The sequence below is a fragment of the Gossypium arboreum genome, chromosome 7, assembly GCF_025698485.1.
Source record: "Gossypium arboreum isolate Shixiya-1 chromosome 7, ASM2569848v2, whole genome shotgun sequence".
Lineage (NCBI taxonomy): Eukaryota > Viridiplantae > Streptophyta > Magnoliopsida > Malvales > Malvaceae > Gossypium > Gossypium arboreum.
Window position 1 is genome coordinate 83,098,577 of NC_069076.1, and position 66,018 is coordinate 83,164,594.

The 66,018-nt window shown below is 34.1% G+C and overlaps 1 protein-coding gene and 2 non-coding genes across 3 annotated transcripts; 1 reads left to right on the plus strand and 2 right to left on the minus strand.

Moving 5' to 3' along the window:
• Positions 1–29,538: 29,538 nt before the first annotated feature.
• Positions 29,539–31,713, plus strand: LOC108475753 (double-stranded RNA-binding protein 1-like). The gene is made up of 6 exons (XM_053031011.1): positions 29,539–30,037; positions 30,132–30,351; positions 30,479–30,586; positions 30,689–30,801; positions 31,094–31,220; positions 31,324–31,713. Exons 1-6 carry the CDS (start codon positions 29,777–29,779, stop codon positions 31,581–31,583), a joined length of 1,089 nt encoding a protein of 362 aa, XP_052886971.1. The 5' UTR covers positions 29,539–29,776; the 3' UTR covers positions 31,584–31,713.
• An 8,852-nt stretch (positions 31,714–40,565) lies between these two features.
• On the minus strand, positions 40,566–40,672 carry LOC128295811 (small nucleolar RNA R71). The gene has a single exon (XR_008286360.1). It is a non-coding gene; the product is annotated as a small nucleolar RNA R71 (small nucleolar RNA).
• Positions 40,673–50,643: 9,971 nt separating this feature from the next.
• On the minus strand, positions 50,644–50,750 carry LOC128295719 (small nucleolar RNA R71). Its single transcript, XR_008286278.1, has one exon. It is a non-coding gene; the product is annotated as a small nucleolar RNA R71 (small nucleolar RNA).
• Positions 50,751–66,018: the final 15,268 nt, after the last annotated feature.

Below are 66,018 nucleotides of genomic sequence, written 5' to 3' on the forward strand. Positions count from 1 at the left end.
TTTCTTCAAGAACTTGCTGACCGTCGACTTTGTGACGTTGGCGTATGAAGCAGCCTCTACCTACTTGGTGAAGTAATCAATGACCAAAAAGATGAATCGATGTCCGTTAGAAGCCTTCGGAGAGATCGGCCCAATGACGTCCATGCCCCACATTGAGAAAGGCCACAGAGAAGTCATAACGTGAAGAGGTAAAGGAGGCACATAGATCTTGTCTCCATAAATTTGACACTTATGGCATTTCTTGGTGTAATTGATGCAATCTCCTTCCATCGTGGACCAGTAATACCCGAATTTCATGATTTGCCTGGCCATTGTGAACCTATTAGCATGCGTCCCGCAAACACCTTCATGGACTTCCTCCAGGATTTCCTTAGCTTCAACAGTGTCAACATATCTTAACAGCACCTGATCTTTCTTCCTTTTATATAGGATATCTCCGTCTAAGACATAGTCACTAGCCAACCTCCTCAACATTTTCTTATCATTTTCAGTTGCCTGTTCAGGGTATTCACAGTTCTTCACATATCGTAGAATATCATGATACCAAGGATAATCATCTCTCTTCACTTTTTCATCGATATTGTAACAATGAGCTGGAGCCTTACAAATACTCATCTGGATCAGCTTCATATCCTCTTGTTTATTTACTCTGATCATAGAGGCTAACGTGGCTAAGGCATCAGTCATCTGATTTTCATCTCGCGAGAGGTAAGGAAAAGTGATATCATCAAACACCTTAATTAAATCCAGAACTATCTCTCGATAATTGATCAACTTTGGGTCTCTTGTTTCCTATTCACCTTTGAGCTGGTAGATCACCACTGCAAAATCTCCATATACCTCTAGCACCTTGATTTTACGCTCTATAGTTGTACGGATTCCCATGACACATGCTTCATACTTTGCCATTTATTTGTGCAATCAAAATCCAATTTGTAAGTGAATGGATAATGATCTCCACTTGGGGATATCTGGACTGCCCCAATTCTATTACTAACAGCGTTTGATGCTCCGTCAAAATTTAATTTCCAAGGAAGATCTTTTGGAGTATCTTCTTCGGTAGTTGCCACATACATTAGATATTCATTAGGGAAATCAAAGTTGAAAGGCTCGTAATCTTCTAAAGCTCTACTGGCTAGAAAATCTGCTATTGCGCTCCCCTTCACAGCCTTCTGGTTCATATAAATCATGTCGAATTCGGAGAGCAAAATTTTCCATCAAGCCATCCTTCCATTCAGAGTGTTGACTCTATCATGTACTTAAGAGGGTCTAATTTCGAGATTAACCAAGTCATGTGATACAACATGTACTGCCTCAATCTCCGAGTTGTCCAAATCAAAGCACAACATAGTTTCTCAATTGGCGAGTATCTCATTTCACACTCAGTGAATTTCTTACCGAGGTAGTATATCACCTTTTCTTTCCTTCCTGTCTCGTCGTGTTGGTCAAGCACACATCCCATTGAATTGTCAAATACCGTCAAATACAGTATCAATGGTCTACTTGGACTAGGTGGCATTAACACTGAGGGATTGAACAAATATTGTTTAACCCTCTCAAAGGTCTTCTAGCATTTATCATCCCACACACTTGGGTTGTGCTTCTTGATAAGATGAAATATGAGGTCACATTTCTCAATTAGTTGCGAAATGAACCGGGGGATGTAATTTAGTCTTCCCAGAAAACCTCGAACTTCCTTCTGAGTGCGTGGAAGGGGTAATTGTTGTATAGCCTTGACTTTTTCAGGGTCGACCTCGATTCTTTTTTCACTGACTACGAAACCAAGTAGCTTTCTTGATCTAGTCCCGAAAGTACATTTTGTTGGATTGAGCTTTAGCTGGAACTTTCTCAACTTCAATTATAATATCCTTAAAACCTGTATGTGCTCTTTTTCTGTTTGGGATTTTGCGATCATATCATCAATGTAAGCCTCAATCTCCTTGTGCATCATGTCATGAAACAAGGTTACCATGGCTCTTTGATACGTTGCTCCCGCAATTTTTAACCCAAATGGCATCACCCTATAACAAAATGTTCCCCACAAGGTTATGAATGTGGTCTTTTCCATGTCTGCAGGATGCATCTTTATCTGATTGTATCCAGAGAAACCATCAATGAAAGAGAACAGTGAGTAACCGGCCTTATTATCCACTAGAGTGTCAATATGGGGCAGCGAGAAGTTGTCCTTTGGGCTGGCCTTGTTTAGGTCTCTGTAATCTACATACATCCGCACTTTTCTATCTCTTTTAGGGATAGGGACGACATTGGCTACCCATTCCGAGTAATTCACCACTTGTAAGAACCCAGCATCAAATTACTTTTTGACCTCTTCCCTTATTTGTACTGCAATATCGGGTCTCATCCTTCGGAGCTTCTGTTGAACTAGCTTGCACTTCTCCTTTATGGGGACGCGATGCACTGCAATATCAGCGCTTAAACCAAGCATGTCTTGATACGACCATGCGAAGACATCTTTGAACTCTTGCAATAGTTTAACGAGGTCCTGCCATGTTTCCTCGGTTATGCAAGTTCCAATTTTCACCTCTTTCCCTTCTTCCAAAGTCACACTCTCAATTGTCTCTTTATGGGGTAGAATCTGTTTCTCTTCCCATTCTAAAATTCTTAACAAATCCGATGATAACCCACAGTCTTGGTCATCTTTAAAATCCTGAGATCCCTCTAAGCCCGTATCTCGCTTAAAAGGGGATTCTGGGTTCGTGACAGCGTCGCTCGTATCGTTGATATCTAGAGACCTATGTAGGCATGAAAGAATATCCAAAGAATGAATCTAAGAATGGCTTATTTGTATGACATGGTTATGAATGAAATGAGAGAACAAAAGAATATTTGCCCGACATGAGATACAAGAATGCATTTTTTATTGAAAATAGAGATGTTTGACCATGAGTCTATTTCACAAAAGATTCTTATTGTTTCTAGGCTTAAAACAACAAGTGTGTTTTGAACATTACTTTGTATTAGCTCTAAAAACTAAAAGAATTTCCTCCGCAGTTCAGTTGTTCAGAACACTTCCAAGCTCATAAAGGCGAATGCCCGATAAGTTTCCTTCTATCACCCCCTCCTCAGATAAGCGTTGATGCTCAAAATTTCTATCATATTTTCAGCTATTCTTTCTCTTGTCATCATTGGTTCAGGATGGATAATTTCTCCTGATACAAATGTATTGGATATATGGGGAAAGGTCATTGATTCCCATTTGACCTCAGCCCCACTTAATTGTGCCCTTCGTCTCTTTTACTTCCTCTCCAGCTCTTCCCTCCTCTGTTTGGAGTCTGACTTATGCCCCAAGCTAAAATGATCCCGCTTGTCAGCCAAGCCCGGCACTTTGACCCGTCCATAGAGGTATTTTTTGAGTCCCCTTCCAAGCAATGCTCCTTTTCCTACCATTAGTCATAGGCTCATCCTCGTAGCTCCAGATATTTTTTGGCATTGGGACCTTGCCTCCTTCGATGATGAAAGTTGCATTTACGAACTCTAATGACCGAAAGGAACACTCTATTTCCTTAGTATCATTCTCTATGTACGGCGCATCACTAGTAACGGATGTGATAATGTCCTCCTCTGTATTTATGGTTATCAGTTGACCATCTGTCACTAACTTCAGCTTTTGGTGCAATGATGATGGTACTGCTCCTGCTGAGTGAATCCAAGGCCTTCCCAATAAATAATTATAAGAGGGCCTGATGTCCGTCACGAGCAAGTCTACCTTGTACGTATTGGGTCCGATCAGAAGGGGGATCTTAATCCTTCTCATTACTCTCCTTTCGGTGCCATCGAATGCTCTCACTATGTTCTGGCATGTCTTTATATGAGAGCTATCTATAGGTAACCTGTTCAATGTAGACAGGGGCAAGATATTCAGTGCCGACCCATTGTCAATTAATACCCCCGGTAGTGTATAACCTTTGCACCAGGTAGTGATGTGCAGAGCCTTGGTAGACCCCATGTCCCCTGGCGGTATCTCATCGTCACTAAAAGAAATGAAGTTATCGGCGCTTATGTTGTTGACAAGATGGTTTAGCTTGTTCACCGAAATGTCTTCAGTGACATAGGTTTCGTTCAAAACCTTCATCAGTGTGTTATGGTGTATCTGTGAGTTTAAAAGCAAAGCTAGTACCGATATGCTTGTCGGTTGCTTGTGCAACTGTTCCACAACACTATACTCGCTGTGTTTTAGGAATTTCAAAAACTCATTGGCTTCATTCTCAGTTACTGGTTCATTAACCAATGGCTCTAACCTTTCTCCCCCCTGTTCCATCATCGGGACTTCTATTTTTTAGGCTCGACTTTCGTATCTGGCATGCTAACCACACTTTCCTTTCCTGAATATGTCACATTACAATTGTAATTCCAGGGCACCCTTTTGCTATCTTTATAAGAAAAAGTTGTAGGTTTCTGAATTATAACTCTCGATGTCGTTTTTACTCTGGCTTTGTTGATTCTTGGTCGTGAGATGATCACCACCGGTAGATTGACCTCAGCGACCTTCTCTACTGATTCTCCTCCTGTGGTGCACACGTCCTTTCCTTCAGTGAACTCAAAGAACTCTAGCTCCTTATTGTCCATTAGACCCTGCACCAGAGCCCTAATTCACTGCATCTCTGAATCTCATAGTCCTCCTCCTCGTGGAACTCATAATAGTTCCTCGCTTCTCGGGGTTTGCTCCTCACATCTTGCATGATTAAACCTCTTTCCACCATTCTTCTCCAGACCTCTCTCAACGGTGTTCTTACTTCTGCAACATTTAACTTGATTCTTTTCCCCGCATTATTGATTATTGCATTCACCCTATTATTAGTATGATTGGGTAACAGATTTCCTACACAAGTACATCATCAAACTTCACAACGCCCATATTAATGAGCCTTTCGACTAGCTTTTTAAAAGAGAAGCAATTCTTTATCGAGTGTCTCGCTATTCTCTCATGGTATCCACATTGAGTACTTGCGTTGTACAATTTGGGATATGGGGTTTGAACTGGTTTTAAGTAGACAGAGGATACAACGTGTGCATCAAATAGACTTTTATACAGCTTCCGGTACGTTATTGGAATTGGAGTAAACTGAAGCTTTTCCGTGCTTTGCTTTGTATTGGGCTCTTATTTTGGTGAAGCTTGCTTGCTCGTAGCCACCGTTCTCGATTGTTTTACAGTGATTAGTTTTACATAAGCCATGCTCACATTGCTAACCTCATTTTCTCTCTTCTTCGGGGCTGACCTCCTGGTACTTTCCACAGCCTCTATCTTTTCTCACCTTATTGCATTCTCTATCATTTCACCGGACATCACTATGTCCGCGAAACTCTTAGTTGCGCTGCCCAACATGTGATTAATGAAGGGTGCTTTCAAAGTATTAACGAAGAGCATGGTTGTTTCTTTTTCTAGCAGTGGTTGTTGGACTTGTGTAGCAACTTCCCTCCATCTCTGGGCATATTGCTTGAAACTTTCACTTGACTTCTTCTCGATATTCTGTAACATGATCCTGTCAAGCGCTATGTCCGTCACATGGCCATACTATTTCATGAAAGCCTGTGCTAAGTCCCTCCATGATTTGATTTGGGTACGATTCAGCTGATTGTACCATTTGGCCGCAGCCCCAATCAAACTGTCCTAAAAACAGTAAACTAACAACTGATCATTATTGATATGACCAGTCATCCTCCGACAAAACATCATGATTGGGCCTCAGGGTAGGTGGTTCCGTTGTATTTCTCAAACTCTGGTATTTTGAATTTTGAAGGGAGCACTAGATCCAGAACCAAACTTAACTCCTTAGCATCCAAACCACACTGATAGTCAGCGCTTTCCAGCACATTAAACTTCTCATCTAGCCATTTGTATCGGACTTCCAACTGCTTTGGAAGTTCTTCTTTTACCCTTTCTACCTCTTCCATGTTATCCAAATCAGGGACACTGGGATTTGCCGGATTGTCTCTGGTGCCTGAGCCTGTCGAGAAGTGTGTTAATGCTGAAATGCCGACTTGATGATGAGGACTGATATTGACAGACACCCTTGGTGGATATGCATTGGGCTGCACTGGGGTATTTTTTGGGGAAAAACTCGGTGGGTAGACAGGGTCCTCACTGTCATCTCCGGGGTTTACCATAGAGCTTTTCCCTTTTCCTAGCCCTCCAAGCAGTAACTGGGTTAACTAATTCATCATGTTCTTCTGCGATTCTAGTATCTGATCTTTCATATCCTGCTGAATCTTGGCCAGTTGCTCTTGCATATGTGCTTGCAGTCGATCCATATTTCTTTCTGCATTTGTTCCAGTTTTTCCAACTTTTGATCCATAACTTTAGTTTTTCTCCGTGTGTAGTAGTGATGTTACAGGGTAACTATAATATGATTTCTAATTAATTAAGGTTCTTTTGTGAAGTTTAATGCATATGATACGATGTAATGTAAATGCATGAGATGAATGCAAGACTAAAGAGGCATTGATTCTGGTTCAATTTCATTTAGAATAACTTTATTAGAAAACAAAATCCTTTACATAAAGAAAATTATAGATATGGCTTTGCCCTGATGCTCAAAGTTTTAACTCTCTTAAGAAGCCAAGTTAGCTCTCGGCCTCAGTCCGACTTCAACTCATATTTCACACTTAGCACATCTACCTGAATCGCTAAATTCTATAGATGATCAACCAATTCTCGTATTTGAGCCACGACTTCGCCCATGACGTAATCCCTATCCCTCACTTGGTCCTGCGATTAACGAAGTTGCTCATTCCATTGCTCATTATTCAACTCAAGGAATTCAATTCGAAGTTCGTAGTTCTGTAGCGCATCTTCAAGTTCTTCAACTTTCTCTTTCAAATCCTCTATCTTATTCAGGCTGGCTCTTAATTCAATGTCAAAGTCACGACCCTGATGCTGGTGTAGTGCCTTTTCTAACTTTGCTATTCGAGCTATTAACATTTGCTTCTCATCTTGGCCCTCAATCAAGCTCTTTTTTAAGACGTTTTCGCGTGCTTGAGCATCATAGAGCCTCTTCTCCCACTGATCAGCTCTAGCCTTTTCTTCTTGAACTTCCTGTCGCCACTGCTCTAATGTCTTCCCCAATCCGATTGTTTTCATCAACATGCGCAACTTCTTGTAATCAGTCTTCAAACTATCCAATTCTTCTTCAACCTTCCTCTTTCCCTTTCTTAAATTCTCGACCTCGAGTTTCTGAACAACGGCGTCTAACCTCAGATGCAACTTTTCCTTCTCCAATTGCTCTATCTTCTTCCTTAACTCCGAATTTCTCTTTTCGAAGTTTTGTTTGATGATTTCTAGCTCGAAGGGGATTACTTGCAAGTATTCTTCCATCGACTGAATGCCCTCTAAAATCAGCCTAGAGATGTTATCATTGACCCTTTTATTCAACCACCCCTTGTATTCAAGAGTCGTCATTGAACCTACAACCAATCTCTTCATCCGGCGTGTTTGTTTCCAAGCATCAGAAATCTCTTGAACTTTCTTCTTATAATTTTTTTCCTATACGGGAACTCACTTTAGGCTAGTCCATGTGTCATCGGTATAAACTATCTTAATCTATACTGTCTTAGAACAAGCAAAGGGGCATATCTAACGGCTCCCTAAATTCCAGGCAGAGGTACCCAATCAAAACTCCCACACCGATAGAGGATCTCATTAGGAATCAAACAAGGAGCTTTCCACTCAAAGTCCTCCTCTTAGAGATTTCAAAGGAGCGCGATGCAGTTCTCTTCTGATAATGTTATCTTTCCTGGACGTGGCTGTTATCTCTTTTAACGGAGAGTAATTCTCAAAGAAAACTCGATAGGAAACTTTATCCACCTTCTAGAAATGGTTGTGGAACCAAGCTAACAATATCTGCGCGCATTCTATAAATCTACCTTCACCTGCCCTCCGACATGCACTCAAAGATCTGAATGTCTCAGCTAGAATTACTGGCACCGGTGTGACCCATTTGTCAAGTCGTTCAAATAAGTCGACAACTGCTTCATCTATATGCCTTAAAGTTTTTGTAATAGCCCTAATTTGACCCTAGTCGGGAAGTGGTTTCGGGACCACAAAATCGAGTCATGAAAATTATTAAATGTTAAATTTCATGTCTATTATATGAGATAATGCATGTGTAAAAGTTTCATGCTTTGATTTGATCCTTTGTATGTGAATTTATTAAATAGGACTTATGTGAGACACTTTTGAAATGTGATAGGTTAATTTTATAATGGTCTATTAATGCATGTATTGAAAAGAATGGTTTTGCATGTCAAATTACCCATTTTAGATAGTGGCCGGCCATGTTACTAGTTAATATATAATATATGAATTTTCTATTAGCATTATTCTAATTAAATGGCTTTATATTATAGAATAATAATAATTAAAAAATGGGGAAAATGGGTGAAGAAAATAAAGTGTTCATCTTTGTTTCTTCTAAGCCGAATGTGAAGGAAGAATAGGGGAGAAACACCACTCGGTCATCCTAGGCTTAAACTAAGGTAAAAAGTTTATGTTAATTCTTGAAATTTTAGTTAATTTTTGAGTTAGTTACCAAGTTCTTTATTTGACCCATGTTAAATTTTTGATTTTGGGAATGAATAGAGCTTTCGGCCATAGTAGTTAATAAAGAATATGGTTGTTATTTCATGTTAATTTGGACGAATCATGGTGGATGGGTGTTTGAGCCAAACAAATGATTATATGTATGCATTAGATGCTAAGTGGGAAGAATCGGCTATCATGTTGGATGCTATTGCCGAATATGAACTTGGTTATATTTGAGTAATGTATGTGTTTTGAGTTGACGGAATGAAAAGAATGCTTAAAATGTGTTATAAACAAATTATATGTTAAACTAAGGTTTGCTAAATTACCATTTTTCCTTGCCGAATATGTGCTTAATTAAAGAAGAGTTTGTGTTGAATGTTTAAATAATTTAGATAATTATTAATCTAAGTCTAAGTTAGGTAAATTAAATGATTGTGGCTTAATTGTTTTATGGCAAGTGGCTAATATGGTGAAATGCAAATTCGGTCATGGAATTTAATGTATTTCTTATTGAATTTTGATAAATTTTGTTATAAGAAATATTAAGGATGAAATTGAGTTGGCTACTAGTGTTTTGTGTGGAACTTTTAACTAAGTGAGGTGTTCGGCTAGGTCCTTTTGAACAAATGTTTTGGTGTTGGCTATTTAAATGACATTAATTTTTGGTATTAAGTTGAATTGGAAAGTTGATAAATATGTAAAGATGACTTAGGGCTTATATAAGCATTCGGCATTAGCTAAGGAGTGAGAATTTGATAGTTGATGTATATGTAAATGGGTAGTGTTAATTGAATGTGATTTATTTGGTAATAATCGTAGTGGTTAAGCTAGTGTATAAGAAAACAAGCTAAACTATGTGAGTTTTGCTTGTGTATGCGAAACTAGTATAAGTTGAATGATCGGTTATTAGGGTTTTATGATCATTTTGAGTTTGAGTTATAAGTGACTATCATGGCTTGATAAGTTCTTGCCATTTTCGATTATAAATAAGTACGAAATTTGAATCATGGCATATTTATAAATTATAATACATATTGAATTTGTTATGTGATTGCCGAATGTGAATAATAAGTAAACAATATTGGTTAAGATATTAAACAAATCTATTTGCATTTATTAAGCTCAAGAGCAAGGAGGATCAAAGTTGGATAGGGGAAAAAAGAAAGCAATAGAGTAGCCAATCTACAACCTTTCGAATATACCAAGGTAAGTCTTTGAGTAATGAAACTTAGCTTATGATTTGATAAAATCATGGTATATAAGCATAATAAATAAATTGTGACCTATTGGTTCTACTTGAATTACGTAGTGGGATAAATAATTTGTGTATATGACTTGTAGCAGAATGGTTATAGAAATCATGTTGGATAGCGAAACGAAATTGTGTTCTTTGTATGTGGCTATTGAGCCGAAAGTGGAATGGTTGATAAGCACGTTGTCCTTGTGTTCAAGTAATACAAATAAAATGCTAATGTGTTATGATATATATATATATATATATATATGTGCATGATAACGGAGAATTATATCCGGGCTAAGTCCCGAAGGCATTCGTGCTGGAGTTATATCCGGGCTAAGTCTTGAAGGCATTCGTACTGGTGTTATATTCGGGCTAAGTCCCGAAGGCATTCGTGCTGGTGTCATATCCGGGCTAAGCCCCGAAGGCATTCGTGCTGGTGTTATATCCGGGCTAAGCCCCGAAGGCATTCGTGCTGGTGTTATATCCGAGCTAAAGTCCCGTAGGCTTTGTGCTGGTATTATATTCGGGCTTAAAGTCCCACATGCTTTGTGGTGGTGATTGGATTTGGGTCTTAAACCTAGCAGACTTAATGTCAATGATTGGAGTAAGATTATGATTTCGAATGTTCGTAGTAAACTACCATTGAATATGTCAAATACATTAAGTTGGTCAGGTATGTATTATATACTTTTATATGTTAGATTGATCGGAATTGAATCATGATTGAGAAATGAAAAGTATATGTGAAAATCTCATATGTGTATGTGTGTATTCGGTTATGGTGAAAGGTTATATGAGATTGATTTGGTGATATACATGTTAAATAATATGAATGCAAGAATGGGTAATAAATCTGCTTGGGACAGCAGCAGTAACGTGATTTCAAAAAATCACCATAAATTGTGGGAGTTGATTTAGAAGCTGAATAAATTATGTCATGAAATCTCAATGAGTCTAGTTTCTTATAAAAGAAACCGTGTGAGCAAAAGAATTGCCAATAATGAGATATTTGAAGTGGCGTGGAATAGAGTCAAAATGACTTCGAGGTCTTCTGTTCTGTTTTCAGAAAATCATTATAAATGGTACAAAAATTTTTGTAAGATAAAATTTATATCCTTAGACTCCTTAATGAGTCTAGTTTCAAATTAAATAAACGATAACATATTTTGAATTCTGTATAATGAGAAAATTGATTAGTAGTGAAGAGTGGTCAGAATAGTCAAATAGTGAAATAGGGGAAACTTCAATAAAAATATGGTATTGATTGGTCAAACCAAAAAATCTAAAAATTTGATGGATGGAATATATATGAGTATATTTTCAGGGAAAATTTACGGCACTTGATTTGGAGTTTCTTATCTCTAGTTATAAATAATTTAGTGACTGTTGCTCAGGAAGACAGCTTGTAGTGAATTTGTGATTTTGTTGCAAACATGGTTAAAACTTGTTAATGAGATGCTTTTTGAGTTCTTATGAACTTGTTTGTGATTTCAATATTTGGTTTTAATTGAGTTCAGATTCAAGTGAGGTGAATTTGCTAAATATGCATTATGTTCATGGATTCTTGGCCAAAATGGAAATTATCTAGGAATGATTTCTTGAAAATTTGAAATAATCAATCTATAAGTAAATTAATTGTTTGCATTGCTTAAAACTTACTAAGCATTGAAGCTTACTCCGTGTTCTCTTTTCCATTTCTTATAGGTTTATACTTTAGCTCGAGTTGGAAGGGCCGGAGATATCATCACACTATCGAGTCATTATGTGAGTTGAGAAGATTGTATATCATCATGGTTTAAGGCATGTATAGGATAGACTATAGGTAGAATGATATTTCGACTTTGTATACATTATAGCCATGTGAAGATGGCTTGTTCATTTTGTTTAGAGAAGCCTTATAATTGAACTAATGTGGTGAAATGTTTTAGTTATAACTTGACAGTAGTTAATTTGTTATTAGATATTCGGTTATGTTTTGATAGTGAGTATCTTTGACCTTATAGAAGTTTTGTTCAGTCAAGTAATACCTCATAACCTTATTCCGGCAAAGGATACGGGTTAGGAGTGTTACAGTTTTAGGAAAAATTACCAAACCATAGATACTTAAGGCGAATACATCAACCTTTTTCTTCATATCTAGATGTGCTACAATCAAGTCCCTCAAACTTACCCAAGGAATGCACTTACCATCACCTTTTTACTGAATTCGAGCTGTAATCCACTGTTCACTCATCCCGGTGACACTCATTAATTTCTTTACAAAAGCTGGGGCATTAGCAGCCTTGGAATAAGTTTTGTCGACCTGAACCTTTGGACAACGAAGTAAAGCTGTATACTCCTCCACAGTAGGCACCAAGTCTACCTTCCCTAAGGTGAAACAACTATATGCTGGGTTCCAAAACTGAGCCATAGCCCGAAACAAGTACTTGTCCACCTTAATGTCAAGCAGGTAGGGTAAGTCGCCATAATTTTGATAGAACAACTGTCTAGCCTTATCATCCCAACGTGCCCATATATCCCTCAATTCCTGAAACTCGTTTTGGATCACATTGATACGAGCGAAGTTCCACAACTCCGATGTATACCCCTCAGCTAGGCTATCCCTTTTCTCAAGTTGCATTTTCTCTGACCACATACGGACAGCCACATTATCCTCCACTTTATCAAGGAATTCGTTCTCCATGACAAGCTTTCTAACTTAGTAACCGAACAGAAATCGACACCTCTTTTAAAGCTTGAAACTGCAATGCAATCATAACCAAAACAAAAGTAAACAAGTCAGTATCATATAATAAAAGTTAAGGCAAATAAGTAAAAAAATGATCGAACACCTATCCGGGTAACCACTAGGGTTCAGCATAGCTCTACCTAGGGCGGGGTCCTAGGGCTAACTATATGTGGCTCAGCTCTAAGAAAGGGTACTTGAACCAGCAGATTCCTCAACCCTCACCCATTATAGGCTCATGTGGATCGAGTTCAGTTCAGGGGAATACATTTTCCTATGGCCATGCGGAGGTGAAAACCTCACAAAGACATAGGTACGGATGTATCCCAAAAGCAGTCCACTAGCCCATGCGGAGATGAAAACCTCACAAAGACATAGTTTCTCACTCCCACTTAAAAGGTGTGACCATATTGAAAATGCAATATGATGCAGGAATATCCTACGTATCTCAAATCACAACAAATAAATGACATGACACCAACAAATGCGACAAAAGGGGCATGAGTTTTCAAATCAAATTTTTGATTTTTGACGAAATGATAGAAAATAACAAATTTTATGGCTTGACTCTCTTATTGGTCCCCAGTGGAGTCACCAAGCTGTCGAAACCATCTTATTTTTGAAAAATGGGGGTCGAATTTAAAACGAGGTATGGAGTCGCCACCGATCTTTTTTCGAGGTGTGATCGGATCACCTTGAAATTGATTATTTTAATAAAACATTTTTGATTTATTAAAACAATGATTTTAGATTAGATTCACAAAATACGAGAAAAAGAGTTCGGGAGTCGGTTACGCACGAGGAAGGGTTAGCACCCTCATAACGCCCAAAATTGGTACCAATTGACTAATTAATGTCCTAAGGTTGAAGATTTGAAAAAAAATGATAAAATATGATCCCTTTAAAAATGTACGAACAACTCGAGTTGGATTTTAAGACTCACTCATTCCAAAGGAATAAAATATCACATCCAACACGTTAGGATACGATATTTTAAGCCTCAAAAAACTGAGACCACCTCATGATTTCCAAAACATGCAAAGAAATTTTGAAAGGGTATTCGGTTATTTGGTCAAACGGTAAATCGAAACCCAACACGTTAGGGCACGATTTATCTAATTTCCAAACACGAAATATTGCCTTGTTTTTTAATTTAAGAAAACATGGATAGAATTTCGAAAGGATATTTAGTTATTTGGTCAAACGGAAAATCGAAACTCAGCACGTTAGGGCACGATTTCTCGAATTTTCAAATACAAAATATTACCTCTATTTGAAAAATCCTTTTTTATGAGTTTGGGTAAAAATGGATAAAATCCATCTAACATTTAAAATCAAAAATTGGTTAAAACGTGAAATTGGTTGTACTTGACGAATAATGATGATGCAAATACAATAATAATGAATAACAAAAACTTACTGGTATATAAAGACATAAATAAATAAATGAGTAAATAAATATATAATAAAAAATAACGATGAGAACAAAAACACAATAAAAATGAAATAAATAAAATAATAAAGGAATAATAAATGAAATAGTAAAGAAAATTCGGTGAAAAGTTTAATTTAAAATGAGGATGAGCACATAAACACAAGAATAGGAAACTTTGAATGAAATGGTTTTTAGAAAAAAGAAAAAGAAAAATAAGGATAGTAAAAATAATAGTAATAATAATACTATAATAATAATAATAATAATAATAATAATAATAATAATAATAATAGAAAATAATTGTAATAGTAAAAATAAAAATAATAATAATAATAATAATAATAATAATAATAATAATAATAATAATAATAATAATAATAATAAACATAAATAATAGTAAAATAAAAGATAAAATAATAATAGTAATAATAACAATGTCAATAAATAATAATGGTAATAGTAATAACAATAGTAATAATACTAAATAATCATAATAAATGTAATAATAATAAATATAAAACCCAAATTAATTAATAAAATAGCCAAAATAATTGAAAAGTGACTAAATTGAATTGAAAATTGAAGTTTTGGGGCCAATTCGAAATAGAAAAAAGGAAGGACCTATTTGAATGGCGCGAATAACATGGAGGGGCCGAATAGGGAAATATTCCCTACCCTCCAAAACGCACCAGTCAATAAGGACTTGTTCGAAATTGAAGCCAAGTTATGGGGGGTAAATTGAAAATAAAAAGAAAATGGATTTAAAAAATAAAAATAAAAATGCGGGAGGACCAAAAAGGTAAATAACCCATAAAGAGAAAACACGCGAATCCTCTCCTGGTCTGGTCACACGCGCGGGTCCTGCCCCTAAATGGCGCCGTTTTGGTGCCTAGGCTTATAGCACAAAACGGTGCCTTGTTAATACCCTTTAAAAGCTGATTTTGTTTTTTAAATTCATTCTTCTCCCCAAATTTCAAAACAAAAAAAAAACCACTTTTCTCTGAAGGTTTCTAGAATCCAACCACAGGATCGGAGAGTCGCTGTTGCACGCGCCACCGTACGCGCCACCGTATACGGTGGTCGGAGGTGCGAAAAAATCCCTCTTTGTAGGTGAAACGAAAGGTAAACTCCCTTTTTTTAATATTTTAGTTTTGTATGTAAAAAAAATTAAAAATGAAATAAAATAAAATAAAATAAAACAGAAAAGTAAAACGAAAGTAAAAATCACCTCGGCTCTCTTTCAAATATTTTACTCCGATTTTTATGTATTTTCTTTGTACTCTTAAAAAAAAAAGGTCCTTAATACAATGGTTTATTTGGGTTTTTATACTTGAAAATACAACAAGACTTCTATTTTGCTACTTTTTTTTCTTAGGCATGACGACGTGGAGTGGGCGCGGAGGGTTCGGAGGTCAACGTGGCTCAGTGGTGGTTGCTGCCGGCGGCGTAAAGGTGTTGGCTACTAGGGTTTTGCTCTTTGCTGAAAACATGTTTAGGTTGTGGACTTGGGTATTGGGTTTATTTTAGTTTTTGTGTTGGGTATTTACTTTGGGCTGTAATATTTACTTTGGGCTGTAATTTGGACTTTGTTTTTTATTTGGTCTGTTTTTGTTTTGGTTTTGGTATTGGTCTGGGCCCCGAGCTAAAATTGGGCCCTACAATGGTGATTATTTTAAATGTTAACATGTTAGTTTTTAGAATTTCTATAATCCATATTGAAGAACTTGCTACTATAATGTATTTACTATCCAATGCTAAACTTTAATTTTATGATTTGATTTTGATATTTATATGCAATCTTATGGTCATATTCCTCAAGATTGTATGTATTTTGTTAAAGACGAAATTTTTAAAAGTATGAGTTGCATCCTTTTTGTGAATCGTGTCATTAATTACTTAATTTTTGGATAGCTTATTAGTAAATTTTTCTCACCACTAGAAATGGAAACATCTAGATAAATAAGAGAGCAACAAGGGTTCTCAATATAACCCTTCAAGGAAGAAAGATATTTTATGAAAAGTTGTTGGTTATGTACTTGTTGTACACATTAATATCTTATGTTACTTATAAGGAAGGAAACATATGTCGAGTAGACAATATAACAGTGCATACTATCCTTAGGGATAAAAGCATTTTTCTTGTTTTTTAATTAAACAAACCAATCTTTGATGGTACAAAACCAATTTAAGGCTCAAAAATAGCTAATATATTGTTAACCTATGTTCAATGTAATAATGAAAAATGTTAATATTTCATAGTACAAAATTAATTCAAAGCTTCAGAAAAGGTAATACATGGTTATTTGAAAAAACAAAGTGATAATTGGGATATATGTTTTAAAAGGATATGTTTTAAAGGAAGTTGCAAAACTAATACAAAATGTTCTAGTCAGTTTTGAAGTAATTATGTTTTAAAATGATATATGTTGTAATAGGTATCATATTGAGATTGTGGATGAGGATACGATTGATTTCTATATATTGCATCTATTATATTGGGTAAGAATTTTGTATTGAAAAAGTAGTGTCTTTTCCTCTAGTTTGTATTATGCATGTATTAGTATGGTAAAATCACATGCAATGGTAAACCAAAATTTTAAATTAGTATAATTTACTAGTCTAAATATATTAATTAACTGGCATAATTGATTAGACCACCCTGGTCAACAATGATGCGATAAAATGAGAATTTACATGGAAAGTTATTATGGAACTTGAAGGTTCTTCGTTTTTCAAGTGTTACTTATTTTCAAAGAATATGAATTATTAAACCTCACTAACAAAAGTTGAGATTGAATCTCTTGTATATCTGAAAGAAATATAGGCTCATTTATCCAAAAAGTGGATGTTTTGATATAATTTTAGTAGATGCATCTACCAGATAACCACATGTGAGTTATCAACTCGCAACCTATAGTTTGCGAGATTATTTGTTTAATGATTTGTCTAAGAACAAAATTTTCAATTTATGCAATTGAGACAATTCTTGCTAATGCTTGTGCGTTTATTTCTCAGGCTTTAACTAATTATTATATGCTAGTTTGTTAGTGCCAGTAACTATTGCAAAAGCCTATTGTTTATACGTATAAAATGGTTTAGCAAAATTTATGAAATAACTGCATCTAGTTAGTAACTAAACCATATCTTTTTGAGGACAAAACTTTTATAGAAAGATATGATATTTTCCAACACTTGTACGCACATGACAGTAAGTTATGATAAAATACTCTCCATTAGAATTGTCTTTTGATTAGAAGTCAAATATAACCCATTTTAGAATCTTACAATGTCAAATGCATGTTCAAGTTGCTCCACCGCAATACAAAAAAATGAGTATTAAAAAAATGTTGAGAATTTATATTAATCATGAATCTCTTTGTATTATTAATACTTTGAATAAATTAGAGATTCAATTATGATATGATTTGTATTTTGATTTGATAGTTTTCTCAACATTAGAGGGGAGCGAAATAATAGTTGGTTGAAATAATTACTTGAAATAAATTATCATTATCTAGATCCTCGTAAAAAATAATTTGAACTAGAAGTTCAAAAGAACAATTCACTTTATTGCAAGTGGACTGCCAGATGTATTTATTGACCTAATCAAAATAACCAAGTGTTATATACCAACTGATGTGATGAAGTCATAGGAAGACAACCTATTAGAATAAATAACACATGCCTGAAGCATACTAGATTGATTGGTTCCAAAGATGAAAATTCTTGTAAAAGAAAATAATAAATTATGTCGATACGAGAAAATATGAAACTATGAAAAATAGAAAGTTGTCAATTATAGTGTTCCTCATAATTTCTTCAAGTTCTCCAATTTCTTCAAAAATTTCTTTAGAGAACTTCTAGACTTCTAAACTTATGAATGTGTAGAATGGTTTGAAGGTGAACCCCTTTTATAATGTTAGTTCTTTTAAGTGAAAAAAAGATATTGTGGAATGTAAACTCTTCATATGAATTGATCCATAAAAATTAAATTCTTTTACTTATTATTTATCTATTATTAATTTAATTAATTTTGAGATAAAATAATAGTTTAATATTATCACTTAATTATTTTAAATTAATTAAAGAAAAATATTTATGACACAATATGTGATGTTAATTTGGTTTGACCTAAATTTCGGCTTGACACATGACACGTGACACTTTATAATTGGTCTAAAATTTCTTCCCCTCTGTCATACTTTCATTATCAATAACAGAGTAACCAAAATTTAAATTTTAAAAACTTTAATGACTAAATTATAATTGATTGACCAAAACATAATCACTATTATAATTTTGTGAATATTTATAATATTTAAACTTGTTTTATCAATTAATAAGTTTTTACTAGTTGATTTAATCATTTGATATTTTTCTTTTATTTCTAGTTTTTGGGATAATTTTATTTTAAGCATTAAACAAAATTTTAAAACAACTTTAAACTAAAATTGAAAATTGATCGATTATGAAATCTCTATATCCCGAATAGAGGTGCTTATGGGCCAGGTCATACTTAACCAAAATTTTAGGCCCGTTTGTTAGGTTCAGCCTTGGTCTAGTTCAAAAAATGGGTTTAAAATTTTGTCCAAGTCCGGCCTGAATAAAAATGTTAAAACCTAGGCCCAATTCGACCTGGCCCGTATTAATTTATATATATATATATATAAATATAATACATCAAAAATACTAAAAATATTAAAATAAATGTTTCCCAACAAATTGAAAATAATTTTTTTTTAAAATATGTATACTTAAATAACACTAAGATAGGTGCAACTTAACAAGCAAATGTCTCTAAAATAGTAATAAAATTAACAATAAAATAAGAATTATACAATAACAATAAAATAGTAGCAACATAGTAGTGAAATGGTAGAAAAATAGTGAAAAAAAAAAGAAAATAGCAAAAAAAAAGGCAAAAAAAACATCAGTTTTTTTTTGCAAATTTGGGTCGGGCCAGACCAAAAAAGCCTTACTCGAGGCCCAACCTATTTTCTAAAGGGGCCTTATTTATTTTGCCCAAACCCACTTTTCAGGTCTATATTTTTACCCAAATCCTTCTACTTTTTGGGTAACCCTTCAGGTTAAGTGGCCAAGCCCACGAGCAGGCCTAATCCTAAAGTTTCAAAATCTCGTCGATTAAGAACTGTAGACAAAAAAATCAATCAATGGCCCCTTTTATTTAGTCTGATTCTTTCTACGTTAAGTAAAGGGTAAAAATAGTTCTTCCACTAAAATTGTGTCCACAAAATTTTATTTTTAGTGGCCGATTAAGTCTTAACTCGATTAGTTTTGGTATTGTTATCAATCTAGGAAGACGTGAGTTCGAGTGCGTTGAAGCGCATTATCTCCCATTTAAGGGTTGATGAGGGGCTATGGGTAGTTTTAAGCATTGTATAAAAAAGAGCAGATACAATAAGAACTTATGATGAAATTAATGTTAAAAAAATTATTTTTAGTGTTTTACATCTCAAATTTAATCATTTATCTTTACACATTTATTTAATTTGACTTAAATTTTTTATTTGAATTAAATTTATTTTTAATCTTTCATTACTAACATGTAATATTTTATCTTATATGTCACATTAATAAATAATTTAAAATTTATAAAAAAATTAATCACACAAATAAACATTGTAATTCAAAAAAACAAATGAAAATAGCTCTTTAAGATTAAAAATAATTAAAAGCTAAAAAAACTTAAAAGCTTATAAAAGCTTTTCAAATTTAAATAAAAAAATAGAAAAGAAAAATATCGTGCCTTGGACTGAATTCTAACTATTGAAATTGAGTTTATCAGTCCATCAACTGATTAAGTGTTGACTAAAATACTACTATCTTGTTGAAAGATTAGATTTAAAGTTATTTTTTTAACAGTGCAAATATTATTCTATTAAAATTGAACCGAAAGACAAAAAATCTTTCAAAATTATGAGCATATATTTATAATTTATGCATTAATTTTTTGTGAGATAAATTATTAATTAAATAGATTTATTAATCTGGCCAAAAATAGATTTATTAAATATTTGTAAAAATGAGCTTATATCTTGTAATTTGTGCATTTAAATAGGTTTTTTCTTTAATTTTAAATTGATTTTTTCATAATTTTGAAATTATAAAATTTGTTTGTGTTTTTTTTAAATTTTAAATTAAAAAATAGTGTCACATTAGTAATGAAAGTTTAGAGTCGATTCATTTCAATAAAAAAATTTAAGTTAAATTAAATAAAGATACAACATTAAAAAGCTAAATTTATTATTATGTTTTTTATATAAAAAATTAAAATAAGCAATCAACAACATAAATTTAACAGAGGATTACTTTACTCCTTCATTAAGGTACCAATCTTCACTTTTCCAATAGAAAGATCAAAAGGTAATCTAATATATAATACAAAAACTAAGATATACTTCACCAAAAACTAAGATATACTTTTACATCATATGCCAATAGCCCGCATTCATTTATTTTCTGTTCTCAAGTTACTGTTTAAATTAAAGAATATTAACGTAATTTATATATTGGCTGAAAGTTCAAGGGTTAATTTTGACATTAATTCAAATAAATGTAAAATAGAAAGGGTTAAATATAAAATTAGTACCTAAATTTGTTCACTTCTCTCAAATTAGCATTTATAATTTTTTTATATTCCAGATTGGTATTTAAATTTTTTTCCGTCAACTAAATCGATACCCAAATTTAACTGCATTAAATTCAAGACACGTGGCACTCTAAAATGAAGACACATGGCAATGAAATGACATCATCATTTAAAAAATTATTATTATTTCTTTTAACTCTTCTCTCCCTTTGAACTTTTGATTCATTTTCTACATTTTCAATGGTTTTAGCCAAAATCCCTAATTTCTTCTTCTTCTTCTTCTTCTTCTTCTTCTTCTTCTTCTTCTTCTTCTTCTTCTTCTTCTTCTTCTTCTTCTTCTTCTTCTTCTTCTTCTTCTTCTTCTTCTTCTTCTTCCCTTAACCCAAGTTGTACCTTCGTCATAGTCAACGATTGGCCTTTCTCAACCCAATTTGCAATACTAAATGCAGTAAATGAAAAGCTTTGAATTTGAAGAACCAGAGAAGAAGATGCCTCACTTGGATTCTCCTGCCATGGCTCGCAATTCCTCCACTTCTCCCAACAATACCAAATCTGCAGTCTCTCTCTCACACACTTTTTTTTTTAAAATACTTTGTATTCTCTTCTCTTTCCTTATAATTTTCAAGTCACTGAATCCACACAATAAATTCACAATTGACAATACCTTTCCCTATTCCATTCATATATAAAAGCAACAACAACAATTCACATTCATTATCCCTTTGCCTTTTTTGTTTAATTTTTTTAATCCTAAAATTTGAATTTTCCTTTCAGTGTTTCACTCAAGATTCATGGGAAGAACGTGCGGATTTTGTATCTTCTTGTATGGATTGTATTTTTAGAGTTTTTAATTTTGGATTTAGTTGCGATTGGATGTGATAATTGTTTTGAAATTAGGGTAAGTGATTGGGTTTTAAATCTAGTTGGGGACTTTGTTTCAATGTGAAAATTAGGTTCTGGATACAGAGAAAGAGGGGGGGAGAAGATGATAATTGTCGAAACCTTTTTTAATTTGAAAAACGAAAGTCGACTTAAAAACAAAAACGAAGTCGCCAACGATCTTTTTCGAGGTGTGATAGGACCACATTGAGATTGATCATTTTAATAAAACATTTTGATTTATTAAAATAATAATTTTGATCTATGAAATTTAAGAAAAAAAAAAGGTTCGCGAGTCGATTACGCACAAGGAAGGGTTAGCACCCTCGTAACGCCCAAAATTAACACCTAATTGATTAATCAAAGTCTTATTGTCGAAAATTTGAGCAGATTTTAGAATACAACCCTTTTATTAAAAAAACACTTGAATAAATTAAATTGGATGCTAAGACCCTCTTATCTCGAAGAAATAAAATGTCACACCCAGTGAGTTAGGATACAACATTTCAAACCCTCGAAAATAAGCTCTTTTTTTTTATTTTCAAAACTCATGCATTGAAGTTTAAAAAGGATATTCGGTTATTTGAGTCAAATGAAAATCGGAACCCAGTAAATTAGGGCACAATTTCTCAAAATTCCAAATACAGAATATTGCCCTTATTTTTTAGAAATCCTTACCTCGAGAAAACAAAGTGTCATATCTAATGAGTTAGGACACAACATCTCGAATTCCCGAGAACAAGCTTTTATTTGGAAAAGGGTTCTCGATTACTCAGATTTGACGAGAAAAATTGGAACCCTGTAAGTTAGGGCACAATCTTCTCGAAGCTCCCAAATTCGAGTATTGCCTTATTTTGAAAAACTTTTGGATAAAATGTAACAATTAAACAAAATGCATTTTTATTTAAAACAATGATTTGTAAATAAAATGTCGCGCTAATAAATTTCAAAACACAAATACCTAAAAAAAAATTTACGAAAATTACAGGATGGACCAATTTTAAAACTAACATAGACAATCAAAAGAAAGGATAATAAAATAACATAGTTAATAACGCAAATAATACAATGTCAATGCCTACGCTAACATGAAAATAATAATAATGAATATACAAATAAATGATATATATAAGATGGCTAAAATAATGTTACTAATAATAACAAAAATAATAAAGTTTGATACTGTAAAAGGGTATAAATAAGTAATTAATATTAATATTAATAACAAAATAACAAATAATTTAAAGTTAGAAATTATAAAAGAGAATAAGTAAATAAATAATGCTAATATATAATAACATGAAATATATTTAAAACTTAGGTAAATAAATAGGAATAAAGATAGGATAATAACAATAACAATAACGTAAGTATATGCAAAAGAAAATATATAATGTAATAATATAAAATTAATTAGATTAATGATATGGTAATAGTAATAGAAAAAGAAAATAATAATATATTAATAAGAATAATTATAGTATAAAACAATAGTAAAAAATAATAGTAATAATAATATTAATAAAAGAATAATAAAAATAACGAATGTAATAGTATCATATAATAATAATAATAATAATGAAATCACGCTAATAATAAAAATATAGAAGGTAATAACAATAATATATTAATAAACTTAATAATATCCTAATAATAGAAGTAAAAATATAAAAAAAATAATAATAATAGTACTGATATAGAAAAATAGTAATCATAATATATTAATAATAATAGTAGAAAATAATAATAAATAAAAATCAGTTATAATGAAAATAATAATACTAATAATAAATAACATAATAGTACATACAAAACTCAAATTACTTAATTGAATAGTAAAATTGCAAAAATAATCGAATAGGGATCGAATTGAATTGAAAATCGAAATTCTGGGGCTAATCCGAAATGAATAGAAGATAATAGGACCCAATTAAACACGCGAGCATCAAGGAGGGACTAGAAGGAAAATAATTACCACTCTCCAAAACACATAGCATCATTAGGGACTAACACGTAACAGGAAGAAAATTATAGGGCAAATTGCTAAATAAAAAAATTGAATTAAAAGAAGTAAAAAGGTGGAAGGGCCAAATGCGAAATTTGCCCATCCAAGCAAAACACGCGGATCCTCCTTAGCGGGTTAGGTCCACACGCGGGTAAGGGGGTGAAAATGCGTCGTTTTGGCCTATGCGCACAGGCACCAAAACGACGCCGTTTTGTGCACTTATAAAACCCAAAATTTCCTAAAAAAAAATCATTTTCTCTCCTCTCTTCAAAAAACAAAGTTTCCCCCTCACCCTTTTCTCTCTGCAGTCACGCTAAGCTCCAGTACGACCACTGCTTTGTTCACCATTGGCCGTTGTTGTTGCGCCCGTAAATGAAGGTAAATTTTTTTTTTTTGTGTTTTTGTATTTTTTATATGTAACATATGTAAACAAAAATAAAAAATAAAAAATAAAAAAAATAATAGTAAAAACGAAAAAAGAAAAGATAAGAGAAAAAAAACTCAAAGACCTTTGCTCGATTGTTGGTTTTCTATTCTGCAAGTGTTTTTGCTGTTTTTTGAGAAAAATATGTTTAAATCTCTTCCTGCCTTCCTTTTTTTAATTTGTATCCTTTTTCACTGTTGAGAATGGCTTTATATAGCCTAAATTACAACTGTTTTTCAACTAATGTAGGTTGTGGGTGGCGTTGAGGATGCGGGCACTGACGTGGCACGATGGTTGGGCTACGCCGGCGCCGGTTCGGACCCTGCTATTGGCGGCGCCTGGGGGATGACTTGCGGCGTTGAGACTTTTAGGTGGCCTAGGATTTTTCATTTTTTGATTTGGGCTTTTAGGGTTTGGGTTGTATTTGGGCCTATGTTTGGTTTTAATTTTTAGTAGTTTGGGTTTTTGGTTTGTATTTGTTTTTTTTAATTTGGTGATTTGGGCCGAGCAATTTTGGCCCATTACAATAATTAAGCCGATGGTTGTCAAGAGATCCATTTTTTTCTTTTGTTTTTTCATTGGAGTAGTTGATTTTCAAGTGATAATTGTTTGCTTTCAGATGAGTCTTTTTGTTAAGAGATTGTAGATGTTTTATATTTCATTAAAATTTGATTGTATTGTTGATTCCTTTAGATTTGGCTTTTCTTGTAGATGTGTATTTTTATTTGGTTGATGAGAAAGTGCAGGAAATGAAACATAAATTTATATATTTTTTTAAACTAGAAGCTAAGGTAAATTTGATACTTATAGTGTTTACAGTAATAGGGGAGAAGAAACTTAGGTTAAGAAGAAGAAGAAGAAAAAGAAAAAAAAAAGGAACACAAAAATTAGTGGGGAAGCAAAAAATCAAAAGAAAAGAAAAGTTTTTTTTTATAATTTTTTAAAGTTATGAGATCATCATGACATCATTTATGTTACGTGTCATAATTTTATTCTACCACATGTCCTATGATTGACGGCGTTAAACTCATGTACCGATTTAATTGACGGGAACAATATTCGAGTACCAATCTGAGACAAAAAAAAAACTATAAATATCAATATAACAGAAGTGGACAAGTTTAGGTACTACTTTGTATTTTTAAGTATTTTAGTAAAAAAAAACATAATGGATGAAGGAAACTTGAACAACTTTATTCAACAATCATTCAGAATTTATACAAAATAAAATCAACAACCCATCCTAAACTTAAGCAAAATAAAATCAACAACCCACTAACTTTTTCCTAAACTTAAGCAAAATAAAATCAACAATTAATTCCTAAAATCAGGAACAAATTGTGACACAATCAACTTAACAAAAATAAAAAATAAACTTTGACAAAATCAACCTTAAAATAAAATAAAATAAAATAAAATAAAAAACGTGGACATGTTTGAGTCCTGAAGCATTTTCTTAACATTCCTCCTTGCTTTAGGAGCTGTAAATACTAAGTCTTGACCTCAGAAACTCGAACTTGGAAGCAGGCAATGGTTTGGTTAAAATGTCTGTAACTTGATTTTCTGTTTTGCAGTAGACAAGAATCACATCTCCATGTTTCTGTACTTCCCTTAGGAAGAATAGCTTGATGTTAAAATGTTTAGTTTTCCCATGAAACACAGGATTATGAGAGATAGCAATAGCAACTTGGTTGTCAACAAGAATCTCTGTGCTTTCCTTCTGCTCCAGATCAAAATCAATTAAAATTTTCCTCAGCCATAAAGCTTGATTAACAATAGCTGTTGCAGCAATAAATTCTGCTTCGATAGTGGATTGGGCTACCGTTTCTTGCTTCTTTGAGCTCCATGAGAAAACACCAGAGCCAAGAGTAAAACAGTAGCCTGAAGTGCTCCTTATATCATCAATGGAACCTCTCCAGTCACTGTCAGAAAAACCAACCAGCTTGAACTCTTTGCTCCTTATGAACTTAACACCAAAATCACTTGTGCCTTTGACATATCGAATCACTTTTTTGGCTGCCTTGAGATGTAACTCACTTGCACAATGTATGAATTGAGACAAAAAACTTACAACATTCAAAATATCAGGCCTTGTTGCTGTGAGATACATCAAGCAACCAATCAAACTCTTGAAATATCCTTCATCAACTTTGTTAGCACCGTCTTCTTTGCACAGCTTCTCTTTCTGATTCATTGGAGTGCTTGCTGCCTTGCACTCCTCCATCTGAAACTTCTTCAGTATTTCCTTTGCATACTTTTTTCTGGTAGATGAAAACTTCACCTTGCCCTTGCTTGATCTCCATGCCAAGGAAGTAGGACATGAACCCGAGATCAGTCATTTTAAACACCTTTATCATCTCCTGCTTGAAATTTTGAATATGATCTGTATTATTTCCTGTAACCAATAGGTCATCAACATACAGTGAAACAATAAGAACGTCAGTATCATTGTGCTTAACATACAAGGTTGCTTCTGATAGACTTTTCACAAATCCCAAGTTCAACAAATGTTAATCAATTTTGCTATACCAAGCTCTTGGAGCTTGTTTTAGACCATAAAGGGCCTTTTTAAAAAGTTAGACTTTATCCTCTTCACCTTCCTTCTCAAATCCTTAGGGCTACTCAATATAAATTTCTTCCTGTAAGATACCATTTAAAAAAGCTGATTTGACATCTAACTGGAACACTTTCCAACCATTTTATGCAGCTATTACAAGCAGTAACCTGATTGTGTCTAATCTAGCAATAGGAGCGAAAGTGTCAGAGTAATCAACACCAAAGATTTGGGCTTACCTTTTAACCACAAGCCTAGCTTTGTACTTGTTGATTGAGCCATCAGCGTTAAGCTTGGTTCTAAACACCCACTTAACTCTAATTACCTTCCTGCCTTGAGGTTTGTCCACAAGGATCCAAGTCTTGTTCTTCTCTATCATTGACAACTCCTTCTCCATTACAGCTATCCACCTTTGATCCTTTTTTGCTTCTACATAGTCGGTAGGTTCACACACAAAAACATTGCACCTTTCATAAATAACTGTGAGCAACCTTGTTCCTCTCACGGAAGCATCATCCATTATTTTATTCTGTCAGTCATCTTCTTCTTCGATGCTTGAATCAGAAAAGTTGAGTTTCAGCTCTGCCATGATCGACCCTTCTTTTCTGCATCATCTTAGCTCCACTCTTCATCCTCCATGAAGTGAACATCCTTACTAATAACAATATTTCTAGGCTGTGGCTGAAAAATTTTATAGGCCTTGCTAATAGTATTGTAGCCTATAAATATACCTGGTGAGGCTCTCCTATCAAGCTTGTCACACTTGCTCTATGGAACATGAGTGAAACACAAGCAACCAAATACTTTAAGGAATTTTAGAGATGGTTTGTAACCATACCATGCCTAAAATGGTGTCTGCTCCTTCACCGCCTTTGTTGGAAGCCTATTTTGAAGAAATACAGTTGTATTTGCTGTATCTGCCTAAAACTTCTTTGGCAAATTCTTCTCATACAGCATGCATCTTGACATCTCTATGATGTATTTATTTCTCCTTTCACTAACCCCATTTTGTTGAGGTGTGTAAGGGGTTGTAAGCTAATGCTCTATGCCTGAAACTTCATAAAACTTGTAAAATTTTTTCGAAGCGTACTCCTTCCCATTGTCAGACCTTATACTCTGAATTTTGTAGCCACTTTCATTCTCAACTCTTGCCTTGAACTTCCAAAAAACTTGAGCTACTTCTAATTTACACATCAAGAAAAAAATCCAGCACATTCTGGTGAAGTCATCAATAAAGGCAATATAATAGCGACTACCTTTTAAAGAAGGTGTTCTTTGAGGGCCTGCAACATCTGTGTGGATGAGCTACAATTTGTGAGTGGCTCTCCAGGTTGACTTCAGAAACGTCTTCCTACTTTGCTTTCCAAATTGACACGCTTTGTAGCTTGAGATTGCATCACTAAGCTTGGGAACATCAAGTGCCAACTCATTTTCTCTTAGTTGTAGTAGGCCTTGATGATGATAGTGTTCGACTCTCTTGTGCCAAATCTGTGTGACATCTTCTTTGAGAGGAAAAGCAGATTGCTCATCCTCTAAAGGATTGAATGAAAAACTCTTTCCTTTCATTTTTATTTTGAAGATATCTTGATTAGCTGCATCCTTAATCAAGAAATATTCATTTTCAAAAGTAACTTTAAAGCCTTTTTCAATAAGTTGACCCACACTCAACAGATTTTGGTCAATGTCAGGAACAAAAAGAACATCTTGTAGGGACTGTTGCAATCGCAACAGTCCCTTTTTCCTTTGACAGAGATGTAATCTCCATTGCCAATTCAAACTTTGGTGATGTTAGTTGGCTTCAAATCTCTAAAAAACTCCTTGTCATGAGTCATATGGTTGGTGTAGCCACTGTCAATCAGCCAGCTTTCATTTGATTCACTGACTACAAAGTATGTAGCCACAAACAGTTGATCCTCGTCCTACTGATCAGCAATCTTAGCCTCTTCACTTTGCTGCTGATTCTTGTTCCTGCAAATTACCGCTTTATGCCTCATTTGGTTACATTTGGTGCACTTGGCATCTGGTCTTCTCCAACATTTGTAAGGAGGATTATCCTTTCTATTGCAATGTCGACATTGAGGGTAGGATCCCTTCTTGACTCCTGCTTTGTTGTTGGCTGAAGATTCTCTAGTAGAATTTTGATTCTTCTTGAAAAACTTCTTCTTTTTGTTCCTCGCATTCTCATGATACTTAGCTGGCAAGGCTCCTTCAACAGCACCTTCTTGCCTCATGGCTCTTCATTCCTCCTGTGCCTGCAAAGCATTGAGAATCTCTGCAAGAGTGATTTGAGTCAGATCCTTGGTATTTTCCAAGGCTGAAATAGAAGCCTCAAATTTTTCAGGCAATGTTACAAGCAGTTTTTCAACAATTCTTGAGTCCTTGAACTCAGAACCAAGTAATCTGATTCAGTTTGCAATGTCCAATAACCTATCAGAATACTCTTTGATTGATTCTGTTTCCTTCATCTTATGCAACTCGAATTCTCGAATCAAGTTTAGCACATGCATTCCTTTGATTCTTTCATCTCCCTCATACTCTAACTTGAGATAATTCCATATCTCATATGTCGACTTTAGAGTCATAATCCGAGTGAAGATAGTAAATGAGACTGCAGCGAAAAGCAGGCCTTTGCCTTAGATTTCTTTGTCTTATTCTCCTTCTGCAATTTGATCTGCGCCATGGTAGGATTGTGTGGGAGAGCAGGAATTTCATAATCCTCATCCACTGCTTCCCAAATATCCAAAGCTTCCATATACGCCTCCATACGAACTGCCCAAATCTGGTAGTTGTCTCCATCAAATACCGGTGGAGAAATTGAAGAGAAACTGGAACTTGCTTCGACGTCCATGACACAGCAACCTCGCACACTCACTCACAGATCCCTTAAGAATACAGCTCCGAGACCAATTGTAAGTATTTTAGTTAAAAAAAACGTAATGAATGAAGGAAACTTGAACAACTTTATTAACAATCATTCAGAATTTATATAAAATAAAATCAACAACCCATCCTAAATTTAAGCAAAATAAAATCAACAACCCACTAACTTTTTCCTAAACTTAAGCAAAATAAAATCAACAATTAATTCTTAAAATCAGGAACAAATTGTGACACAATCAACCTTAAAAATAAAAATAAAAATAAAAAACGTGGACATGTTTGAGTCCTGAAGCATTTTCTTAACAGTATTTAACCCAAAAAGAAAACATGAAACAAATGAACCATCTCGCGGGAAGCATGTCTGTTATCTTCCACTGTCTCATTTCCACTCCAATAAAAACTTCAGAACTCTTCTCCTTCTGCAGTCATTTCATTTCCTTCCCTCTTCCAAAAAAAAAAAAAAAAAAAAAAAAGAAGAGAGAATGTACAAGTCGAAGTTGCAGGAGCTGTGCCAGCAAAGGCGATGGGCATTGCCAAGGTACACCTCCATGAAAGATGGCCCTGATCATAATCCTTTTTTCAAAGCCTCAGTGTTTGTAAACAACAAGTTGTTTAACTCCTCTGTCCCTTGCAAATCTTGTAAAGAAGCCCAAAGCGATGCCGCTAAGTCCGCCTTCCTTTACTTCGGTTCCTATTCCTATTCCCTTGCGGCCACTGCTGGTAACCCAAATCCTGTTGGAGAGGTATCCTTATGTTCCTCTAATTATTTAACTGTCTAGATTAATAAAATGGGTAATCATATGTAGTTCTTTTATTTAAAATTTCTTTCTTTTACAGGTTGATTTGGGATTTTACAAGAATCTGTTGCAAGAATTAACTCAGAGAGAAGAATGGAATTTACCAGAGTATAAGACAGAGAAATGTGGTGTGCCTCATAGGCCAACATTTTTTTCTAGTGTGGAAGTGGGAGAAGATGTTTTTTATGGGGAAGGAGGGAAATCCAAGAAAGAAGCTGAGATCAACGCTGCTAAAGTTGCTTACACCAATCTAACCGAGCGTAAACATTTTTATTAATTTAACTACTGATATTTATCAATGTTTTTTAATGTTGCCCTGACCTTAATATGTTTGTAATTTTGTCCAAAGTCCTTTATGTCGTTGACAATTTGTTTATCATGTTTCAGGTTTACAGGTTAGCAGCTCTGAGTTATGCTCGCCTCAATACTTGACAAGTGAACATCTTAAAGTTACGTCTACCTCGGTCTTGGTTACTTTTATGGAAAATGAAGAAAGTAAATATGGCACCTTCCATTATTATTCATTTTGGAAAATGTTTTTTTCCCTACTCTATTAGCTAGCTCGAGCTCATATCTAATCAATCTTTGGCATTGTAGATGAAACAGGAGGAAAAGAGTTAGCCAAATCCACAACCAGTAATGAAAACTCTGCTTCCTGCTCTAGATTTGTGGCTGTCTCACCCAAACAAGGCTCGTTATCTTCTTCAAATGTTACTATTAATGTCCTTAATCACTGATGTTATTTTGTGATACTTTTAGTGTGCTATGTTTACTTGTACTCATGTATCTGTGTGGATACGCATACTGTCCGATATAGGTATATATATATTTCTTCTTCTTTTTTTTTTCTTTTTCTTAAGTTTTTCATGTGTTTGGAGAGTTATTATAAGTTCATATACGTATAGCCATGTTCGAAAATGTGTCGTACAAAGATATTTAAGAAAAATAAAGAGTGGGAACAGAATAGTTAGAGTGAATACCAAGTATAGGCTAAGAAATTAGTTGCTACTTTCTTTCTGCCTTCAACAAATTATTTTTCCTATTTCAGGCATCCAAGGTGAGCCTCTTAAATCCCTGTCTAGTGCAGACCTAACCACTGCTGTAGAAATTGAAGAAGATGCAGAAGAAAGTAAATCTGCCACCTTCCTCCACTGTTCTATTCGTAGTTAGCTAAACTTTGTTCATTTTTAAACCATCATTTTGTTGTGACGTGGCTTATTGTTGCCTAGTAGATGTGCAAGAAGCTTATACACAAGGGAAAGAAGGCTCAACGTGTAGTGAATCAACACATGTTGACATTTCAGGTCTCTCAATTTCACACTCAAATATGGAGAAGGATAAAGGGTTTACAAGTTATTTCCTTAACAACAGGTTTAGAGTTTATCGATGCTTCCCCAGCATTGCATTTCCACAGGGCATCACTGTACTGCCTATCAGTGAGGATAAATGGGTGGCCGTAAGCTTGGAGTTTCCAAATGAAAGAGATGATTGATCCATCTATTGGAGGTGCTTGTTACACATTAGCAGCATTTTCTGTAACACTCCTTAACCCTTATTCGCCACTGGAATAGGGTTACGGAGCATTACCGGACTTTTCATAACAAATACAAATATTACACAATTCAATTAGCATACACTTCATAAATTAATCATATAGCCCCTTTTATGGGTCCGCGGGACCCAAAATACATGTTAGAAACAAATCAGGACTCAATCGGAAACTCAGAGAATTTTTCGCAAAATTTCAAAATTTTTCCTAGGTCCAGGGCACACACGCCTGTGTGGACAAGGGACACGCTCATGTGACCCTATGACATGCCTGTGCTTCAAGCCGTGTTCTAACCTGTGTAACTCTTTGACTTATCTCACACGGCCAAGTCACACGCCCGTGTGCCTCACACAGCTAAGACACATGCCTGTGTGGAGATTTCTGGCATTCTGTTTTGAAAATTTTAAAATGCAGGGGACACACGGCCTATCTACACACCCATGTGTAAGCCGTGTGTCTCATACGGTCTGGTCACACATTCGTGTGCCAAGCCGTGTGGACTCAAAATGAACCTTAAACATCAAGTTTACCAACCCTACAAACTTAAACAACAAGCAATTCAATAACCTAAGGTTCAACCAATCCAAAACACATTCAAATACATCTAAAATTTATCAAAATCATTAATCTAATGACTTAACCAATGTACTTTCATAAGTACTTCACATATATTATTCAAATCAATCTAATTAAGCACCATTCAAATCAACTCTAATTTCATACTAATTTTCTACTAAAACTTATCATTTAATAACCTTAACATATCATATATAACCAATCATTATCATATTACAACATCATTTACAAACAATTCCTAAAATGACAAGCACATAATCCTAGGTACATGCCATTACCAAAAAGAAACATATTTCACCACATTGAGTTCGGGGTCGGCTTTGGATGCTAAATCAACGTTTTGACTTTAACCTAACCTGCGCACGGAAATAAACCGTATGCTAAGTATAAACTCAGTGGTATTTCTATAATCCGAATACTTAAAAAAATATTATAAAGCTTACACTTTTAACCATATGTAAACACTAATCAATCAATAATTCAATTCATCCATTTAACCTTCATTTCTCATCAATAGCTAATTCAAATAGATTTTCTCACTTTGATTCACATAACATTTAGCAATAGCAATACTCTTTTCATGAACCTTTGGTTTATGCATTTCATTTGCACAGTTCAATTCAATGTCAAATTTCAAATTCACATTCAATATCAATCTTATTGCCAATTCATTTATTTACCTCTATTAATACAACTCGGACTTTGACAGATACACGGATCCAACCAAAACACACCAGTATGGCACCTAGTGCTTTATCGGATAATTCGAAGTAATAAGTTGACACCCAGTGTCTCATCGGCCATGCCAAAGTAAGTTAGTACCTAGTACCTCATCAAATTTATCTGAAGTAATAATATGACACCCAGTGTCTCATCGAATCGTGGTCGAAGTATCCCTGAACTCTTCCAATCCTATAGCATGCCAACTATATTTGACTCAACTCGATACAGTTAATAGGGTTTCAAATCACATTTCAATTTCCAATCAATACATATTTCAAATAATCACATATATTCATAATTCAATTCAATTCAATACCAATACTCACCTCAATTCCAGTTACCATATATATAAAATAGTAAATACAACAATTAATATTTAACTTCTGATTATAGAAATACAAACCATAATTCTCGAGCTACTCCTCATTAATCTTGTCTTTTCCTTTCTTAACCGAGGTTTCTAGTCAATGTTAGCTACGAAAATTTAAAACAATTTAAAAATCATCAATACAACACAATTTAACATCAAATATTTCAATTTATACACAACTTTTACGTAAATTCCAATTTAGTCCCTAACCAAAACTAACTTTATTTTCTTCACAATTTATTCTTTATTTTCATTCAATTAACACTTAAAACTAAATTTAACTCTCTAATTTCACCATAAATCTCTAATTTTAAATTCTCTCAATTTAGTCCCTATTTCTTAAAACTTATGATTTATTTTATAATTCAATCCTTTTCTCAATTCTAAATTGAAATTCTATCAATTTAACCCCTAATACTTCAATTTGTTGAACATGAACAACATCTAAAAATCCACTAACTTTTAAAATTTCAACTTAAATCAAGTAGTATTTTGTTCTAGGATTCCAAAAATATAAAAATTACAAGAAAATGGGCTAACTTAACTTACCAATTTGAATTTGAACCTCAAAACCCTAATTTTTTCTTTTTTTTTTCTTTCCCACTTTCCTTCTCTGTTTCATCCTTATCTTTCTTTCTTTTTCTATTTCTTTTGTTTTATTTCTTTTATTTTATGTTATTACATTATTATATTATTATATTATATTATAATAATGATTATTACTATATAATAACTAAATATATATATGTATTGCAAATGTATGTATTTATTTATTACACATGTATTTTACCATTACCATACCATTGTCATAATTTGGTTTATTTATTTATTTAGTCCCTTGACTTTTCTCTATTTTATAATTAAGCTTTCACACTTTATTCAATTTAATCCTTATACCTAATTAACCTTAATTCAAACTAATTCACCTAACCAAAACTTAATTAACCACACAATTAACTTCGTAAATATTTTTAATAAATATTTACAAATTCCTTTTACAAAAACGGTGACTCGAAAATGCACTTTTTGATTACCTGACTATCTGGTTATTACATTTTCTGTCTTTTCTTTATAAGCTTTCTTAAGTAATGATGATTTCAATGGCTTTAAATTCATGAAGATACCTTTTTATCAAGTTTTGCAGTGTTTTTCGTCTTAAAGGATTCTTTGAGTATAAAATTATTGATTCCCAGAATCATATAGCTTTAAAAGTTGGAATGAACCATCTCTTTCAAACAGAAACTTCAGAACTTTTCTTCCTTCTATTTTCTTTTCTTTATCTACTGTCTTTTCATTGCTTGTTTGTTATTTACTCCAGTCGCATAGACATGGAGACATGATGTGAAAAGAGCTATTTTGAGAACAACCATATCTGAATCTCACACTCCATACTTAGAGTTAAAAAAATCCGATAAAAAAGAGGCTGGACTAGGCACTTAACCAGAAACATCATAAGGAAAAGAGGAAGGGTGATATAGGTAGAGCTTTACGGGTAGAGCTTTACGATAAGGCCATGGAGATTGATGCTTCAGGGAATGTTTCTAAAGGGAAAGTTAAGCCAGAAAAAGAAAAGAACTAACGACAAAGATTGCTCATCGTTCATTCATCTCACCAACAGTAATTCTATGCATAGTCAGATGAATCTTGTTATTAAAGCATTCATATTATCTTAATATTTGAAGTGTTGTTTGTGGATAATATCATAAAGTAAATGTGGAGAATGATATTTAGTATCCAAGTTGGTTCTAGTGTCAGGGGTCGCGAATCAAAGCCTGTGACCATTGTGCACAGATCACCCCATAGAGTTCAACTTATTAAATGGGGCTCATTTGATCCACATGTACTAACCTGATTCATGGAACCCATGGAGAAGTCCATCTACTTGAAGCCTTAGTGGCCCAATGTAGCGCTATAATGAAACTAGGATTATTAGGGTAAAGTAAATCCTAAGGAGATAAGATTGTATAGAGTTTAAATCCCTTAGGACTCTCAAGTGTAGATAGGCTCTAATCTCGACCGTCAATGTAACTCGATCTGTACTATTTTTAACATCCGACCCAATCGCTAAATTCAGGTACCAAATGCTACACCAAACTGAACAGCTTAAATGGTACTTCCGTTTCGAATTTAGTTACATGCTTTCATAACCAAAAAATTTTGGAAGTTTCAATACAAAATCTCGTTTACAACTAGTGGATAGTCCTTACGACCCAAATCCCATCATCTATTTACAATCTTTGGATTTATACTCGAATGTAGACATATTCAACCTGAACCTTGAGGCAAGACCTTTATGGGAACCTAACTATATACATGAACAACTACAGCACTACCTATTCCGGAGAAATCTGGCTTGGTCCCTTATTATGCCCTTTTCTTTATCTAATCCTGGATCCAAGCAACAATTTCATGAGTTCAAACGAACTTAGTACGGCCTGCCTATAGATTATATATATACACATGGGTCTTGTGAAAATAAAGCATCTGGCTAAAAATCAAACTCCCTGATTTTTATAGTAGAATTTTCCAACTCGACTAACAAGACTTGTGCCTCCACTACTCGGGGCTATTCACTGGCGAACGAGTTCCTTAGTGCTTATACTTAATACTCTGGACTTGCAGCACTCTGCATTTTTTTTCGATAACTATTGAAATGTAGATCCTTGCCAAAACACTATCTTTATATAACATTTCTTTCTCCTCGAAACACTAATGCTTATAGTGTAATCTCTACAGTTCTCACTCTTTTAGTCCCTTTTAAAATGAGGGTTTCATTGGTCTTGCAGCTCCCGGTTGGGGTAGATTATCTGGATCATTATCGCTTTTCATGGTTCTAATGGACTCTTGCCCATCATTAGCCTTAGTGAACTCCACTAGTCCTTCAACCTTGGGCTGACACTTTCTTTCCTGAAGACTCCGGTAGGTTTTACCTAACTCACGTTTACTTGGTGGCTGACCTACTATTTTGCCCAAATTTCATATCCCCCTTAGTAGTGTGCGATCCACATCTCCCTCGGCGGTCTTGGGCTAAACGTAACATGTATACTTCTCTATCTAAATAGCTACTTTCTCTTTTTATCCTTGTTAGTTTGAGACTTTCTCTAATCTATTCTTTCCTCGCCTTTGGCAGATTCTCTATTAGCATACTAATTTGTAGACCTTCTAGTATAACCTCATATTTATTGTCCCGGTGGACTACCCTGGTTGCCATAGTCGAGTTATGGTCTTACACATTATACAAAGACCTTACCGCTATCGTTGTATTGCCTTGTAGAGCCTGCAGACCGTCATCACAATGTTGCTCTATGAAACATAATAACCATCAATATCATCTTATCATATGTCCACATTGATGCTCGAACACTGAAGTGTCCCCTTGCGCAAGGCCCAAAGCTTCTCATATCACAGTTTGCTCTCAGCAATCTCGAATGGCGGAATCAAAATAGAATTCCAATTTTCCTTTTTCCTTATTCCTTCGCTCATTTCTCCATTGCCCGTTCTAACCTTGATGCTCGAATACCACAGTGTTCCCTCCGTAAGGCCTAAAACTTCACTATCATAATTCGCACATAAAAATACCGTATGGCAGTATCTAACATAAATTCTCATTTCTCAGGTCCTAACTTCATCTAAACCCTTTGATAATTACCTTTCATGTTCCATTATTAAAACATGCGGTATATGTTTTTCACAATCAAACATCATGATCTCATAATCAAATCGTGTATCAAACATCATGATCTCATAATCAAATCGTGTATACTAAACTAGTATGGTGGATACTTATGTGCCTATGAAATCTTTAACTTATGTAACATTGTAGGTATGGGTTGTCAAAACTCACAATGTTTCCTTAGTCTAACAACTTTATTACATCCAAACGCTAGAGCCTCCTTTGTTCTGATAACTAAGCATAACAACCACTTACCGATTATCTTAAAGGCATTCAAACTTTATAAACCCAAAATTCATCATTATAGGAAGCTTTTAAGAGTATTTACCCTATCTATTTCTTAAATCCATACGTAGAGGGGTAAGGAAACTTACCAGTTCCTCAATTTCTATACTTTCAGAGTTCACCTAGCATTACTGTTGTGGCATCCAAAGATTCTTCTAGTTAGGTTCTCTTCTTCTTCAAAGTAACTTGAAGAATATGATACTACAGGAAGAAAAATGTGTAAATAGAAATGAGAAATCTTGTCTCCATATGCACCTACCCATATATATACTCCTATGGCATGATTTTCACTGATTACTACCACCATATGTTCTTAATCATTTTGTCTCCCACTATAGAAACAACTAGTTCAATCTAACCAAACCAAAAATTTAGATCCAACTATTCGTGATTCGACCTAGGAGGGTTTTTGAATTCCTGGTAGAGTCCTGAAATTTGCTAACCATTTAAATTTAATCCTAACCATCCTTTAAACTTTTGGGTCAATAAGGATGTTTGGGTGTTACACCTTTGGTTTTAAGGGAGCTTAACTATAAATAGTGGTCTCCCCCTTTATTTGTATTCATCTTATTGTATTTAGTTATTCTCGAGTTAAGAATTTATAGACTTTTTTAGCACTTTCTAACTTCTTTTTTTTTTTTCAAATTTTGAGCTCTTTTAAGCACATTTTTGTAATTTTATTACAAAATATTTAAATTGGACAATTAGAGACAAATTTTTATTTTTAATTATTTTTATGCTGAACTTACAAAATTTTGCCAATTTTCAGCAGTTTTAGGTAATGAAAGAAAAACTAGTATTAGAGGCACTTTGAGAAGATCAAATTGTTGAAGAAACTTCCAAAAACATTTGTCACACAATGATAGCTGATTAGTTAACAATTATGGAAGCCAAAAAAGATTAATTTTGGACCCTTACAATTCAATTAACCTAGCTCTCAATCAAGATGATTAAATTGGACAGCTTGATGCAGAAAAAGATGCCCATAATATTTAATTAGAAGTAGAATGATCCACAAAGAGGAAGAATAGCCCAAATCATCCAAAACTACTTTCCAAATTAGCAATTTTAAGCTGATTTCAATAATTAAAAAATAACCCCTAAACTTCTCCTCATAACCTTTCTGACCCTCCACTTTTCAAGCCTTCTAAATTTAAGCACCTAGATAATTTTAGTAAACTAATCAACCCCTCTCTCCTCAATTCATGGCTAGCCACTTGAGAGAGAAAATGAAGGTGATAAGTCATAATTTATACATATTTTAGCCCATGCTTAAGCATATTTTTGGATGAATTATCATTAAATTTGCGGAATTTCATGCTCCTAAACCTTTAATTTCATGTCTTGTACTTAGGTGAGCAGAGGAGAGTAAAAAGAACGAGAAACGAGACAAAAACGGAAAAAAATGGGCCAACGTGGAAAATCAACACGGCCTAGACTTACTCACACGGGTAGACCACACGGCCTTATCTATTTAATATATTGTAACACAGCTTAGGCCACCTCACATGGGCGTGTCACATGGGCGTGCCCCTGTCGAGCCCAAGTCTAGTTCTTTTCGGAAAAGGCCACCCTAGGAAGCATTCTAAAGCCTACATAAACACCCTAGGAAACACCCTAGGAGGCAGAATGAAAAGACACAGGGAGGAGGAGGCAAGGAATTACTCGAAGAAAACCGATTGATCCATCTCAAAAGCTGGATTCTCCTTCAAGACTGAAGATCTCCCTTCAAGTTCCTTCAGGGGTTTTTGGGTTTTCTTTATGTTTTGTTATCATTATTCTTCTGAGATGTTTTCTTTTACACTTACAAACTAAATCCCATAAATACCTAAGGGGAATGAAACCTAAAATGGATCTTGTTATTATTTTCTAAATTATATGATAAATATTTGACTTGTTCTTAACTACGCGTTCTTAATTCTTACTTTAATAGTCCAGGATATTGATTCAAGTATTGATGTGCTGATTCAGAGGAGCAAAAGTCCCTGTCTAAGAGTAGATCTAGCATAATTAAGTGGAGTTGATTGCACCCCTAGACATAGGGTGACATAATTTTTCCGGATTAGGGTAAAACCTAATAAAAGAATCCATAGATCGAGTTAATGCAACACTAAGGGTTTTAATTAGAAAGAGATTTCAATTAATCAAACTAGGGTTAGACGTTGTTAGTCTTGAGAGAGATAATAATATAACTTAGGGATTTCTACGGATCAAGTCAAGTGAATAAATCGTCTGATTCAGAGTCCAATAACAAGTGAAGTCTAAGTGAAATTTCCCTTGGGTATTGTCCAAATCAATCAGTTTTTCCCAAAAGTAATTTCCCCAATTTTCTTCCTGTGCATTCTTAGTTTAGTTAATTAATTTAGATAAAACAAATCTCTTTATTTTTTAGGCTAGATATTAAAAAGAGAGTTAATACTAATACTTTTAGTTCCTGTGGGTTCGACATCCCAATCTTGTTATAAACTATACTACTATTCGATAGTACGCTTGCCTTCATTGTGATAATAGTTAGTTTTCAAGTACGGTCAATTATAAATTTAAAACTTATCACGAGATATCACATCAAGTTTTTGGCGCCGTTGCCGGGGAACTAAGATATTAGGAACACTTAATTTTTATTACTTTAGCCATCTATTTTTATTGCAATTTAAATTTATTTTTGCTTAAATTATTAAAATTTTCTTTTATTTGCTTCTGACAGGTTTTTATAATTTACGACTAGAAGAAACCTGTCAGGGCCTTTACTTTTTGATAGTGAGATCGAAAGCACAGCTTGTAGAAACCGAAGAGAAATAAGGTGAAGCCTACGATACATAGAGGAAGGATAAGAAGAAGATATCCATAATACAACTGAGGAGATGACTGAAAATCAGAATAATCAGCTACCTCCTTTGGTTGCTGTAGATCCAATAAATTTGAATCCTGCTCCTCGTACTATGTATGATTATGCTAAACCTAATTTAACAGGAGCTGAATTGAGTATAGTTAGACCTGCTGTTGCTGCAAATAATTTTGAACTAAAACCTAACACGATTCAAATGATACAACAGTTTGTTCAGTTTGATGGTTTGCAGGACGAGGATCCAAACACTCATTTGGCGAATTTTAGGGTGTTTTGCGACACTTTTAAGATCAATGGCATTTCTGATGATGCCATTCGCCTTCGGTTATTTCCCTTTTCATTGAGGAACAAGGCTAAACTGTGGTTGAACTCGTTACCACGAGGGTCAATCACTACTTGGGAACAAATGACTGAAAAGTTTTTACTTAAATTTTTCCGCCGGCTAAAATGGCTAAGTTGAGGAATGATATCTCTTCTTTTGTGCAGATGGATTTAGAAACACTCTATGATGCATGGGAGAGATACAAAAATCTTTTGAGAAGGTGCCCTCACCATGGGTTACCACTCTGGCTACAGGTTTAAACTTTTCACAATGGCCTGAATCTTTCGACTAGACAGATGATTGATGCAGTTGCTGGTAGGACTATCAATAATAAGACACCTGAAGAGGCTTATGAATTTATAGAAGAGATGTCACTGAATAATTATCAGTGGCAAGTCATGAGGAGAAAGCCAACGAAAGTAGCCGGCACTTTTAATGTCGATTCGGTCACCATGCTCTCTAATCAGGTAGAACTTTTGAATAGAAAAATTGATGGTTTACTCGGTTCTTCACAAGTTCACCTAGTAATGTAATGCAATACAAGTGGAGGAGGAACGAGCAATTTAGAATACCTCCTCATGGCCATAACGTGGAAAACGAGTAATTAAATTATATGAGTAATAATCCTCGACCTCAAAATAATCCTTATAGTAACGCTTACAATGTAGGATAAAGGAACCACCCAAATTTCTCATAGGGAGCCCAAGGGAATCAGAGACCACCGCCCTCTTCAGGCTTCCAACAACAACCTTACCAGCAAGAGAAAAAGCCGAACCTTGAGGAGATGATGTCAAAATTTATTTCAGTAGCGGAAACCCATTTTTAGAACACTGAAACTGCACTTAAAAATTAGCAAGCGTCGATCCAAGGACTCGAGAATCAAATTGGGCAGCTGGCTAAGATGATTTCAGAAAGACTACCAGGAAGTCTACCTAGTAACATCAAACCCAAACCAAAAGAGCATGTAAAAGCAGTTACACTAAGGAGTGGGAAAGTGTTAGCTGAATCTGAAAAGAAGCCACCACAAGAAGTTGACAGAAACAAAGGAGAGGAGGTAAAACCCAAAAACAATGATAATCCAATGCCAAAGAAATATAAACCACCAATCTCATATCCAACAAAGTTGAAGAAAGACCGCATGGATGCACAATTTGGTAAATTTCTTGAACTTTTTAAACAACTGCATATTAACTTACCTTTTGTTGAAGCTATATCACAGATGCCTACATATGAAAATTTTTTAAAGGAGCTTCTAACAAACAAAAAGAAGTTTGAAGACCTATCTACAGTGGAACTTAATGAGGATTGCTCAGCTACACTCTAAAATAAACTGCCAACCAAACTGAAAGGTCCAAGAAGTTTTACTATTCCCTGCTTAATTGGTAGTTTGAATATTGATAAGGCACTAGCTGATTTAGGCGCCAGCATTAATTTGATGCCATATAAAATGATTAAATAACTTGGTCTTAGGGAACCTAAACCCATTAGGATGAGTATTCAATTAGCTGATAGATCTGTTAAATATCCTAAGGCAATTATAGAGGACGTACTTGTAAAAGTAGATAAATTTATATTCCCTGTTGATTTCGTTGTGTTTGACATGGATGAGGATGTTGAAGTGCCTTTAATCTTAGGTTGACCATTTTTAGCCACTGCTAAGGCTGTTATTGATGTGGGTGATGGTAAATTGGTACTTAGAGTAGGTGACGAAGAGATTATTTTTAAAATTTATGATGCCATGAGATTTTCTAGGGAACAGGATGACTCATGTTATTTTATTGACTCTATTTATCATGTTACGCAAGATTCTTTTCAGGAAATCGTACATAAGGACACGATGGAACTGTGTCTTGCCCAAGGAGAGGGGGTGGATGATGATTCTGAGATAGGAACTGAACTAAATTCCAATGAAACCTCCCAAAGACAAGCAAAATATGAGGGTATTAAGGTAAACGATGAACTTAAGCAAAAACCCTCTATCGAAAAACCTCCCAAAATGGAACTTAAACAATTGCCGAATCATTTGGAATATGTATTCCTTGGAGATAATTCTACATTACTGGTAATTATTGCATCTAACTTGCAACCCAAGGAGAAAGAAGAATTACTCCAAGTATTAAGAGAGCATAAAAGGGCCATAACTTGGAAAATTTATGACATTAAAGGGATCAGCCCTTCTTTTTGCACCCATAAAATTTTAATGGAAGATGAATATAAGCCATGGCATAAGCCCAAAGACGACTGTACCCCAACATGAAGGAAATTGTTAAAGCTGAGGTAATTAAACTCCTAGATGCTGGAATTATTTATCCTATTTCTGACAGTTCTTGGGTAAGTCCAGTGCAGGTTATTCCTAAGACAGGAGGCATGACTGTTGTAGCCAATGAGAAGAATGAATTAATCCTAACAAGGACAGTTACAGGTTGGAGAGTTTGCATTGACTATAGGAAGCTGAATGATGCCATGAGAGAAGATCACTTCCCCCTTCCATTCATTGACCAAATGTTGGAAAGATTATCAGGGCACATGTACTACTGCTTCTTAGACGGACTCTCTGGCTATTTTCAAATCTCAATAGCTCTTGAAGATTAAGAAAAGACGACATTTATATGCCTATATGGTACGTTTGCTTATCGTAAAATGCCTTTTGGATTATGTAATGCTCTTGCTACTTTTCAGCGTTGCATGATGGCCATTTTTGACAAACTCGTAGAAGACATCATGGAGGTATTTATGGATGATTTCTCAGCTTTTGGTAACTCTTTCCATCTTTTCCTTAAAAATTTAAAATGAGTCTTAATAAGATTCGAGGAAACAAATCTTGTGCTCAACTGGGAAATATGTCAATTTATGGTTCAAGAATGTATTATGTTAGGACATAAAATTTCTAGTAAAGGGATTGAGGTTGATAAATCTAAAATTGAAGCCATTGAGAAACTACCTCCCCCTAAATCGGTTAAGGCTATTAGAAGCTTTTTAGGACATGCTGGGTTTTATAGAAGATTTATTGAAGATTTTTATAAAATATCTAAACCTTTGACTAAATTACTAGAAAAAGATGTGCCTTTTAATTTCGATCAGGAATGTTTAGAAGCATTTAATACTTTAAAGGATAAATTGACCAAAGCTCCAATTATAATTGCACCTGATTGGAATTCACCTTTCTAACTAATGTACGATGAGAGTGATTTTGCAGTAGGTGCAGTTTGGGACAACGAAGAGATAATCATTTTCAACCTATCTATTATGCTAGCAAAACTTTGACAGCCGTACAAGAAAACTACACCACCACGGAGAAAGAACTGCTAGCTGTGGTTTTTGCATTCGATAAATTTAGGTCATATGTAATATTGTCTAGAGTTGCCATTTATACTGACCATTCTTCTCTTCGCTACCTTTTAACTAAGACTGATGCAAAACCTCGACTCATTCGATGGATTTTGTTATTACAGGAATTTGACTTGGAGAATAAGGATAAGAAAGGAACTAAAAATCTCGCAGCTGATCATCTTTCCAGGCTTGAAAATTCAAGTACCAAAGAGCTAGATGAAGTTGAAATAAATGATTCATTCCCTAAAGAATAATTTTTTGCTATATCTGATTCTGAGGTACCTTGGTTTGCAGACATTGCAAATTTTTTAGCCGCTAACATTATCCCAAAAGGGCTAACACATCAGCAAAAGAAGCGATTCTTTACTAACGTGAAAAACTACTTTTAGGAAGACCCTTTCCTTTTCCGTATATGTACAGACCAAGTCATTAGGAGATGCGTCACAAGGACAGAAGCATTGAAGACCTTGGAACATTTCCACTCAGGACCGACTAGAGGATATTACAGTGGGGATAAGACCGCACATAAAATACTCGAATCAGGTTTTTATTGGCCCACTCTATTCAAAGATGCCAAATGTTACTTCTTGTGACAAATGCCAAAGGACAGGTAATATCTTCAAATGTGATGAAATGCCTCAGACATATATGCTTTCATGTGAAATATTTGACATTTGGGGTATCGACTTCATGGGTCTATTCCCTAGTTCATTTGGGAAAAAATACATCTTAGTAGTTGTCGATTATATGTCCAAATGGGTTGAAGTCCAAGCTTTACCTACTAATGATGCTATAGTAGTAATACGTTTCCTTAAGAAACTTTTCTCTCGATTTGGAACACCTAGAACAATCATCAGTGATAGGGGTACTCATTTTTGTAACGCCCAATTTGACAAGATCCTTAAGAAATATGGAATTCACCACAAAATAGCTACCCTTTACCATCCTCAAACTAGTGGCCAAGTCGAAGTGGCAAACAGAGAGCTTAAACGTATCCTAAAGACAGTAGAATCAAACAGAAGGATTGGGCGATGAAAGTAGATGATGCTTTATGGGCTTATAGAACTGCTTTTAAGACCCTCATAGGAACATCACCTTACAAACTTGTTTATGGAAAAAGTTGTCATCTACCATTTGGGTTAGAAGACAAGGTATTCTAGGCTATAAAATTTCTAAACCTTGATCTCAAACTTGCAGGTGAAAACAGGTTGATGCAGTTGAACGAGTTAGATGAGTGGTGAACCAATGCATATGAAAATTCATGCCTATACAAGGAAGCAACGAAGCACTACCACGACACTTGTTTAAGACAACGCAAACAATTTGAAATTGGAGATCTTGTCCTGTTGTATAACTCGAGGCTCAAATTGTTCTCTAGGAAGCTTAAATCACGATGGTCAGGTCCTTTCGTAGTCCAAACTGTTTTTCCATATGGCACAGTAAAGGTAAGTCACCCATCACAAGGCACTTTTAAGGTAAATGGACATCGCCTCAAACTCTACAATGGTGAAAATTTCAAAGACGATGGAGAGGAGCTACGGCTCCACGAACTTCCCTAAATATACCCACAAGGTAAGGTCGAGCTTAGACTCTAAATAAGCGCTTGTTAGGAGGCAACCCAAGCACTAACCTTACTAAATAAGGTTTAATTTTTCTTTAACTATTCATAGTTTAACTGCAGGAAATTTTGACTTTTGACAGGGGCAAACACGGCCTATCCCACGGGCGTGCTTTAGGCCGTGCTCATACCATGGGTGGAGACACGACCGTGCGATACGGTGCACGGCCGTGTGCAAACAGAGTAAAAATTTTCCCAAAACACGGGATTGATACATTGCCACGGCCGTGTGACATGGCCGTGGGCAATCCTGTGAAAATAACACGGGCGTTCGACACGCCCATGTCACCACCCGTGGTCAGGACTGTCAAAGGAACACGGGCATTGGAAAAGCGAACCACATCGTGCACGGTCGTACGATACGACCATGTGACCACACGGCCTAGACACACGAGCGTGTCCTCAGGTCGTGTGGTGTTTCCTCATTTCGTGATAAACACGGGCTGGACGTGAGCCACACGGGAATGTGACACGGTCATGTGAGACCAGTGTTAGGCAACACGGCCGTGCCTTTTTTTTAGACTCGTTTTATTTTTATTTTTATTTTTACTTTTATTTCTATTTATTTTTTAAAGACTCGTATTTTATATTTTTAAACTCTACCTATCTTCATGGTAATCATCGAATTATTCCCTTAATTCTCCTTCACAGTAATGTCTTCTCATTTATCCTTCAGAATCATGCCTTTCCTTCAGCTTTATCATCAGTTCTCGCTCTAGCTAATCCAAGGATTTCATCCACAATCTCAGGGCAGTTTCATTTATCTTCATCTCTTTCGATATTATATTTATATCGCTATTATATATCTTTTTACATTGAAGACAATGTACATCTTAAATGTGGGGGGTTTATTTATATCATTATTAGAAAAAACCCTGAATTTTGTCTTATTCTCACGTAACTCACTCATATCATTATTAGAATTAATTTTGATTAATTTATGATTTTTATTGATATGTCTTGAATTAAAAGATATACATTTATGCATTGATTGTTTAAACTTTAATGAATTAGAGAATCAAGCATGATAAGTTGATTTTTGAGAATTAAAAATTTTTAGGTTGTTTCCCCAAGTTTAGGTATTATCTTGAGTTGAAATTCACAAGTTTAACATCAAAAAGCCATAATTTTTGTGAGATATTGAACCTTTAGAGCATATATTATTTCTTTCATGGTCACTTTTATTATTGCTATGAGTGCATCAACATTGATTTGTTATTCTAGAACTTGCTTCGATTATAGATGTCAAGACCACACCATTGATTTGATATGTCGAAATGATAAAGGCACTTAGGTTTAACCCACTTACTCCATAAAAGCCTACCCTCATAATTAACCCTTAATAAACCCCCTTGAGCCTAACAAGCCATTCATTGATTTACCCTTAATATTAACCCATAACCCATTATTGTTGAAATCCCCTCAATTAATTTGATCATTATTTTTGTCGATATTTGATTTGAATAAATTGCTTAGCTATGTTTTATTTTTGATAGTTAGCAAAGTTCTATGTTGACTTGTTCTTAAAAAAAAAACATACATACATACATATTAGTAATAATTCTTTTTTTTTTTTTGAGCTTAAGTATTTAATTCCATATTCCTTGAAGAAAAGCTCAAATCTAGGATCTTCTAATTAGGAATGTAATTTGTCAGTTTTAGTATTTTTCTAGTTAGGTAATTTTTCAATTCAATCTCGATTCTAACCTTTTCTTTTAGCTTGTGACCACACCCCCTAACCAAAGCCATGTTACAACCCTTTAAAGACCTTTTGATTGATGTATCATCTCAATATTTAGTGGTGGAGATTTGATTTTCACGCAAGCCTATGGTAATAACTTTTCATATTGACTGTTGAGTGCTAAATTTCCTATCCTTAAACACCTCAAGTGATTTGATTGAATCTTTAGTGAGGATGCAAAACTCTGTGATATTTTGAATCAAAGATGATTACTTAGATTAGGGGAGACACCTATGTTTTCATGATAAAATGCTCAACTTGGAATGTTTGAAACTTTGATATTCTTCAAGTTGAATTTTCAATGTATGATTACTTATGGATTATTTTGAGATACTATTGATGATAATTATAAGTTGAGAAAAATTTATTTTGATTGTAAGTTGAGGATTTTGCTTGAGGACAAGCAAACGCTTAAGTGTGGGATATTTGATAAGTCGTAATTTATACATATTTTATCCCATGCTTAAGTACATTTTTGGATGAATTATCATTAAATTTGCAGAATTTGATGCTCCTAATCCTTTAATTTCATGTCTTATACTTAGATGAGAATAGGAGAGTAAAAAGAACGAGAAACGGGCCAAAAATAGAAAAAAAAGGGCCAACGTGAGAAATCAACACGGCCTGGACTTACTCACACAGGTAGACCACACGCCCGTGTCTATTTAACAGATTGTAACACGACTTAAGGCACCCCACACGGACATGTCACACAAGCATGTCCCTGTCGAGCCCAAGTCTAGTTCTATTCGAAAAAGGCCACTCTTGAGGATTTGGAAGCATTTAAAGCTTATATAAACACCCTAAGAGGCAGAATGAAAAGACACAGGGAGTGGGAGTCAATGAATTACTCAAAGAAAGCCGATTGATCCATCTCAGAAGCCAGATTCTCCTTCAAGACTAAAGATCTCCTTTCAAGTTCCTTCAGGGGTTTTTGGGTTTTCTTTATGTTTTGTTATCATTAGTCTTCTGAGATGTTTTCTTTTACACTTATGAACTAAATCCCCTAAATACCTAAGGGGAATAAAACCTAAGACGGATCTTGTTATTTTTTTTTGAATTATATGATAAATATTTGACTTGTTCTTAATTATGAGTTCTTAATTCTTGCTTTAAAATTCCAGGATATTGATTCAAGTATTGATGTGCTGATTCAGAGGAGCAAAAGTCCCTGTCTAAGAGTAGATCTAGCATAATTAAGCGGAGTTGATTGCACCCCTAGACATAGGGCGACATAATTTTTCTGGATTAGGGTGAAACATAATAAGGGAATCCATAGATCGAGTTAATGCAACACTAGGGGTTTTAATTAGAAAGAGATTTCAATTAATCAAACCAGGGTTAGATGTTGTTAGTCTCGCGAGAGATAATAATATAACTTAGGGATTTCTACAGATCAAGTCAAGTGAATAAATCGTCTGATTCAGAGTCAAATAACAAGTGAAGTTTAAGTGGAATTTCCCTTGGGTATTATCCAAATCAATCAGTTTTTCCCAAAAGTAATTTCCCCAATTTTCTTCCCGTGCATTCTTAGTTTAGTTAATTAATTTAGATAAAACAAAGCCCTTTATTTTTTAGGCTAGATAATAAAAAGAGATTTAATACTAGTACTTTTAGTTCCTGTGGGTTTGACATCCTGGTCTTGCTATAAACTATACTACTGTTCGATAGATACGCTTGCCTTCATTGTGATAATAGTTAGTTTTCAAGTATGGTCAATTAAAAATTTAAAACTTATCACGAGACATCACATCACAAGGCTCTACCATCCTATTTTTATCTGTCCCATACTAGTATAAATAGGACCCTCATTTTCCTTTCAAAATCATCTCCTCTATTTTTCATTCTCTCTTCATTTCCTCTCCACTTGAGTTCTCTTTTCTTCCCTTTTCAATCCCTATATCTTCCTCTTGAAAAAGAGCTTTGTACAACATTGAGAGCAACAATATTTCGGCTATATTGAGAGTACTTTGGCTTCATTGTGACGGCAAGATAAAAGAACCAAGGAAGGAGATAGCAATTTATGCCTCGGGAACATCTAAAATCGGCTAGAGTTTCTCCTTCTTCTTTTTTTTTATCTTTGTTTTCGTTCAATTCATAAGCATGATTTAAGCTAAGTATTTATTTTTCAATATAATCATGATTACTTAAATTCATTGGTGTTAGAATGATCTAATTTTCATAGTTTCCTTTATTCAATTTTGTTAAAAGTTATGTGTTTTTTATCAATTTATTCATGCAAGTAAAATCACGATTAAGTTTATTATGCATGTTTAATGTGAAAAATGTATGAATTAATTGATTAATTTGAACAAGATTTTAATTAATTGACAAACTAGTTGTATGGTGTAATGTTTAACTGTATAGATTAAATCTGTAATAATACCAAAACTATTATTACCTTACATAACCCTATAACATGATTTGTTTATGAAATTTGAAGTCTATTAAATATAAAAATATGTGAGATAGATTAATAATTGGTTAATTTAAATATTTTACTAAATTTTATTAAGCTTAAAAATGATTAATTTAGCCATAGAATCTCTATAACATCTTTTAACAATATGAATAATTCTAAGCTAGGAAGGATGATTGTTCTAACACAAGCATGCCATTGTGATAAACTCTTAAGACTTGCACAATTTTCTGCGTTCATTAAAATTACATACTTAGATAATTTTTAGCTTATTAAATTATTTAGTTAATTCACTTTTATTTAATTGCACTACACTTTCAACTTATATTATTTTTTTGTCACCAATTTGTTTAAGTTCTAATTTTTTCACAAAGAACTGCTTAACAATTCCTGTGGAGACGATACTCGATACTTATCACTTTATTACTTGTCACCGTTGTCTGAGATTGTTTTTAAAGACATTATTTGTGAAAATTATTATTTTTTGCGTTTTGATTTATTTTTTGTTGAATTTAATTTAATTATTTTCGGTGTTTTATTTCAGGTGTTTATGAGTATTGATAATATTATTGACTTACTCCAGTAGATCTTAAAATTGAAAGAACATTTAGATAAAGAAGAAGACAAGTAGCTTAAAGACAGACTAAAGAAATGAATCTTGAGAATCAAAATCAAGATCAAGGAAATAAAGCTACAAATGCTCAAAATTTGATCATTGTTGCTGATGATAGGGACTAAGCCTTAAGACAGTATGTCGTGCCACTTTTCCATGAACTTAATTCGGGTATTGTTAGACCCGAGATCAAGGCACCACAGTTTAAGTTGAAGCATATTATGTTCCAGATGCTTCAGACAGTGGGCTAGTTTAGTGGGATGCCTACTGAGGATCATCACCTTCACAATCGATTATTTATGGAGGTGAGTGACTCATTCAAGTTGCTCAGAGTTACCGAAGATACGCTAAGAATGAAGTTGTTCCCATACTCAATAAGGGACAGAGCAAGAGCTTGGCTAAATTCATTACCACCCGATTCAATTTCAACATGGCAACAATTGGCAGAACGCTTCCTACTAAAGTATTTTCCACCTAGCAAGAATGCTAAGTTGTGAAACGAGATCACTACCTTCCAACAAATGAATGATGAATCCTTATATGAGGCGTGAGAAATATTTAAAGAATTATTAGAAAAATGCCCTTATCAAGAAATTCCACATTGCTTCTACAAATGGTGTTCTCATTTCTAGTCTTATAATGAGACTTACGAGATTATTAAGAGAATTTCCAATAACAATTACCAATGACCAACCAACCGAATAGCTTCATCAAGATGAGTAGCTTGAGTACATGACGTGGATGCCCCCACATCACTTGTAGCTCAGGTATCTTCGATATCTTTAATGCTTAGGAGTTTTACTGCTAACCGGTTTAATAATGTTGCAGCCCAACCATCAAGCCAATTCAAAAACATAGCTTGTATATACTGTAGGGACAGGCATTTGTTTGAAAATTGCCCCTCAAAGCCAGAGTCCATTTATTACATTAGAAGTCAAAACCAAAACAAAAGTGGGTAAAGACCACATTCTAAATTTTATAATCCATCATAGCAAAACCACCCAAACTTCTCTTGGAGTAACTAAGGAGCTGGACCTAGTAACATATATATACAACCCAAGCATATACCTAATAGCCACAACAAATCGAACCTTCCAATAGTTTGGAGAACTTGTTGAAGGCGTACATGGAAAATAATGACACTACCTTGAAGAACTTGGAGAATCAAATGAGTTAGCTAGTTAGTGAACTCTGAAATAGGCAACAAGGTACTTTCCCTAGTGACACAGAGAACCCAAGAAAGTTGGGTAAGGAATATTGCAAAGCGATTACTCTACAATGTGGAAGAACAGTAGAGCCCAATATTGATGAAGTTGAAGATGAGCTCAATGATGCTCAAGATAAAGAAGAGGTTCAACCAACTACTGAAACTCCAGTTTTACAGAAACCAAGGTAACTACTAACTTGGTCAATTCTTAATATTGGAGAATCTTACTGTGGTAAGGCATTATGTGATCTAAGAGCAAACATCAACTTGATACCCATGTCCATATACAGAAAGTTAGGAATTGGTGAAGTTAGACCTACAACAGTTATACTTTAGTTGACAGATCAATCCTTAGCACATTCGGAAGGAAAAATCGAGGATATACTAGTACGTGTAAATAAATTTATTTTTTCTACTGACTTTTTTGTGTTAAATTTTGAACCAGATAAGGAAGTGAAAATCATCCTAGGAAGGCATTTCTTGGCAACTAGAAGGACTCTAATTGATGTGTAGAAAGACGAACTCACTGTGCGCGTTCAAAATGAACAAGTAACATTTAATGTATTTAAATCTATGAGATTTCCTGATACTACTGACGGGTGTTCTTGAGTGTCCGAATTAGAATCCTTAACCACAGAATGGGAACTAAATTCTATAGAGGATCCATTAGGGTGATTTTTAATTTCAGACTACTTAGCTTTCCTACAATCTAATTCAAAGAGATTTGTTCTTCAATCTCATTTTGAATATTTGAAATTGACAAACTGAGAGCATGTTCAACCAAAATTGTTGAAATTAGACCTCAAGGTATTACACTCACATTTACAATATGTTTATTTAGGTGACGCTTCTACTTTGCCTGTGATTATTTCAGCTGATCTAACTAAAGATCAGGAAGAAAAACTGGTTGAAGTGCTAAAAAAATCGAAATGGTTATCGAATGGACCATAACCAATACCCATGGTATTAGTCCATCCGTGTGCATGCACAAGATCATCTTAGAGGATGGAAAGAAGGGAAAAATTGATGGACAATAGAGACTAAACCCTATTATGAAAGATGTGGTAAAAAATTATTAAATGGTTAGAGGCATGTATAATTTACCCTATCTTAGATAGTTCATGGGTAAGTTCGGTCTAATGCGTGCCAAAGAAAGAAGGCATTACGATAATGGAGAATGAAAACAATGAGTTGGCACCAACCAGGACAGTTACGTGATAGGAATCTGTATGGATTATCGAAAATTGAACAAGGCGACTAGGAAAAATCACTTTTCATTTCTGTTCTTAGACCATATGTTAGATAGACTCACAGGCGAGACTATTACTGTTTTCAAGACAAACACTTAGGTTACAACCAGATCACAATAGCTCTAGATGATCAACATAAAATGATATTCACATACTCGTATGGTATGTTTGCCTTTCGACGTATGCCTTTGGTTTATGTAATGCTCCCACTACTTTCCAAAGATGTATGATAACGATTTTTACTGACATAGTGGAAAAGTTTTTGGAAGTTTTTATAGATGATTTTTTAGTGTTTGAAGATGCATATGATAATTGCCTAAACAATCTGGCCAAGGTACTAAGGTGATGCGAAAAAATGAACCTTGTGCAGAACTGGGAAAAATGCCATTTCATGGTACGAGAATGGATCGTTCTGGGACACCAAATATCTCGACAAAGGATTGAAATAGACAAAGCAAAAGTGGATATCATTGAGAAACTTCTACATCCAATATCTGTTAAGGTGTTAGGAGTTTTCTAGGGCATCTCGGATTCTATCGGAGGTTTATCAAGGACTTCTCTGAGATCTCTAAATCTAAACCTTTATGCAAATTACTAGAGAAGGACACAACATTCGATTTCAATTAAGAATGCTTGAAGGCCTTCAATCAGTTGAAGGGACGATTGGTCTCAGCACCAATCATGTCACACCAGATTGGGAGTCTCCATTTGAGTTAATGTGTGACACAAGTGACTTTATGGTAGGAGAAATAATAAGACAACAAAGAAACAAGATTTTTCATCCCATTTACTATGCAAGTTGGACTTTAACGGGAGCTCATCTGAATTATAGGGTAACGAAAAAAAAGTTACTTGCCATTATTTTTACTTTTGACAAGTTTCAATCTTATCTTGTAGGTACCAAGGTGACTGTCTTTACAGATCACTCGACAATCAAATATTGCCAAGAAAGATGCCAAGCTGAGATTGATTCAGTGGGTACTTCTACTTCAAGAGTTTGATCTAAAAATTCAAGATCGAAAAGGGGTAGAAAACCAAGTAGCAGATCACTTAGTTGAATTTGAGCAACAAGAAGAAACTTCTCTTCTTGTACCCATTAATAAGACATTTCCAGACGAGCATATATTCAACGTAGATCACATCATAATACTCCTTGGTTTGATGATTTTGCTAACTATTTAGTTTGTGGTTTGATGCCGCTTGATAAGTCGTACCAATAAAGGAAAATGGTATACTAGAGAAGGTAGTTCCTCCAAACTAGTAAGATTTGTCCAAGAGACTAGATGATGCTTTATGAGCCTATTGGACATGTAACACCCCTTACTCGAGTCCGAGACCGGAGCTGGGCATAAGGCATTACCTGACTTAAACGCATGCATTCAATCTTTTCTAAAATGTAAAAACTAGGTCAAATTAAAACTTTCCTTTCATAGTCTGTTGATTCCTAATATGCACCTAAGAAGCTCAAATCATACTTTGGAAACAGTCTGGGATTAATTCGATCGCTTATGAAAACTTTGGAAAATGTCACTTGGAACAGGGCACGCGCCCATGTGGAAGGGCAACACGCCCTTGTGGCCCTGTTGACTTGGCCCTGCCAAAGGCCTGTGTGGTTTACACGGGCTAAGCATAAGGGGACACGCCCGTGTCCTGAGCCCATGTGAAGTAAATTCTAAATTCGAACCTACAGGGGTTTTCATATGGCCTGACACACGCCCGTGTCCATGACCCATGTCCATCACACAGCCATGACATGCTAGTGTCTAAAAACCTTGACATTCTGTTTCTGACATCAGCAACAAATTAGGGGCACACGGCCAAGGCACATGCCCGTGTCCAGAGACCATGTCCTTCACACGGCTGAGACACACGGCCATGTCTCTACCCGTGTGTTTACTACCATGCATACTGACTTGCAAATTTGATGTGCAGAAGACACATGGTCGAACAACACGCCCATGGGACTGATCGTGCGTCAGACATGGCCTAGACACACGCCCGTGTGTCTACCCGTGTGGACGATATAAGGCTATCTACCAAGCCTTTGCCACCTTGAAACAAAATATAATACCAACCATCATACCAAAGTCTAGCATGACATGATTTCTCGATCGAGCAACCATAACTAAGATCTCTACACATTTCACATATGTTTAAGCAACCAATTCATGCATTTTGCTATCCAACATTGAAATTCACATGGTCAACCATACCAACAATTTCTCATTCATGAAAGACCTTTTTGTATTCATAAAACGACTTTCAATTTTGGCTATTTTCATGGCCTTATACAAAATGAGTCAAATCCTAAAGTAAGGCAACACATTTGGCCTCAAAACAATGTGACACTAAAACAAAATTAAAAGATCCTATACATGCCATAATCAAAATAAAAGAACTAACTATACCAAGTGCTTCAAATGATAGTGTGACTGACTTCTCCGACATAGGCAATGATCAACGAGCTATTTTGGCGGCACTATAAGAAAATGAAAAGGAAAAAGGGTAAGCATAAAGCTTAGTAAGTTGCATGAAAATAAACATCAACTATTTATCATACAACAATATGCTCATAACATTTCATAGCTTGTCCATGAATACAATAAATAGACATAAGTACAACTTACTCGTCACCATCCAATGTAATTCATATAGCATATATTGAGCCCACATCTCATACACTTCAAGCAGGTACCTGTACCACTCACTACATGGTCATAAATTCTCTCATTTCGATATATTGAGGAATCTTTCGTTGAACTATTTGAAATATTACAAGATACTCAATAACCCCAAACATGGGATAAGATGCCGACGCCATGTCCCAGACATAGTCTTACACGGGTTAGTACATTAAAGTCAATGCCGTGTCCCAGACAGGTCTTATACTGACTTTCATATATCGAGACCGATGCCATGTCCCACACAGGTCTTACACTGGCTTTCATCTATCGGTGTCGATGCCATGTCCTAGACAGGTCTTACACTAACACTCAACAAGCTGACGCCATGTCCTAGACAGGTCTTACACTAGCTTGTATATCCCGAGGCTGATGCATGTCCCAGACATGTCGTACACTAACTCTCGTCTCAATGCCGATGCATGTCTCAGACATGTCTTACACTGGCTCACATACCACCCAATGTCATGGTACGAATATCCAAGTCTATTCCAAATGTTCAACCGGAGGTCTTTACTACATTAATTTCTCTACATGCATTCTCATAATCACAATCAAACAATTTATGCAGTGTCAATTCAATCATACATCATAGCAAAATAGTTGCATTATTAACATACAACTTACCTCGGATTACAAAATGTAGGTGACTAGAAGATTTGTTCTACTTGCTTGGCTTTCCCCCGATCCAAGTCTGGTTTTCGTGTTTCTTGATCTAAAATAATAAAATTCACTCATTTAATCTGTAAATAAATTTAAGCAACCATAAGTTCACATTTTTGGCAAAATGACCATTTTGCCCTTAAACTTCTACAAAATGACCATTTTACCCCTAGGCTCGAAAATTAATTTTTATCGAATTTATTCACGTCTTGAGCCTAGCCAAACCCTTTTTAGTCTTATAGTGACCCAAAATTCCCATCATTACACAACATTACTCTTTATTTTTGCAAACTTTACAAAATGGTCCTATGAGGGTTTTCATGAGAAGTTCTTTCACAAGAGTTGTTTACTACGCAACTAAGATTTATTTTCTTCCGCAAAAACTTAGCAAACATCATAAATCCTTTCATGGAAAATCCCTATACTATCAACCATTTTGCAAAATGGTCCCCCCATTAGCTAGCTCATGGCATAAGGGTTCCAAAAGTACCAAAATTATCAAAAATGGGCATCTAAATCACTTACTTGAGAGAGAGATGAATGGCTGAAAGTTCAAGCTTCCACAACCCTTCTGAAAATTTTGATGGAGGAGAAAGGAAAAATGAAAAAGATGAAGGCTAGCCTCTTAGGGTATTATTTTATCATACATTAGGTCATCAATTTACCTAACCATTTGACCCATTGATTTTCTTGTCCCCATGGTCGGCCATGCCTCTTTAAAGAGGTCTAATTGCACTTTAAAGGCCTCCAATTATGGCTCTCAATCTATTTAACACCTTTGGCTAGCAAATTGTAACTTTTCCCTTTTATGCAATTTAGTCCCTTTTCGCAATTAGGTTCACAAACGCTAAAATTAATTCACCGAATTTTTCATGCACTAATATAATCATGCTATAACACCAAAATAATAATAAAATGATTTCTCTAACTTCAAATTTGTGGTCTCAAAACCACTGTTCTGACTAGGCCCAAAATCGAGCTATTACAGGATAGCTTTCAAAACACCCTTAGGGATGTCTCCCTATAGATTGATTTTTGGGAAAACCTGTCACTTGTAACACCTCCTACCCATATCTGTTGCCAAAATAAGGCACGAGACATTACCGGAGTTTACTGAACATTTTCAGATAATTCCGAATCATTTATTATTCATATATTTGAAAATAATCATAATTTCCTTCAATTGGGCCCTTGAAGCCCAAAACATACATTAAACATTCAATTCACATTCATGTCACATAAATATACAATTCAAACATTCAATAATTCAATTCAAGCTGCACGAACTTACTTCGTTGCTTGTTCGTGTTTATAATTTCATTAACCAAAAAACTTTTCTTTTCCACGTTCAAGTCTCATATTTGAGCTGCTCGGATCTTTATAAATAAATTTGATCATCATTTTTATTTATTTCATATTCTGATACGTTCAATTAATGCTCTAGGCAAGATTACCACTTTACCCCTAAATTTTTTATTAATGACGATTTCATCCTTAGGCTCAAAAAAATAAATTTCTTATAATTTAATCTGTTTTTTTAGCCTAATTATTCTTATATATTGATAACAGCCCATGAATTCTATAAAATTTTCCATAATTTCAACACTTTTTAATTTAATCCCTAAAACATGTTTTCACCTGATCTTGATCTAAATTAATAATTTCATTCTATTTTTTAATTTAAATAATAAGATAATCCATTTCATGCAATTTGGTCACTTCTGAAATTTTTACAAAATTGCCCATAAAGTTTTACTTTTATTCAATTTAGTCACTGAGCCTAAAACATGCAAATTAGCCATGCTAGCTGAATATTCATATATATATTTTATTCCTCCTCCTCTCCATTCCACATCCTTGATGGATATATCATGCTCATAAGTAACATTGTCTATAATTTCACTATTGACTTATATGTATATTCAAAGCTATCCATCTGTATCATAGTCACTAAATTATTTTTATCTTAAGATACAAAACTCCAAATTAAGATCCACTAATTTTCCCTGAAACTAGACTCATAAATATTTTTACCTTTAAATTTTCAGAATTTTTGGTTTAGCCAATAAGTACAATTTATTCTTTAAAGTTACCCCTGTTTTGTTGTCTGATAGTTCCGACCCTTCTTCACTAAGAATTAATTATTTCATCTTACGAAATTCAGATGATGTCCCTGCTTATTTCTCTTGAAAATAGACTCATTAAATATTTTAAAAATATAAATTTAATCCCTTAATTATTTTTCTCCAATTTTTTATGATTTTCCAAAGTCAGAATAGGGGAACCCGAAATCACTCTGACCTTGTCTCACTAAATTTATTATATCGCACATTTCACAATTCTATTACTTACACCGTTTCTTCTATAAGAAAATATACTCAATAAGCTTTAATACCATTTTTTTTCATCCCATAATTCGATTTCTGTAATTTATGGTGATTTTTCAAAATTATCCTACTGTTGCTGTCCAAAACTGTTTTAGTGCAAGATGTTTATTTGTCATATTTGTAACATCCTTATTTTCTTTCTCTACACTATTTCTCATTACTTTATCTTATTTTCTCTTCACTAACATATCAAGAACATAAGACCATATATATAAGAAAACTCTACATTAACATCAATTCTATGCTTTTTCAATAATATTAATCTTAAAAATATATTGAAATCTTGATGTTCTTACCTTGTCCTATTGATTTCAATCTTTAACTTGATTTTCTCCCTCCTCCAGCTTCTATTTCTTGAATCTAGCTTAATATTCTAGCTCCCCATAATCTCCTTGTGATCTTTCTCTCTTGATAGCTATGGAAATTCTTTTGATTTCTAGGTGAAAATGATGAATTTTTGGTGAAAAGACCAAATTGTAAATAAAGCAAAACTTTCTTTCTCTCTCTTTTTCTCACGTTGGTTTGCATGAGAAAGATGATGAAAATTCTTCATCTTTCCTTCCTTTTATACTTAATAAATAATATTAAAATAATAAAATAATAAAATATCTTATTAAAATATTAATAAAATAATATTTATCTAATTAATAATTATAAAATATCATCAACATCATCATTACTTTCTAGATTTCTCTCTCTTCCAATTGACCATTTTGCCTTTTGTGATCTTTTAAAATTTCATCATTGAATCATCACATAATTTGGTAAAATTATGATTTAGTCCCTCATAATTCTTTTCCTATTCAATTTAGTCCTAATTCATCCATTTTCCTTAGTTTCTATATCATTCCACCCTTGAAATATTTTCACTATTAGTCCTTTAACTTTTTCATATTTACACTTTAACCCCTCAAAATTTGAGTATTTACTCTTGTGCAACAAAACTTTTCTCACTTTTACAATTTAGTCCTTTCTTGAATTAATATATCATAATATACTTCCCAATGTTGACATAACTCAGAATTTTCCCTTTTTGTCACTTTATTTTCTTATTTTACTATATCAAGGATAATATCTTCCTGTAAAAATTTTCTGGATATTACATCACTTGCCTTTGGAGTTAGAACATAGAGCTTACTGGGCTATCAAAAAGCTTAATTTAGATCTTAAGCTTGCTGGAGAGAAGCGAATGCTTTAGATCAATTTTAGATGTTTTCATATGAAAATGTCAAGCTATGTAAAGAGAAATTAAAAAGATGGCATGACAAACACATCCAAATCCGTGAGTTTGAAGCAGGTCAACAAGTCCTGTTGTTCAATTTAGGGTTAAAGTTCTTTCCCGGTAAGTTAAAATCTCATTGGTTCTGTCCATTCACCATTTCTCAAGTCTTTCCATACAAGGTCGTTGAACTACATAACGATGAGGAAGGTAAGTTCAAAGTCAATGGTCAATGCCTTAAACATTATTGGGATGATAAAGTTGAGCGGAATAAAATCTCACTCACTTTATTGGATCCCTAATTTTTCACTTTAATTTCGAATAACCAACTTAGACACTATTTTCTTGACTATTATATTCAAAGAAATTCTGTCTAGAAAGTTGGATTTAAAGTGGGATTACTTGTGGCCCATCCAATCTTTTCTGGAAATATTTTTTAAATAATTTTCGAGAAAATATTTTTAAGTGTTTTAATAAAAATTTATTTTTGCTGAATAGAGGGTCAATTTTGACCTAACTTTAATTTTTTGTTATTTAATTTTCACATGCAGGTATGTTAATTGTTTTAAATAACGGTTGTGTTCTTGTAAATATTTTTAATAGCCAATAATAATAACAATATATAGGTATACATATATTAGTTGTTATTAAAGTTTCAATAGGATTAGGACTAATTTTATTTATTTTTATTTTCCCTAAGTAGTTTAAATTTTGCATGTAGATCCTTAATTGCAAAACCCTAAATCATATCAACTTTTGCTCCCCCAACGAAACCTTCCATCCACCATCGAATATATCTCAAACCTCCATTATCGCACAATACACTCTTTCCATCTCCCCAAGCCATTGGTCACCTTAGCAAACCCCTTGCACCACCGCACCATTGCACCTTTCCCTCAACCTGAAGTTTTCACACCTCCATCATACCTCAAAAGCAACAACCCCTAATGCCTAAGACCACCAACCGATGCACCTTCACCTTCTTTAAGAACCACTACCCTTAACTTCAGCCATTCACCTTTAGAACCCTCAAACCCGCAAACCTCCATCGCTGAACCTCCATAAACCCTCAAGATGTCGTAACAGCCTATTTACCCCACCACCATCGAACATACACAACCAAAAACGAACGAACTATTACCATCCCTTAGACCCTACAACCGCTGCTCCTAACCCGAACCTACTAGCACATACCGTCGGCTACCATATTCAACATCACCATCGAACCCTACTTAAAGTGCGACCCTTATTTCCTTAACCCACCATCCTTTAACTCTTCCCTAAATACCACCATTTGTCGCACCCTAGTTCACCATCTTGTGCTAATATCGGTTGATAACAAAGGTAGTGAAAGCTTACTCAAAATTGTTTTTAAATATTTAATTGCATATTGAATTTATGTTAAAATATTTTCTAACAATATTTGGGATGTTATTACTTGTTGGTCGTGGTTGTGTTAAATCTCAAGTTCTCTTGACGTTACAATATGTCTCAGAAAAGAACATGATCCATATTTCAACTTGAGGAATCACAAAACAAGTTCCATTCCGAAGAAGCAAAGGCGAGATATGAATCCATCTTCAAGAAACAACAAATGCTTCTGGAAAAAGCATTTAATTTGGAAGAGAGCAATCACACTGGCTTTATGGAAAACGTTCAGAAAATAGCTGAAGTATTAAATTGGGAAGTGTTTTATAATGAAAAACCGATCCCGAATGCTGATTTGGTGTGAGAATTTTATGTAAACCTGGCCTCAACTTATGCAACAGAGGTTTTCGTCTGAGGAGTTAAGGTACCACTGAACTTAAAATCAATTAACGAATTTTATGATTTACCTTTTTACAAATATGACGATTATTCTTTTATATTGATAAATGTTGAAATAGAGATGTTGCAAGAAATTTTACGTGAACTTACAGTTCCTAGGTCTAAATGAACTGTGTCGAAATGCGGGAGTAATACTTGTCATAGAGAAAATTTGAGCCCGTTAGCGAAAGTATGGTTTTATTTCATAAGTTTTAATCTAATGCCTGTCTCATATTGTACAAAAATTTCTGTGGAACAGATGGTTTTGTTATACTCAATTATGAAAACAAAGACTATTAACCTAAGAAAAATCATTCTGAAAGAAGTTTGAGGCTATGCTACAAGACATACTGGTCCAGCTTATTTTCCTTCTATGATAACAATACTATGTTTGAAAGCTCGTATTCGTCCAGCTGTAAAGATGGCAAGGTATAATCAAGGAACGATTACTGATTGGGACCTTGCTAGAGTAGCAAGAGATGCTATCTTTTAAAAGCAGCCTGAATTGATTGATGAAACTGAAAAAGAGAAGATTCCTGCAGAATCAGAACCAGTACAGCCGATTAAAATTCCTAACTTGGCAGAGCATATTGAACCGATTCCTGAACCAGAGATGGTAACTCCAACACTTAGTGTCCCTTCATCTAGCACTACTCCATGGAATGGACAGTCGAATATAATGGACGTGCTGCAGCACATGCATTGGCAGCAACAAGCTTATTGGAGACACATAAAAATATTGGATAACTCGTTCAAAGGTGCATTTAAGAAAATATTTCATAACTTTTCTTTTTTGTGCTTAAATTTCCAGACTTTATATTTGAGCCATGGATTCCATTGTCGAGGAAGGAACAAGATGACTCAAGCAAGGACAAGAATGATGAAGCAAAAGCTGGGTAGGATACTGACGGGTCTGCAAATAAATTACTTTACTTTTAAGACATTTTAAGTTTTTATTTCTTTATAGGTTATTTTTACTTTTATTTTTTTTTCTCACATAATAAACACTAACTTGGAATTATTATAAAATTGAACAAAATGAGCTTTATTTCTTAAAATTCTTGAAAAATAAGGTGTGATAATGAGTATGTACATGTCTAGTATTGGATTTACCTAAGAAAGGCTTGATATTTAAGTAATCAAATTTGACTCACCCCCCTTTCCTGGGATCCTATCTGGTGTATAATATCCATTCACTTCCTTATTTTCGTTCCATCTATCTTTCGTTTTTTTACAATGAGAATATTGTTTCACCTAAGTGGTGGGGGAGGCGGGAGGAGTTAAAATTTCTTATTTTTTCAGGATCACTAAAATTGCAAAAAAAAAAAAAGAAAAGAGATTTTTAACGAAAATTAAATTTTTCATCTAGTTATGATTAAGTAAATTTTACTCAAAGATTTAAATTTTGTCTAATTATATTAGCCTTTGTAAATATAAAATTTCATTATCTCAATTATTTTTATGTTATCTTAATTTTGACAAAAGTGCTAATCTTAATAAATGTGTATAAATCAACCATGAAATTTTATTCCCTTATTAAAATTAGGTATGCACGAAGTTTTAAACCTTTAGAATTGATTCAATAATTTTCTTGAGGCAAAATCGTAAGAGCCATAGCATTTTAAAAATGATTTAAGAGAATTTTGTTTGAATCATTTGAGCCTTTTCAGCCTACCCTATTATAATTTATCCTTTGAAATCCATTTCTAAGCCGAATGACCTATTATTTTTAATCTTACTTTAAAACAAACCATCCCTTATTTGAAAAATTACTCATCTTGAATTTTCTCACCAAACTTTAAACTTAGCCTATTTTAGGATATTTTCTGTCTTTTAGGAGAGTTCAAAAGGAGTATTGGGAACTTAAAATTCAAAAGGAGATTTTATGCTCGAAAAAAAAATCAATTGTTATGAAAAAAATGAGAATATGGCTCCAAAATTGAAAAACAAAGAATTGGATAGTCAAAAGGGATGATTGTGTAGTTTCGAAGGCCTGAGGTAACCTGAGTTTAAGGATTTTTAGCCTAAAATGTCTATCTCTCTTCCATACCTTAAAACTTAGCCCTATTACAACTTCTTAAAAGACCTATTGATTTGAATTGATATATCTGCTGCATTAATGGAGAGAAATTGTTGAATTCAACATATGAAGGTATTATTTAGAACTAGGGATTGCTACTTAGCTAAATTAGGGAAATAAATTGATTAGAAAAGATTGAATACACATTAATTGAGAGAAGGCATTTAGTTAATATTTTTGTTAACATGTTAATAATTGAAAATACTTGAAAGGTATATATATACTTAAGTTGCATAGTAGTAAAATTTCTATTTCTAGAAATAATTTCACTAAATGTATAACCATGGGAAAATTGATATTCTGAAAGGATTCTATCAAAAATGATTTCTTGAAGTTTTTTCTTGTAAGTTAAGCATTACTGGGGACAAGCAATGAATTAAGTTTGGGGCATAGAAATTCAAAATTTTATAGACTTTTTTCAGCACTTTTTGACTAATTTTCTTTTGCCAATTTCGAGCTCTTTTTAGCATATTTTGTAATTTTATTACAAAAGATCTAAATTGGAAAAATTAGAGACAAATTTTATATTTTTAATTATTTTTTATGCTAAACTTACAAAATTTTGCCAATTTTCAGCAGTTTTCTGCAACAAAAGAAAAACTAATCTTGGAGGCACCTTGAGAAGATCAAATTGCTGAAGCATCTTCCAAAAGCATTTGTCACACAAGGATAGATGATTATTTAATAGTCATGGGCACCCAAAAAGATTATTTTTGGACCCTTACAATTCAGTTAACCCAGCTCTCAATTGGGATGATTAAATTGGACAACTTGATGCAAAGAAAGATGCCCAGAATATTTAATTTGAAGAGGACTAATCCACAAAGAGGGACAGCAGCCCAAACTGTCCCAAATTACTACCAAAATCAGCTATTTTAAGTTGATTTCAATAATTAAAAAACAACCCCTAAACTTCTCTTCATAATCATTCCAATCCCTCCACTTTTCAAGCCTTCCAAATTTAAGCACCTAGCTAATTTTAGTAAAGCAATCAACCCCTCTCTCCTCAATTCATGGCCTGCCACTTGAGGGAGAAAACCAAGACTCTCCTATGCTATTTTTTTCATCTCATTCTAGTATAAATAAGATCCTTTTCCTTTCAAAATCATCTCATTCATTATTCATTCTCTTTTCATTTCCTCTCCACTTGCGTTCTCTTTTCTTCCTTTTTCATTCCTTATTTCTTCCTATTGAAAAAGAGCTTTGCATAGTCGTGAGAGCAGCCATATTTCAGCTATATTGAGGGTACTTTGGCTTAGTTGTGACGGCAAGACAAAAGAACCAATGAAGGAGCAAGTAGTTTATGCCTCGGGAACGTCCAGAATTGGTTAGAGTTTCTTCTTCCCTTTTATCTTTGTTTTTGTTCAATTCATAAACAAGTTTTCAAATAAGTATTTGCTTTTCAATATAATCATGATTGCTTAAATTCGTTGTTTTTAGAATGATCTGATTTCCATAGTTTGCATTATTCATGCAAATAAAATCATGATTAAATTTCTTATGCATGTTTAATGTGAAGAAATGTATGAATTAATTAATTAATCTGAATAAGATTTTAATTAATTGACAAAATACTTGTATGGTATAATGTTTAATCATGTATATATTAAATTTGTAATGATACTAAAACTACTATTACCCGACATAACCTTGTAACATGTTTTGCTTATGAAATTTTAATTCTATTAAATATTGAAATATGTGAGACAGTTTGATAATTGATTAAGTTAAATATTTTACTAAATAAATAATCAATTTAGCCATTAAATCTCCGTAACATCTTTTAAAAGTATGAATAATTCTAAACTAGGAAGGATGATTGTTTTAACACAAGCATGCCATTGTTATAAACTCTTAATACTTGCATAATTTCCTGTGTTCATTTAAATTTCATACTAAGATAATTTTTAGCTTATTAAATTAGTTAGTTAACTCAATTTTATTTAATTGCACTACACTTTCAACCTATATTATTTTTCCATCACCAATTTGTTTAAGTTCTAATTTTTTTCACAAAGAAGTGCTTAACAGTCCCTGTGGAGACGATACTCGATATTTATCACTTTGTTACTTATCACGATTGTGTACACTTGCACAATTTTTTCGTTCCAGTGTCACATAGAACCAACTTTGTCAATAAGCCGACAAGGTTACAAATAAGCATTCATAGTTACAAAATACCATTTTCCAAAATACAGGCTAATGATTTTCAACTGGTGGCAACTAATAGAAGTCTTAACACCCTAATAATTTCATGTTACACCAAGATAAGAGAAGGCTCACAATAGGCCGCTAATTTTGCTAATTCCCTACTACTATAATGTCCAACCTAAGAACCTAAAAATGAGAAGAAAACAAATAGGTAAGTTCATAAGAACTTAGTGAGTTCCTAGGAAGTATAATTCCACAATAAGGACCATCAGACATTAAGAGATCAAGACCTAAACTGACAAAATAGTACGCCATATCTGGCAGATACAATTCTCTCTCCATCCTAAGTATCCACTGAAAAATACTCCTACAATTAGATGCAACCTATTAGCGAACACTATCTATTGAGCACAACTACT

Excerpts from the sequence above, each read along its gene's own strand:
- LOC108475753 (XM_053031011.1), top strand. The coding sequence starts at position 29,777 with ATGTACAAGTCGAAGTTGCAGGAGCTGTGCCAGCAAAGGCGATGGGCA. Across the intron at positions 30,587-30,688 it reads TTTTATGGAAAATGAAGAAA|ATGAAACAGGAGGAAAAGAG; the intron begins GTAAATATGGCA and ends TTGGCATTGTAG. Across the intron at positions 30,802-31,093 it reads GCTCGTTATCTTCTTCAAAT|TTGCTACTTTCTTTCTGCCT; the intron begins GTTACTATTAAT and ends CTAAGAAATTAG.